The 71,190-nt window shown below is 42.9% G+C and overlaps 1 protein-coding gene across 1 annotated transcript; it reads left to right on the top strand.

Moving 5' to 3' along the window:
* Positions 1–34,776: 34,776 nt before the first annotated feature.
* On the top strand, positions 34,777–59,476 carry LOC144248235 (3'-5' RNA helicase YTHDC2-like). The gene is made up of 27 exons (XM_077790185.1): positions 34,777–34,951; positions 35,583–35,673; positions 36,048–36,241; positions 37,849–38,048; positions 38,654–38,820; positions 41,257–41,359; positions 42,531–42,687; positions 44,896–45,003; positions 46,092–46,240; positions 46,629–46,764; positions 47,119–47,245; positions 48,203–48,268; positions 49,057–49,241; positions 49,392–49,488; positions 49,565–49,652; positions 49,752–49,832; positions 50,273–50,355; positions 51,277–51,382; positions 51,520–51,639; positions 51,993–52,265; positions 52,759–52,885; positions 53,329–53,534; positions 54,828–55,023; positions 56,131–56,240; positions 57,662–57,951; positions 58,347–58,524; positions 59,314–59,476. Exons 1-27 carry the CDS (start codon positions 34,777–34,779, stop codon positions 59,356–59,358), a joined length of 3,858 nt encoding a protein of 1,285 aa, XP_077646311.1. The 3' UTR covers positions 59,359–59,476.
* Positions 59,477–71,190: the final 11,714 nt, after the last annotated feature.

Raw genomic sequence — 71,190 nt, 5'->3', positions numbered from 1 at the left:
GGACAGAAAGCAAGGAACCCAGTTGCTGGGACTGCAGTTGGCAGCAATGTTAGCAGCAGTCTGCTGCATGGCACGAGGCTGTGGGGACGATGCTGCCCCTTCACTGCCATGCTTTGGGTGGTGAACACCCAGCCTCCTGGGGAACTTGGCTTCTGCCCATGCTGAACCTGTGGCTGCATATACTGTCCCAGCACTGTCCTCTGGCTCTTCACAGGCCTTCAAGTGTGAGCTCTTGACCCTCTCTGCTGCCTGGCTCAGCAACGTGTAGCCTACAGCAGATACCTGTGACCATGTCCCATACTCAGGCTGCTCTTCTGCTAAGCCAGCCCCCCAAACTCATCTGAAAACTTCAGCCATGTATTGTTTCTTACCAGTTTTTGCACCATCTTCCTTTTCTCCACTCCCTCTGCAGCTTGCCAGGGTCCCAGAGCCTTGCTGCACTGCTCTTCTGCCCAGCGCAGCTGTTGAGCCGTGGCCTCACACTGCTGATTGCTGAAAGATCTTACAGCCAGCAGCTCACCACGAAGGCCCCTCACATCCTCTGCAAACATGACACACGGCAACAGTCAGAGGCTACACAAGCAGAGGAATCTAAAAAATGATGGAAAAATTATGATGATTGTTGGAACTCAAAATGTCTCTCAGACATTTTTAGAGGTTCCAGGCTTTGGTCAGAAGTATTCTAGACCCCAGAAGGCAGCTGGAAACAGCTGTGATTTCGAGTTTGAGCCATGGAATGAGTTACCAACTTTGGAGGTGGAACAAGCAGTCACAAAGGGCTAGATCGTATAGTAAAAGTAGTTACAAAGTAGAGGGGAAATTTTTTTAGTATTGTACAGGGGGGTTTTAGCACCTGTACAGGGGGGTTTTTACTTTGTACATGGGGGTCAGAAGTTCTAAGATGGAGGAAAGTGAGCTGATCCTGTCCTTCCTCCTTCTTCTTCCTTACCTCCATGTTCTTGGTGATGTTGGTACTCACAGATTGGTTTAGAGTAAAAAAGCACTTTGCAATATAGGTATTAGGTATTGGGGGAAAACTATAAACACGTAATACGTAATATATAATATAAAAGATAGCAGCAGCCCTGGGTGGGGAGAGAGAAGAAGAAGACAGTAGATAGAGAGGATGTCAGTGTGTGTGTGCGCCTCTGCCTGGGCTGCTGATCAAGCAGCCGCAGCCCGAGAAGACAATCTTTTAGATAACTAACAATAAACTGCCTTGAGTCCAAAGAGCAAGAGCCTGCGCAGGTTTTCTTTGGAAGCACGGGTTGGAGGAGGAATTTCACCACCACATGGGACCCCAGAATAAGGCCGGGGTTCTCACAGATGATGAAAGAAAACCAAGAAGGAAAAGGAATAGAAAGTGCAAAAGAGATGTATGAGAAATACCAGAAGTTAAGAGTTTTACCAAAACTATGAAAGTTCACTTTGATGAGTTAAGGTTGATGCAGGCTAAAGCCCGATCAAAGAATTAGAGGGGGGATTGTTATGAACAAAATAATAAAATTTAAACTTTTGGGGAATGTTGTTAACAATGTATTTATGAAAGGGATGTTGCTGATACAAGTAACAAGATCTGTAGTTAACAGGGCGAGGTGCAGGGTTGGGTGTTGTGGGCGCAAAGCAAGGTGATTAGTTGTATTAAAACTCAATACTGCTGTGTATAGCTAAAAGGGGACTGGACCCAGGGAGGAGATGCCAATCTTTGTGGAGGGGGGCAGAGAAGCTTCCAGAAGTATTGCACCGTGGAACACGGCCACAGCTCGGATCAGGACTGGAGGAGAGGCCAACCAATAGGAGGCGAGAATCTCAAAATGATTGGCCAAGACTGCACCAACTTATGGGCCAATCAGCAACAGGAAAAGAGACCTATCACAGCACGGATCCTGAGCGGCCAATCAGGAGAGGAGAGAGACTTTAAAAGGCCTGGGGGGTGTGACGCCCGGGTCTTTCATGGGAGCAGGTGTGCTTGGAAATGCTCCTAGGTATACAGTTACTAAGTAGTTGAAACAGTCTCTGGACTAGCTGCAGGCTTTGGCTTCCAGTTGTTCTGTCTGTAATAAACAGGCTTGCTTGTTTTTAAGTAACTGGCCTCCTTTTTTTTTTGCTACTTTGAAGTTTTCGTTGTAAGCCTGTCCATAACACCGGGAGCAAAGAAAACTCCTCAGCCCTTTTGGGAAACTCTGGTAGAGTAGCATAGGACCCCTGAAAATGTCAAGACTTCAGAGACTTGAAATAATGTACTGAATTGTTAGACTTTCAACAGTCTGGAAAAAAAAAAAACAACAAACTTCGATTTTGTTTTAATGGCTGTTTACTAGGGTTAAAGTTCAAACATTCGGATAAGAGTTAAAACAGCAGCAGACTAATAAACCAGGAGGAGGAGGGTTAAGGAAGGGTTTAAACTTCTTTCTGACTTGGGGAGGTGTGGTGTGGTGGGGTTTCTTTAGCCACAGAAAGGCTCCAGTGATGCTCGGGTTGCTCAGGCTGAGGGTGCGGGAAGTGCAGCTCTGCCCCTGCTCTGCCCCTGCCCTGCCCCACGTGTGGAGCTGTGCCCAGCTGTGCCCAGCTGTGCCCAGCCCAGCAGGATGTGCCTGTGGAGCAGGGCCGGAGGAGCCGTGGGGATGTGTGGGGGCCTGGAGCACCTGTCCCCTGGCCAGGCTGGGAGAGCCGGGGCTGTCCAGCCTGGGGAGGAGCAGGGAGCGGGGAGGCCTCACCGCGGCCTTGCGGTGCCCAGAGGGGGCAGAGAGCCATGGCGAAGGGGAAGGGTTTTAGACGAGAAGGGGAGATTGGGATTGGGTGTTCGGGAGAGCTGAGGGGCAGTGAGACGTTGGAACGGGCTGCCCAGAGAAGCTGTGGCTGCCCTGTCCATGGACCGCTCCAGGCCGGGCTGGGCAGGGCCCTGAGCGCCCCGACCTGGGGGGCGGCAGCAGCAGCAGGCGATGGCTGAGCTGCCTCCATGGCCTTCTGGAGCTCCATGGGTGAGCACTGCGGCCATCAGTTACCTGGGCATGGAATGTTGCCACCGGTTGCCAGGGGCACTCCTGGTTCCAAGGTTCTGTTGGCACGGAGTCTGTTGAGCCAGTTGAGGGATTCTCTGCTGCGCAGCAGACGCAGAGCATCCGTCTTCTCCATCCCACAAGGGAATAGAGAGCAATTTGCTGACATTTGCCAGCCAAACTCTGGACTGATCGTACAGGTGAGTGCAGAAGATTCCTGGAAAGGCTTCTGATGCTGAGGGGCTGGGCTGGGCTGCAGGATGGGCTGCGGGTGGGCTCAAGTACCGGAGTCATGGACTTCGCCTCTTGCTTTGGACAGGAACTAGAGACTTGGGAATGGGAGTCTTAAGGCATGGGAGTGTTCAAGAAAACTGGCAATCCAAATGGATAATCTCACCTCTACTTTTCTGATAGGTTTGGAAGAGCAGTTTTCTGTCACGCCAAAAAACCTGCAGTGGGCTGCCTAAAGGAACCAAAGGGATTGATCACATCCCTGACATTCCTTTTTTGCAGTTTGTCCCACTTATTTTGGTGGTTGTTTTTGATCACGAAACACCATGAGCTCAGTAAGTACTTTGCAACTCAATGCAAATCTGATTCTTGAAACGTTTTCCAGGGTACGTCTAGAAAGCATTTCAAGAGTTTGTAGCAAATGCAGAGGAACAGAAACCTTTGAAAACTTCATGTAACTTGATGTTCTGGAATTGGGAAGGTTTTGAATGTCTGTGCTTGTTAGCAGTAGTGCAGAAATGCTTACGGTGTGAGCAGCAACCTGCTGGAATTGGGAGCTGGTCTCCTCATTTTCAGCCATTGGGACAGGCTCTTTCTCGGGGAGGCGGCTTGTCAGAGATCAGGGGTGCTGTCTTTTCCCAGATGTGATGTGCTCGGGTGGGAATGGCCCACAGCAGCATTTGGTGTGTATTCCAGCCTTTGCAGGAGTGCTTTCTGTATCCTTGTGTGCTGTCATTGGTGTTGCAAAACCCAAGGGCCATGTTACTATTAGTGGCAGAGAAAATGCTGAGGCTTTGTTCCCTGTCAGCATCAGCGAAAGCGCCCTGGAGGAGCAGTTGATTCCGGACCAGCTTGGAAACGGAGCAGGCTGCTGCCCTCCAGCGCAGGTGGAACTTTGCAGACGGAGCCAACAGACCTTGAGGAAAGTGCTTTTGAGCCTGGTAAGAACAGAAGCGGCTTCTGGAGGGTTGAAGACCATCTGGCCATGTGCTTTTGCCAGTTTCTAGGCCCTTTACTGGGGAGGAAGGGAAACCTTGGGATTGAGGAAGCTCCTGGTATGGCTTCCCTAAACAGCAAGCCTTCTGACAACGGTTTTGGTTTGTGACTGAGATCATTATTGCTGCTGCTTGTTATTGCTGCTCTTAGTGGCTGCAAGTGGGAGATGAGCTGTGTAGGAAAGGTCCTCAAGTGCTGCTCAAACACCTGAACGTGTGTTCTGATGAGCTGGCAGTCACTGCAGCTGCCACAGTGGAGGGTGGCAAGCTGAGTTTGAGATCTCCCAAGCTTGACGGAGATGAGGAAAACCTGTCATTAGCTCTGCCCCATCCTTCAAGGAACCAATCTACAGCATGGTGCCATAAAATTAGTAATTGCTGTGGTTTGTTTGTTTGGTTTTTTTCCTGTGTGCTAAACACTCCCCTGTGTGAAATGAATCATCTGTTGGTGTGAACCTCCTGTAATCTGTTGTCATCCAACAGAACCTGTGAGGAGCTCAGCTGCCCTTCAGCTTGTTTTGCACAGGGTCTGCCCTGCTCCCTGTGCACTGTTGAGGGCAAAGCTTGAGTGAAATGTTGGACACATTCCTGAACTTGAGGGCACGGTGAATCCAGCCACAGCCTGTTCTACAGTGGTAACCCATTGCATTCCTCTGCAATCTCTGACCATGGTTCTAATGTTCTCTCTTTTCAGCTGGTGTAGAAGTCATAGATCTCACAGGTGCCTCTTCTGAGCCTGAAGTCATAGATCTCACAGGTGACTCTTCTGAGCCTGAAGTCATAGATCTCACAGGTGCCTCTTCTGAGCCTGAAGTCATCACTATCAGTGATGATGAGTCTCCTGTGGTAAGTGATGACTGGCACACTCCTCTCCATCTTGCATTCAAATTAGTTTTCTTGTCTGTCTTCTGAAATCTTACTGAGTACCCTGGCCTCAAAGGTTGAATGCCACAGTTTAGTCAGCAGTTCCCAGTCAACCACAAACACACTCATGAACATATCAGCATGCCTGAGAACTGCTTGCAGAGAGCAGGTGAGCAACCTAAAAGGTTGTTGCTTCTGTGATTTAAAGGAAAGCACAGGAGATTTTTGACTTCCCAAGGAAGAAGTGTTTTACCTGCAACATCAGTTTCAGGTACCTCTGTCATTGAGGTGTAAAATGCAAGTGGGGCTGACTGGGGTACACAATGATCTGGTTTCTTATTCCAAGAAGTCTTTAAAAGGGTCACATTTGGTATTTTTTCATTTTCCCTTAATATTTGGTAAGAATATGCTTGGATCCAGCCCACAGTGCAGTGTATCTGCTCAAATTTGGGTTGCCACTGCTGCTGTGCAAAACAGAAACATGCAGCAAACATAGCACAGGAGTTATATCCTGACAGGGTTGTTCCTGAACCTTTGCAAAGAAAAGGCCTCAAATTTTACAGCAGAATTTGCATGACCCAGCTCCACATGCACCAAATGCAAGAGCAGGGTTGGGTACTGGGTTTTTTCCTCTTCAGTAGCTGTTCATATAATAAGTAGTGTTCAGGCTATCACAGCTGAAATTGCCAGTCTGGGGGAAAAAGAGAGACACAGCTCCATCCCAAATCCAATTAGGGAACTGAAATAGGGGCACAGGAAGTACAGTGTTCAGGTGGTTCCTAAGTGGTGGTTCCATTTCTACCCCATTTCAGGACATGCAGCAGAGCCAGCAGCAGCCACATCTTTCCAGAGCATCAGAGAATTCATCCGAGCCACTGGCAAGTAGTGATGAAGAGGAACCAGGAGATAGTGGGTATGTGAGAGTAAAATATCTCTCTAAAATCTAATTTCTGATATATAGTGGGAACAGGTTTTTCCAGGCTTCTGGGTTCTGCTGAAGTCTGTGCAGAAACTTCAGGCCTGGAATGTAGTGACCTGTCTGGCAGAGAAGTAAGCAAAAGAATCCAAAAAACCACATAGCAAGATCCAGCTGAAACCTTTCTTTTCTTTTCGTGATGTCATGGCTGAATATTTGTTACAGTGTGGCTTGATAGATGTTGAAATGCTTGCAGCACATAGCGGCTTGGGGAACAGTTGTGGTGCTGGGCTGGGATTTTGTTTAATCAGAGTAGGTATTACATGCTGGTAACTCTGTCTGCAGTGAGATTATTGGCTTCACGTTCAATGGCTGCATGTTCTCTCTGGTTCCCTCTAGTGCATGGCCAGCAGGTCTTGCTAGTCCTGCAAAGCGGGAGGGTGTCAACTCACAGGTGCAGGACAAGGAGCAGAGCCAGCAGCAGCCACATGGCTCCAGTGACACAGAGAATTCAGCGGAGCTATGGGCGAGTAACCAAGAAGAGGAGCCAAGAGATAACGATGAGTATGTGACTGATGAAGTGTCTCTCCAAAGTGTAATTTCTGATATTCAGTAGACAGATTTTTTTGCCAAACTGCTTGATTCTGTGTGTTGGAATCTGATTTGAAACATAGTGGCCTGTGTGGAAGGGAACTAATGGGAAAAAACCCCCAACAACAGAGCAAAATCCCAGAGAAACCTTTCTTCTCCATTCAGGAAGGCATTATTGAATGTTTCTTAAATGATGGATTGCAATACACTGTAATGCTTGCAGTACATAAAAGCTCTTGCACTGGTGTGTTTCTGGGCTGGGATGTTGCTAAATGAGAATGAGTGGTTATTTCTGTTTTTGCAATTTTATGTCTTGGTAGCTCTCTTTGCACTGTGAAATGGACAGCTGCATATTCTTCTAGTTCTATTAACTCTGATGAATGGCCAGATCATTTTGAGAGTCCTCTGACATGGCAGGATGACATTACAGATGTAAGCATGATGATCTTATCACATGTTCTTGTCCTTTCTGCTTTGTGGGAGGGGAGGAGACAGAGTGGGAGCTCTGTCTCTGTCTCAGCTGCCACTCTGTCTCCTCAGTTGTCCTCGGTGGGATGCCACATGCAGCTGGCTGGAAGCACAGCCCTTGCTGGGAAGCTCCAACTTGCCCATCCCTCCAAGTCCTTTCTTGGTGGTGTCCATAGAGGGAGAAGCCCTTGCCAGGATGGCACTGGCAGCTCTGTGTGCTCCTTATAGTTTTATAGCATTGCCTGAAAGACTGCACATAGTCCAAGTCCACTTTGCCTGGTGCCAATAGAACAGCAAACTGGAATTCTTTACTTCCAGATTTCTGTTGTGGCTTCTTTTCTTCAGTAGCTGTTCATCTAACGTGAAGTGTTAAGGTTATCATAGCAGAATTTGCCAGTTTTGGGAGAATGAGGAAAATAAACAGCGCCAGGTCAAATCCAAATAGGGAACAGGAACAGGGGAGAAGGGTGTTTAGGGGGTTCCTAAGCTGCCCCTGTACCCTGTTGCAGCAATGAGAGCACAATCAGCAGCACCCACTTCTTTGCTTTTCAGGGCAGCAGCTCTTTGTGCTACTGCTTTGAATGCTCTTAGGCAAACTGAGAGGGTGATACCCTACCCTTGCTCCCCTCTTCTGCTGTAACTGCCTTCTGAGCTGGGGTTTGCGTGCAGCACCAGGGGGCTCACCAAATCTAATTGTATCTTCTTTTCTCTCCCTTCCCATGTGCACCAATGCAAGCTTCTTGAAGGTGAGTTGATGTTTTCCAGTAGGTAATGGACTTTTATCTAAAATGTGATCATTAGTTTTGTTGTACTTTCCCAAAAAAGTCAAGCAGCAGGGATTGAAACTGCTTTTAGCAAAAAGCAAGGGGCAGGGCTAAAGCCTCTGGCCAGTGTCTTAGAGAACGGATGCAATGTGTGTGTGGTGGCCTCTGTCAGTCACAGTGGGAAATGCCTGCAATAAAAGTAGCAGAATACTTACGCAGAAGGAACTTTAATTTGGTAACACTTTCTGCAGTTTTGATTGATTAGTGATTGATTAGTGTTACATGGACCCTGGAGTTGCAGAGGTCATCTCTGCCTGCGGTTTCTGAGAGTTAAAAAACATTTCTTGACCCTTTTGCTGTTACAGAGCAGGCCCTTTAAAAATGGCTCTCCCTGTGACTTGGTCAATATGTTGTCCACAAAAATTTGATTTGTTACTGGGGTGTGACAGGTAAATAATCCTACACTTGAGAGAGACATTGGTTATTTATTTCAGTCTTTCACCAGTCTGGGTGCTCAGTGGTATTTCACAAATCGGACACACGCACTCTCAAAATAATTTCTGTTATTTATAGATTTTATCAAACAAAGAAATTAGCATTACAAGTGACATGGTTATCTCCTTAGCTCGTATTCTGTCTTCTTTTGGGTAATGATTGCTTATTTCTCACTTTAATTAGTCCACTTGGTCCATTGCTCAGTTTCCCTCTTCTTTTGGGCTGGGGAGTTTCTTGAGTTGCTGCTCCATGAGTTGTGGGTTGCAATCTCCCCCTGCAGGAATTATTGTCTACCAGTCAGAGCTGCTTTCAGGAGTGCTGGGTTTCTTAGTCTCTTCCTGGTCTTGGGAGTTATGCCAGATGTTCTTTTGGCTCCTCAATTCTGCATTTTTTGTGTCCACTCTCAGTGGGCATCCTTCTCCCCAAGCTTTGTTAACCCTTCCCCAAATCTGAGATCCTTCAAGCATGTCAATCCCGGAACCTTTACAAGGCAATTCTACCAAGAAGGAATTTGTTTTTCTTCCCCACTTAGAAGCATGTTTGTTAGTTGCTGTCTATTTAATGGAATAAATCTCCCTTCCAGGTGATTTGGTTTGAAAGTATAGAATGATCAAATATAGCAATACAAAGTGCATCCTTCCTTAAGAAATCTTTCACATAGTCTACATTTTGCATAACATATAACTCCATTTTCAAATTATCTTAATTCAGGAGGATGATGATGGCAATTTTTAAAGGGGATACTGCTCCGAGTAATTTTATACTATCCAGGGACTTTCCTTGAGAATCTCTTGGGTCATCTTTTTTAGCTGTGTGGAGGCTGAACAGAGCAAATATTTTATGTTGTTTTGTAGCAGAGTAGTCACAATGTATGGAAGGGTCCAGTCCTAGTATTTGGGAAAGTTTTTGAAATTGTTTTTAACCCAGCTGAATAGTGTCCATTTAAAATAGGAACCATTGCTGACTACTTATATCATTTGTTTCAAAGGTAGCTCTGGGGAGAGAGAGAATAATAGATCTAACTTCTGAAAATTAAATTACAGTGCATGGAGAGGAAAGGAGAAATGTTACACTGAGCAGCCAGGAACAGGTGGATGGCTCTGGTAATGGAACAGGAGCTGATGATGCACCTGTGGCTGACTCAGGCCCTGCAGAACAGGGAGCAGAGGAGGAGGACTCTCAAAGTTCAGAGTATGTATGCCTCATGCCCCACCACACACAGAATTCTGTGCCTTTCTGTCTTTTCTGTGCAGGACTTAGTAATACTGCTATGCCTGATTTATCTTTGATGCCTTCCCTACTCTACTTATTTCCCTCCTTCTCCCATGTTGCAGGATGATCACATGATACCATTTGAATTTTGGGAGAAAAAAGCAGCCCAAAGCAGATGTACATCTTTGCGTAGAGCCTTAGAGAAGAGTGTGGGAGTATGGCAAGGAATGGGGATTTGTCACAGGCCATAGCTCAGTATTGCATTTGCTTTTTCTGACAAGCTGTAGTAGTGATGTTTGGTATGGAAATGCTTCCATTGTAATTACTGGGGCTCGGCATCACGGGGCCAGCAGGCAGCAGCTGGGCGAATTCCAACAAAAATTCCCTGCTGGAAAGGTGCTAGGTGGTTGCCTTTCTCCTGGAGCTGGATCCCTTCTTCCCAAGGTAGACTTGCACACAGGCAGTTGTGGAGGTCCTGCTTTTATGGCCAGTGCTGGATGTCACAAGCCCTGATTTGCTTGCTTCTGTGATGGAAATCTTGCAGTTCAAGTTGGGTGCCTGTGCAGTAAAATTCCCATTCTGCAGAGGAACAGGAAAGTCCTGCTGTAGGAGCACTCCATCAGGATAAGAAAGACACAGTTCATCAGACTGATTAATTTTAACCAAGTGTCTTTGTCACTAGGGACAACAAAGAACATTAGAATTATGATATAAGGTTTTCAAAGTGTCTTTTTGGGGTGGGGGAAAGACACAGGTTTTAATAAAGCTGGTGTGCTTTGAGCCTTTTGGAAAGGCAATGTAGGAGACTACCTGAGTATGGAACTTTTAGGTGTCAGGCCTTAACTATGCCACCTAAAGGGCTTCTACGATTCTAAACCATAATGCATTTTACCAATGAATTTGTAGATGCTTAAGTTTTGGCTGTTAAGTCTGTAGGTGACGAAATCCCAACCCCTGGTTAATATAAAACAGGAATACTTTTTCCCTCCAGTCTCAAGCTTCTCAGTTACTGAATGTAGCTGCTCTGTTTAGTTAAGGCTGAAATAGCTCAGTGCTGCAGCATTTTAAATTGACCAAAGGCTCCTTCCCAGGGCTAGATCTTGCCAGAACTGTGTTACTCTGCAGTTTAAAATTGGGTCCTGGAATGAATATTCTGGGGTGAATAATTCCCAGAGGACAGCTGATGCTGTAGTTACAAAGCTGTTACTGATGACCTGCTGGAAGTCAAAGTTGCCATACACAAACTGGCCTGTGCTAGAGACTGCTGCTACTTCAAAGCCCAGAGCAGGGTGACTGACTGCACCTTTCTCCTAGGGAAAGCCAGGACACCCTTTCCCTCAGGGCAGGGGAAACCCCAAATCCTCATTAAATGCACAGCAAACAGAGTCTTAAAGACAGCAGGGTTCTTCAAAGGAAATGTGTCATGGCTAGTCAGCGCAGTTGTATGAATATGTGAGATTTTATATATCAATAACCACTGAAGCGTGGTTATATTAACAGCTGCGTGTTCTTTCTAGTTCTGTTTCCTCTAGTGCTGAGCAAGGAGTTGTTATCAGGTGTCCGCTTTGCATGGAATTTTACTCAGAGGTAAGGATCCACCTGTTGTTGTCCTTTCTGCTTTGTGGGAGGTGAAAGCCAGAATGGGGGAGCTGCACAAGTCACTTGGATGATGTGGGATGCTGTGGGCAGCTGGCTGGAAGCACAGCCCTTGCTGTGAAGCTCCACAAGTCACTTCTTGGTGAATGTAGAGGCAGAAGCCCTTGCCAAGATGGCACTGGCAGATGTGTGGGTCCCTCATAATCCTAATTCTAGGTGCTCTAAATAGAGCCTGGTGCCAGTTGAGCAGCAAAATCAAATTCTTTCCTCCCAATACATGTTGTGGTTTTCTTTCCTCCAGATTGTGCAGCACGGACGACAGCTTGTGGCAACCCTATGTGGCCATGTCTTCTGCAGCAGATGCCTCCCTATTGCCCTTGGGGTTGCTCACATATGCCCAACCTGCGAGGTGAAACTCAATGCAGCAGTATATTTTCCCATTTATTTATGAGTGCTTCTGAGGACAGACTGAGATGGATCTTGGCCAATAGACAGTGTAGAGACTTGTTTCTTTATGTATATAGTTCTTCCTGTATAAACTTTCATTTCTGCTGAATTCAATTATAAATAAAGTTTTGATTGATTTAAATATAGCCTGTCTGCTCTTCTGTGCTGGACTGTACTGATTGTAGTTCTTGTGGCCGGTGTGTGTTGTACAGGGAAAAAGAAGCACAGCCTGCTTGGGGTGAGAGGGATTCAATTTCTCAGGCCAGACTCTGGTGGATGCTGTGGTGAAAATGTTATGACTTCATTGCTCAGAAGATGAAAAGAGTAGCAGGTTGTGCACGCAGCCAAAGAAAGCAATGTTCTTTGACAATGACTGGTATATTAACAAACTGCTGCATTTAGTGCTGTAAGGTTTCATTAGAATTAGAATCTGGAGGCTTCTGAAGGAATGTGTTTTTGAATGTCTGCAGTTGGTTACCACCTTTGAGCTGTTGGCAGTACAACTGTGTTGTAGCTTCCTTCAATCACAGCACTATAATCCTATGTTACACTGAAGAGAAATGCAACTGTCCAGAGATTTAAAAAGTGGACATAAGAGAGGAAAGACAATTACTTCTGTTATACACAAGTAATAAAGAGGCACAGGCAGATCTCAGGTAAACAGTGGGAGAGTAAATTCATTGTGCCATGAAACAGAAAACTCAGATGACCAAACTGAACTGAGGTCCTCTGTGTGTTAAAAGTTGGTTGTCTGTGTGGACATGAATCCTTAGTTTTGGTTTTTCATTTTTGTCTTTATCGTATTATTTATCTGCTTCCTCAGTCATATTTCAAGATGTCCTAATATTGCCATATTTAGGTAGAGGTAGTAATAGACAAGGTTCAATGTACCCTCTAATTTTTATGTGGCTTGGTCTTAATGAAAAAAATGAAAACATTAGTATTAGCCTGATAAAGTGACTTTTTGATTTTTGTTTTTAATGAAGACTACTTGAGTTGTCAAGAAGACTACTTGAGTTGTCAAAATTAAACTCAAAGGTAATTTTTCAACAGACACAAATAAAATTATTTAATTACAAGATGGCCATAAATTTTAGACCGATGTTTTTTGTTTCTCATTTTTTGGTAGACTTTTAGCTACTTGGTGGATGCAATGACAGTACGTAGAAATGTCTTACTAAATTATCTAAATGTCTTTCTAAAAGCTATATTCCTAGGTGACATGCAATGCCACGTATTCTCATTAAAAGGAGCACTTAAGGAAATGATTTATGGTCAAGTAAATTTAAGTAATGAAATGGCACTCAGCTGATATTATAATAGGTTTAAACAGATGTTAGTATGGTTCAACACTATCGGCTGAGGCAATTTTCTTTAAAAATGTTGGTATAGGGTTAGGAATTAAAGCATTCTCTGTGTGTATATATATATATATATATATAATTTTTTAGAAAGTATTGATCTAGGGAAGCACTGATTAGCAAAAAGTAACTGAAGAGTTAAAGCATTGGTTTCAGTTGTGGTGCATAGCTGTCAGCATAAGGAAAAGCACATTTTCAGCTCATTTCATCATTGGTCTGTAGGCATAGGAGAAGTGGGGCTTTTTGAGCTTTGAAGGCCAGACCAGAAAGACAGCATATTGGCATTGTTCATTTCTCATAATCGGTGCTTTCAGATAAATACAAGGTGCTTAAATATTCGTCTATTAAATGTATATTTGGAATTGCTTTAGTGTCTTTGCATTTTTATATAAAGTATTAAATCTCCTTTTGGATTTTTCAAAAAATGGAAAAGTCATCCCTACCCATTCTTCAACACCCAGCATGTTGTCAAATACCCAAAAGGATGAATTGTAATAACAGAGAAACTTTTGTAAGAAATGAGCTTCCTCATGCAGAGCAGGAGCTGAACATATCCTTGTGCTCTCCAGAGCCCTGGATCAATTCCCACCATTCTCCCCACAGCCCAGAGCACCCAACGGGACCAGGGGCGGAGGAGCAGCCCTGAACCTGGCAGGGCTGAGATGGGTTCCCTGCTGCTCTCAGGAGCCACAGCCCTTCCTTCTGAACACAGGTCCCGTGGCAGAGTGGCTAGAAGGAAAAGTGAATACTGATTCTGCTCCTTCTGCTCTGTTCACCTTCCGGAGCAGAGCAGGGCCTAAGGAGAAAGGTGCTGTCCCTGGTGTTATGAACAAAAAAAATAAAGTTTAAACTTTTGGGGAATGTTGTTAACAAGGTATGTATAAAAGGGATGTTGTTGATACAAGTAACAAGTTATAATTGGATCTGTAGTTAACAGGGCGAGGTGCAGGGTTGGGTGTTGTGGGCGCAAAGCAAGGTGATTAGTTGTATTAAAACTCAATACTGCTGTGTATAGCTAAAAGGGGACTGGACCCAGGGAGGAGATGCCAATCTTTGTGGAGGGGGGCAGAGAAGCTTCCAGAAGTATTGCACCGTGGAACACGGCCACAGCTCGGATCAGGACTGGAGGAGAGGCCAACCAATAGGAGGCGAGAATCTCAAAATGATTGGCCAAGACTGCACCAACTTATGGGCCAATCAGCAACAGGAAAAGAGACCTATCACAGCACGGATCCTGAGCGGCCAATCAGGAGAGGAGAGAGACTTTAAAAGGCCTGGGGGGTGTGACGCCCGGGTCTTTCATGGGAGCAGGTGTGCTTGGAAATGCTCCTAGGTATACAGTTACTAAGTAGTTGAAACAGTCTCTGGACTAGTTGCAGGCTTTGGCTTCCAGTTGTTCTGTCTGCAACAAACAGGCTTACTTTTTTTTAATTAAATGGCCTTCTTTTTTTGTCAAAGTTTTAAGCCTGTCCATAACAACTGGGGCCTCGCCCGGGAAAGCCACACCCAGAGGCGGGTCCGGCGTAGGACTTGGATTTGGGAGGTGCACCCAGCTGATTTCGGCTGCCCGGATTACTGAGGACTAGGTCGGATGCACAGAGGGGCTGCTGGCTTGATCCCGAGGAACGGCTGGAAGCCTCAACAACTTAGAATCGCCTTCCAGGCAGCAGGAGAGGTCCTCGCAGCACTTGGGTGAGCGGCACTTGGGTGAGTGTGCGAGGGGGACGGAGGGTACGGAAGGGTACGGCCCGAATGGAGGGAGTGTGTGTGAGTGAGACGGGGCCGGCAGGCCAGACCCCCGGAGCGATAGTGGAAGGAAGCGAGAGGGCAGAGGACTGAGTGTGGTACCCTCGGGGCTCAGCCATCCCCAAGACCACCGGGCTGGGCTGGATTGAGGGATTCGGTCCCAAGAGCACCCAGGGAACGCCTCGGAGTGAGGGGATACCCCTAACAGGGCCACGGAGGGCTGAGTGCCCAGAGCTTCCCAGGGGTGGGTCTGGGAAGACCGTCCAAAGGCATTAAAGGTGACTCCCGTGGGTTCCCAGAAACCCAGTGCCTGGAAAGGTCCTTCCTACGTGGAAGGAGGACCTCAGCGTCGGTGGTAGTAAATACTCCTACCTGGAGACCGACGACAGGGAGCCACCGTTGAGAGGAGTGTCCTCCTTTTTGGTGGGGGGGATCGGAGTCCCGGCTGAGGGGGGTAGGACCCCAATTCTCGGCAGGGCCGGGCGCTCGGGGCGGGGAACGCACCTGGTCCTGCACGGGGTGGGCTGGGCAGGTGGACGCACCTGGTTTCGGCTGGCGAGGGGAGTTAGGGGGATCCTCCTGGCCTGGTGACTCGAGGTGAGAGTGGCCGGCTCGGGGCGGCCGTTCAGCTCATCGGGAGCTGGAGACGGAGCTGGGATCTCGTCCCAGCGCGGCGAGCCAGGGTCAGGGAGAGTAGAACCTGCCTCCCATAGGGAATTTATTGTTTCCTTTGGCATGGTACTTCAGTTACATAGCTTTTACTTTTGAGTCCAGGACTACCTAGTACACCTAATTGTTGGTATAATTGCTTTCTAGGTGCTGATTATTTGGGGATACAAATGGTTATTGTTTAACTGTTTCCCACTGAGTTCATTGTGTGTGTGTAGAAGGTCGGAGCACCGGTATAGTGAGGTTCTGGGGAGAGGTGGTAGCCAAGAGTCCCCAGACCACTTACCGGACAGGGAGAATGAACTTAAAAGCATTTAGTTAGAGAGAGAGTATTTCTGTTTAGTGTACTGTTAGTTTGAAGGTAGAAGCATTAAAAATTATAAGTTGCTAAATTTTTATGTTTGAGTTCAAGACTACTTGAACGCATTTAATTGGTACAAATTTCCAATTTTTGGCATAAGTAGAAAGTTCAGTCTTCATTTTGGAGTGAGTGGTGCTGCGGGCTCCGAGGTGCCATTTGGGGGCGAGGCAGTGGTGGCTCAGAGGAGCCACTTTGTGGCGGGGCTGGGCCCTCCTGGAAGGGGCAGTGGTGACAGGCAGGCATTGATTGATGCAGAAGGAGGCGGCCGAGGGGGCCTAAGGTGGACAGAGGGCTTGGGGGCCTTCTTGTTAGTTGTGCTCAAGTTTGTGATCCTGATCACCAAGCTATAAGAAACATAATCTATTTCTATGTGTGACTTACTTGTGATTGGAATCTTGTGGTCAGTTATAGTGAGTTCTTTTATTCTTTTTGTTTCTATAGATTGTTTTATTGGATTATTCCATTACTTTTGTTCATTGTGTTTATTTCAATTACGAGAATTGTAATTTGGTGTTTTGGATCATTACTAGTAATATTTAGATTGATCTTTTTATTGTAATCTATTCAGATTGTTTTATTTCGTTGTTTCTGTTAGATTCATTTTGTACTTTAATAGTATAGTTTTATTTTGATTTTACATTTTAATTGTTTTATTTCCGTTTATGAGTTCTTTTATTCAATTGTTTTACTAGACAAAATTTGTCCATCTTAATTATTTAATTCCAATAATTCCATTTAATTATTTTATTTAAATTTGACAGTTGTGACTTCAGTTATTCTAATTCAATTATTCAGTTTCCATTCTACTAATTATTTTATTCTATTTCAATTATCTGATTTTTAACTATTCTCATTTAAATATAAACTAGGTTAAAGTTGCTATTTCAATTCCAGTTGTTTTATTTTATTTGTTTTATTCTGAATGGTTTATTTCAACTTTTTATTTAAATTGATTAATTATTTTATTCAATTGTTCATATATTTAAAAAAATAAAAGTAAAAAGTATTCCAAAAATTTTATTTTAATTGTTTTTTTCTGACTATTTATTTCAATTGTTTTGTTTCAATTCATTAATTATAATTTGATTGTTTATAAATAAAAAAAAATATATATTCTAATTGTTTTATTTCAAATATATAGTTTAAAGGATTAGATAAAATAAAGATGATACAATATTGCATGGAAATATGGCCAAAAGAAGCTCACCAAGAAGGATCAGTTCACTGGCCTTGGTATGGCTCAAAGGACAGGTGGCTGTGTTTAGCTTCAAACAAATGTGTGAATTGGAGGGAGAGTGTGAGTGAGGAAGAAAATAAGTATGCAAGTTGCTGGTTAGAAAGTAATAGCCTGGAGGAAAAAGCTAAAGTGTACAAAGTGTCAAAGGACATTAAGGGCGTTAAAGACGCAAGGGAAGAACCCACAAGAAAGTGGGATCCTTTGGATTATCTTCCACCCTCTTCACCTCCTGTTCCTCCAACACCTCCTCCCATCCAACCTGCTCCTTCAATACCTCCTCCCGTCCAACCTGCTCCTTCAATACCTCCTCCCGTCCAACCTGCTCTTTCAATACCTCCTCCCGTCCAACCTGCTCTTTCAATACCTCCTCCTGTCCAACCTGCTCCTTCAATACCTCCTCCTGTCCAACCTACCCCTTCAGCCTCTCAGACTCCTCCCCATATTCTCTCCACACCATCAATAGGAAGTACATTAACAACCCCAAGTCAGGTGGCTATAACCCCTGACTCCAGGATTAATGTTTCGTCACACCCTCCAAACCTCCTCAGATCCAGTGCTAATCAACCTCCTTTACACAGTGTTGTCTTAACACCTCCAAGACACATAAATGAAACAAAGATTGAAGGGAGAGAGGGATCAGTAGTGAATAGTGATTGGCAGAATAGTGTGCAAGGAAATAGAGTTCAAGGTTGTAATTGTGGTAAAGCTGAAACAGTAAGTCCAATAGCCCACCATTAGAACTCGGTTTAAAATGAAAGAGTGTTGCTCAGGAGCCAAAAGGGCAGAAAGTCTGTGTTCCCCTAAGGGAAGTTCCCATGGGAGGAGCCAATGAGGGAATAGGATTTGTGAATGCCCCATTGACAGCTTCAGAGGTCAGAAATTTTAAGAAAGAAATAAAGACCTTGGTAGAGGATCCCCTTGGAATTGCAGACCAGCTAGATCAATTCTAGGCCCTAATATCTATACCTGTGAAGAATTAAATGCAATAATTGGGATTTTATTTTCTCCTGAGGAGATGCAGCCAATACAAATTGCAGGAATAAAAGTGTGGGAGAAAGAAAATAGAACAGGCAACCCTGCAGATGTTCCCCCAGGGGAGGTTAAAATGCCCCTAACACCAGCGGATTGGGACCCAAATAATGAAGCAGGGAGGAAAAGTATGAGAGAGTATAGATCTTTGAACATAAAAGGAATCAGGAACACAGTTCTGAGAGCAAACAATGTAAAACTAGCATTTGATAGCCATCAGGAAAAGGATGAGGCTCTAAGGGTGTGTTTAGCCTGGTTAAAAAGAAATTTTCAACTTTATTCCAGTGTGGATCCAGAAAGCCAGGAGGTAAAGGCACTCATTTGTTGTGGCTGCTGCCATGTCCCTGAGGGCTGGGACAGGGCTGGAGCCTTCCTTAGCCCCAAGATGGGTGTCTGTGAGCTCAGCCTGCTCATGAAGGGTGAGGGTCCCGATGCTGAAAGCACTGTCGACATTGGTTATAGCATGAGCTGCTCTGGATTACAGTTGGAAAGGCATTGTTTGGGCAATGTTTTGGCTGAAAGCTGGAGAAGATGTGCTCCTCTCCTGGGAATGCATCTCCCTGTGCTTTGTTTCCTGTCAAGAGAACTCTTCCAAGGGCTCTACACAATCAGTCTCTGTGCCAGCCATCTGCACTGCAGGGCTGCCTGTCCTGTTGATGTTGTTGCTGTTGTTGCAACTAGCTGACTGCCTCCAGACACTGGGGCTGCCTTTTGTATCTCCTGGAAGCTGGGATCTATGCTTTAAAGTGAGCATCTTGCATTTTGTTTCCCTCAGGGAAAATGGTGAACGTGGAAAATCCCAAGATGAAATACACTGAAATGGAATATATTGGCAAGGGGTGAGTCCAGCCACACTTACTTCTACACAACCATGGGCCAGGGGTTCTTCTGGTATATCACTGGTATATCAGGTGTTCCACTGGAATATCTATCCAGTGTGAAGTCAGGTCAGCTGCAAACATGTTCAGACACTGGAGATAGATTGTCCTATCTCTTCAGTGCTGCTCAGAACTTGTGAGGGTGCTCAGAAGGCATTGTCAGAGACATCTCCATGCTGCCAAAGCCTGCCTACATCAAGGAGCAGGACCTGGAAGATCTCCTTGTCTCTCAAGTGTGGGACAGCTCTGTGTTAATTTCTTCAGTATTTTTGTATGTCTCAAAACCACACTGCCACACTAATGAATAAAGAAGAATCTTGCTTGCCTGAAAGGGCAACCTAGCCCCTCTCAAAGCTGTGAGATAACAGTTCCCAGGAACATTTCTTTCCCATGGTCTGTGGAAGGAAATACTCCATGGTCAGGATAGGAACCACTCTGTTTAGAAACTGAAACACAAGATGAAAGAATCAATTCCTTTAAGAGCTGAGGTAGTAAACTCCAGCGCTTCTGCAACCAGCCCAGGCACTGCCCATGCATTTGAGATGAAAATGCATCATCTGCCTTCTGGCAGAGCCCTCCTGCATCCTGCAGGTTTTAGGCATTTACAGCAGAGATCTCCTGTGTGGGCTGGCTTTCACTCTAAGAAATAAACAGCTTCTCCTTTCTCTGCTTCTGTTTTGTTTCTAGGCATTTTGGATCTGTGGTTAGAGCACTCAACCAAGCCACAGGAGGAGAGGTAAATGCCAACATCCCCCACAGACTCTGCTGCACTCAAGGGCTTTCCCCTCTGGTGCGAGCAGCTGTGGCTGGAGCTTTGGGTCGAGCTGTGCTGAAGAGGCACAAGAAACACAGACTGGTACCAGCCTGCAAAATACATTGGGGACAGTCTTTGTCCTTCTCAGCTGCCAGAAGGAAGTCACGCAGGGCAGCAGTTCATTTCAGAGAAGGATGTGCTCACTCGCTCTCAATTGCTAAAACAAAGGTGGTGCCTCAGGGCATCTCACTGCTCTTTGGGGCTACAGCTTCAGAGTCCTGAATTCTCACTTCTGGTTGCCAGCAAATACATCTGAAAGTTACTGGTAGTTCTTTAGCCACCTGCAGTGCTGCACTTGGGAACTGCACAAAGGGAGAGATCTGCAAGGTATCTCTAGAAACTCGAAGCCCTGCCCATAGCCCAAGATGTAGCCACAGAGTGTTAAGGCATGGATTAGTTCTTCTGAATCCCATACAAAGCAGCAGGGAGTGGGCTCAGAGGTTTGTGGGTGATAGTTGAGACACCAGTGTCACCAAGTGTTCAGGGCAAAACCTCAGTGGCCACATGTCCTGTAACTAGCCCCCAAGGGAGTGGAGAAATGGGCTATTGCAATGTCATTTCCTAATTACTGCAATGCCTAATCACAAGGCAGTTTGGCACAGCTCAACTGTGTCATTGCAAAATCACTTGCTCCATGTGCCTTGTGGCCTTGTGCCACCAGCTTCTCAAGTTACTGATTTTCAGTGTCATTTTAGGTGGCCATAAAGAAAATAAGCCTTAAGGGACGGCAGAGGAAGCAACTAACCGTTAATGAAATCACAATCATGAAGAAGCATAGGAGTCCCAGTGTTGTGAATTATTTAGACAGGTGAGTGGCCATGGTCTTATCCTGTGAATATGCATGTACATACTGCAAACATGAGAGGTTAAAAATCCACTTTGGACACTTCTAGAAAGTAGAGCTGTTAATTATAATATATTAATATTTCTCTACTCATCTGCAATGGATGAGAAGAGAGTGCATCTTGTCTGCATGAGTCTTCCCTGGCACACGTAGTTTGAAAATTATTCAAAACCTGGATCAGCTGTATTTTATATGTTAATACCTTTTAAGTTCACTGCCTCCACATTTTTTTGGATTGATTTTTAAAGTTTCTTCAATGCTGAATGATGAACCATCCTAAAGTGGATTTCCTTTGGATTGTTGCCCCACTTTTCTGTTGCTATGCATGCCTGGAAGACTAGGTGCTTATTTCCAGAAACACCACGCGTGACAGGCTTTTGATCTGGGCTCTTACTAAACCACACTTTTCACTTGCTGGCCATCTAAGACATCTCCTTTTTCACAGCTGTGCCTTTCTCCCTGAGACTGTACCGATTGCAAACAAAGCACAGCCAAGAGGGAATGTCTATTCCTTTTATTTTGTCCTTGTCACAAAGGGCCTTGGAAACAAGAAGCCTGGAAGCAAAAAATCAAGTTAGCCATGCATGTTTATCTTCACGCCCTTGTTTCCTTCCTTCAGCCACCTTCTGGGTGAGGAACTCTGGCTGGTCATGGAGTACATGGATGGAGGCGCTCTGAGCGATGTCATCAGGAAGACCTTCCTGACTGAAATCGAGATAGCAGTCATCAGTTGGGAGGTCAGCAAGCCCACCTGTGCTTCCAAGGGTTTGGGCAGGATTATCTGAGAAATAGGGGCTCAGAACAGGAGAGGTTTCACGTGCCAAACTTTGCTTCTGCGTTGCTGGTATGCTATTGGCACGTAAAAGCATCTCCAGTGAAATGCCTGGAGTGCCCCTGCACTCACTCTACTCAGTTCTTGTACTCTTATCTCCTGCTGTTGTATTCTCACTCTACCTCTTGTATCTGCTGTTCTCCATCTTGCCTCCCTAAACTTTTGCCTGTCTTCACTGCATTCCTCACTTGTAGAAGCAAGGTGCTGGTAGCAGGATTTGAAATGAACAGCAAAGGTAAAAAGAGAGACTATTTACTTTCAGTCCTCAGCTAAAAAGGATACTAGTGCAGCCAAAATGCTCTTTGCTTCTGAGCACATTCACTGCAGCAGCAGTCATCCTGGCTGGTTTGCAGGGGACAGTCTACAACAGCAGGTGCTGTTGCTCTTTCAAAAGGTGACATGCCTTTCCTTAGAAAGGTCCTGCTCTGCAAGTGTTGGAGCAGCAAATCTTCCTCTCAATGGCACTGTGTTCTGCCATTACTCGCCATTCTCCTGGGGAATGGGAACCTTTTAGAGTCTCTGTTTCTTTTCTGGTGTGATGAAATCCCTGGGTTTTGCCCTCCTGGTTCTGTTTACTCTCTCAGTGCCTGCTAGGATTGGATTTTCTTCACTCAAACCAAGTGATCCACAGAGATGTGAAGAGCGACAACATCCTTCTCAGAACCGACGGCTCTGTCAAGCTGGGTCAGTATATTCCTGGTCAGGTGCAGCGTTCAGGGATGTGGGGTGAGGGGCTGCTTTGAGTAGCTGCCAGCTCCCCAGGGATGGTGCTGGTGGCAGTGCAGGGACCCCCCGCTCTGAGCTGATGACATGGTTGCAAGGTGCACAGAGGTATGACAAGGAACAAGCAGTCAAAAGGGGTGTTGCTCTGTGTGTGTCCATTGCAGAGGGAGGGAGCAACAAGTCTAAAGCTTCCATAGAACAAAAGCCACTGCTGAAGGCAGTGTACAAAATGTGGGGATTTGGCTAAAATCCTGAGGAGACAGAGCAGGGACAGTTGTCCAGGAGATTCAACAGCACATTCTCAAAGTTCTACTGGGCAATTCTTTTGCTTGGTTTCCTAATTGCACAGAATTCAAATAAAAGCAGTATTTTGCTTTCCCCTCAGCTGATTTTGGCATCTCTGTTGAGCTCAGCCCTGGGAAGAATAGACCGTCCTCGGTGGCCGGGACTCCTTGGTGGATGGCGCCTGAAGTGGTGATGCGTCAACCATATGGCCCCAAAGTGGACATATGGTCTTTTGGAATTGTGGGAATCAAAATGATAGAACGGAAAGTTCCCTACTGGAGCCGAAGTCCTGCCACGGTAAGGAGCAAATACTCACTGATCCCGCTTGTCTTTCTCACCTGCCCTGTGTTCTGCATGCCATTGGACAAAATCCCATTGCCATCTGCTGGAACTACTGCCACCAAGGTCCACTCCTTAAAATGTCCCTGCAACACATCAGCATCTGCTGTAGTTTTGGTTGCATCAGTGTGGAACTCAAGCTATACCACATGCAAACAAACCCCATGCTCAGGCAATATTTTCCTTTGGGTTGTAAGTGGTTCCAGTTCTTTGGTCTGTGTAGATGGCCACAATAAAAGGAAACAAGCATCTTAGAATTGGTGCTGTCCTTCCAGAAATGAAGGAAAGAAAGCCAAACCTAACAGAGTTTCTAAAAGAGTGGTTTTAGTGAGGAATTGCATCGCCTGTGCAGTTTCTGCCCACTGAGAAACATGCCTGGAACCTGAACATGAGGCTGCAAGGGCCACAGAGTCTCTTCTGCTTCTTGTGCAGTGTTGCTGAAACACTTAGTGACTGTGTTTCTCTCATAGCCCAAGCCATCTTCTCCACATCACCAAGCTGGAGCCTGGTGAGAGGGAGAGCCTGCCAAAACCTCCTGTTTGTTTCCTGGCATTTTCTGGGATGGGCCTTCCATTCATGCATTGATTTGTGTAGCTAAATGAGCAGAGGGTGTCCACAGGGATGGCACCTCTCCATCTTCGGAGCAGGAAAAGTTTTTCTGTTGCTGCATAAGGGAAGCTGAAATTTTCAGACTGCTGACAGAGCTGCAGGTGGCTCCTGTGTGTCCAAGCAGGCATTTTCATCCCCATACATTTGTGCATGCACCTTAATGTGTCTGTGTTGAATATGAGATTATAAATATTTGTTTCCTTACCTGGGGATTAACTGATGGATTTCCTTTCTTTTTGTTCAATTACCATTGTTTTGAATAACAGACAAAAAACCTGATGAGTCTTGTTGTATGGCAACCGGGCTGAAGGGACCCACAAGCACTGCAGAGATGCCTTTCATGTCCTAATCCTTGGAATTAGTTAGTATTACAAAGTCCCCCTTCCAAAAAGGCTGCCAAACTGGTGTGAATCCTCAGAGAAGCAAATGTGCTTTTGCTGATGTAGTTCCCAACTAACTAGGTCAATCAATGAAATTGGCTGCCAAGGCAAGATCTGCGGGATGATGGAAAAGCTGTGGCTGCATCAGAGTTTGGTTTTTTATTGGTAAAGGAAAGTCATCTCTGGGTCTCTGCCAGGGCAGAAACTGCCACTGAAGAAGAGAGGTTAAACAATGGGTTCTGGGAGGGCAGTTAGAGATGGGAAAGAAGCAGGTGTAGCCTTGTGTTTCCTGTTTCTCCAGACTAAATTCCTGATAGCCACAGCAGGGACGCCACATCTGCGGCAGCCCAAGCTCCTCTCGGCTTGGCTGCGTGACTTCCTGAGCTGCTGCCTGCAGAGAGACGAGGAGCGGCGCTGGTCTGCCAATGAGCTGCTGCAGGTAAAATGCCAAGGGGCTGAGGTGAAAGAGTGTGCGAGGGATGGGCTCCTCCTCCACCAAGGTCCGAGGCCTCAGATGAGCCCCCTTCCTCCTCACCTCCACTCTTGGTGCTCTTCAAATGAAAATGCTGAGGAGTGCTAGACTGGGCTGGGCTGGCAGGGCTCTGTAATGTCCTCTTTTACCTAACAGCAAAAGAATTGACGTAGAGCATTGTAGAGAGACATGAAATGGTGGTGGAGGAAGCCACGGCTGCCAGTCCTGGCAGAGCACTCTGGAGAGATTTGGCTGTGGGCAGGAGGGGCTGTGAGGGACTCACTGTGAGCCTCTGAGGGGCCCTGGTTTGTGCCCCCCACCCCACCCTTAGAGGTTTCTGGCACACAAACAGGGACAGCTGAGAGGAACTTGTCCCAGCCCCATCTGCTGCCTGGCACGCTCAGGCAGAGGGGAACTGGCCCAGGCTGACTGCCAGGCTGTGTGGCAGAGAGGGAACTGCAGGACCCAGCGCCACTCGGCTGGCCCTGCTGGGAAGGAAGGTGCCATGCAGCACAGGAGGGGCAGGGCATGGAAAGGCAGACACTGCTCTGTGTGCCTGTGGAAACTAGCACAAGACAGGGACCTATGGGAGTCATTGGAGCTTCTTGAAAGGAAGAAACTCCAGGGACAGAAAGCACCATTTCTAGAGCACTGGCAGGGCAAAAACCCCAGCAAGATGGAGAAACCAGAATAAATGGATGAGTGGGATTCTGGGCCCGGTTTGCCTGTGATGGCAGGGTCCTGCACATGAGAATTGAGCAGCTGATGGTCCCATTGTTTTACTTTTCAGGTCTTTCTAGGAACCAGAGGAATCGTGATTGAGTATTTGAAGCACTAAACTTGGAAGGAGATGGTTCACTGTTCTTTGTTTGTTTTTTTTTTTTTTTCCCTTTGGCCAGCATCCATTTGTAACATCAGCCAAGCCAGTATCCATCCTGGCACCACTCATCACTGTCCTGAAGAGGATGCAGGAGGGAAGAATGTATAACGAAGACAAGGTGTCATCTCCACAACCAGTTTTGAGTAGGATTGTAGAATAGGATTGTAGAAGAGTCTTGTAGAATAGGATTGTAGAGGATTGTGGTGTAGGGGTGTTAAAGAGTTTTGTAGAATAGGATTCTGGAGTAGTATTTTAGAGTAGGATTGTTGAAGAGTTTTGTAGAATAGTATTGTAGAGTAGGATTTTAGAGTAGGATTGTTAAAGAGTTTTGTATAATATGATTGTATGGGCGGATTGTGGAGTAGCATTGTAAAGTAGGATTGTTGAAGAGTTTTGTAGAATAGGATTGTAGGGTAGGATTGTTGAAGAGTTTTGTAGAATAGGATTGAAGAGTAGGTTTGTGGAGTAGGAATATTGAGTTTTGTAGAATATGATTGTATGGGCAGATTGTGGAGTAGCATTGTAAAGTAGGATTGTTGAAGAGTTTTGTAGAATAGTATTGTAGAGTAGGATTGTAGAGTAGGATTGTTAAAGAGTTTTGTATAATATGATTGTATGGGCGGACTGTGGAGTAGCATTGTAAAGTAGGATTGTTGAAGAGTTTTGTAGAATAGTATTGTAGAGTAGGGTTGTTGAAGAGTTTTGTAGAATAGGATTGTAGAGTAGGATTGTGGAGTAGGAATTTTGAGTTTTGTAGAATATGATTGTATGGGCAGATTGTGGAGTAGCATTGTAAAGTAGGATTGTTGAAGAGTTTTGTAGAATAGGATTGTAGAGTAGGATTGTAGAGTAGAAATATTGAGTTTTGTAGAATATGATTGTATGGGCGGATTGTGGAGTAGCATTGTAAAGTAGGATTGTTGAAGAGTTTTGTAGAATAGGATTGTAGGGTAGGATTGTTGAAGAGTTTTGTAGAATAGGATTGAAGAGTAGGATTGTGGAGTAGGAATATTGAGTTTTGTAGAATAGGATTGTATGGGAGAATTGTGGAGTAGCATTGTAACATAGGATTATTTAAGAGTTCTGTTGAATAGAATTGTAGAGACAGGTTGTAGAGTAGGATTGTTGAAGAGTTTTGTAGATTACGATTGTAGAGTATGATTGTGGAGTAGGAATGTTGAGTTTTGTAGAATAGGATTGTAGAGGAGGGTTGTGGAGTGGCATTGTAAAGTATAGTTGTTGAAGAGTTTCGTAGAATAGCATTGTAGAGTAGGGTTGTTGAAGAGTTGTAGAATAGCATTGTAGAGTAGGATTATGGAGTAGGATTGTTGATGAGTTTCCTAGAATGGATTATAGAGGAGGATTTTCAATAAACAAAGTTTCTGAAACATCAGCCCATTTCGAAGATTACCCTCCTTCTGACCCCTTCAGGGGCTCTGTCCTCACCAGGCTTGTGGGAATTGTTCCAGCAGCTCTGGGTGCCAGGCAAAGCTCCCTCTGCTGCAGCTCTGTCCACAGGCTCCTCTCCTGAACACTCAGGGGCAACAATAACACTCCCCTTGAAACAGAAACAGAAAGAAAGAAACCCTTCTCAGCAGTTACACAGAACACCTGGTCCAAAAACTCTGTGGCTCACACTCTTAATCCCTTGCTCCTAACAAGAAGTCTGGGCACCAAAGCCCTTCAATAGTCAAAAAGATTTGACTCCTCAAACACAGTCCAAAAACTGTCAAAGCTGACAGTGTTGGACATGGGTGTGACACTGAACACATGGGATGGTGTAGTAGATAGGGACAGGCGAACGGAAGATTTCGGGATGTGACGGAAAAAAAGACCTCCATCCCCCTCTCACCCTGCAACATGTTATCCATTACCCCAAAGAATGTAACCACACCTAACCAAGTAGTTTTCCACTCCTGACTAACCCTAGAGACCCTGCCAACCCCCCCTGACGTAGCAGAGTCCCCCAAGACTATTTAAACCCATGAGATAAGATAATAAATGCTTTTCGACCGTCCACCACATTGGTGTCCTGCGTGTGTCGTTAGCCCGAGTGGCCCAGGGGAGACTGGGCTGCCGTGCTGTTCCTTGCAACCAGGTCGCCGTTGTCTCCCATGAAGGCAACAGATGGCTTCTAAGGAAGGAGTCCTGCCAGCTCCTGGCACAGGGATGTGCTCCTCCCTCCACAGCCCTGAGCACAGCAGTCTCATCCAGGCTACAGCTTGGCAGGGACTGCATGGGAACACACATCTCTTCCCACAGAGATGCCCAAGAGCAAGGCGACTGAGCTCTGCAACATGGATAGCAAGACGGGCCAGTTTGCCCAGCTGAGGATTTCCCAGATGGAAACTGGACTGCAGGCACCAGGTTACTGAGAGGACAGGAAAGCTGCAGCTCCAGCCCAGCCCCACCCATGGCTCTGGGAGCACCTACAGGTACAGCAGAGCTCTCACAGCAGCAGCAGCTGCAGCCCAGCCCTGCTTTGCCTTGGCCTTCCCACCCAAAAGAGGCAGAGCCCACATCTCCACATCTGCTTCTGGAACAGAGGCACCTCTCGCATGCCCCTCCCTGCACAGGACACTTTGCCTTCAGTGGCAATTCTCCAGACACTCTTCTCTTCTTTCCCATCAAACAAAGCCTCTTAGAACCTACAGAGCTTCCACTTCCTTACCACAAATGCCCCTGCAGAAGGGATTCTCCCCAGGAAAATGAGCACGCAAACCTGGCCAACACCTCTCATCCTCACTTAAGGGCTATCCCCCTTTTCATTCCCTCTTCTTTAGGAAATCTTCTTTTACCAAGCAAATCCTGCCCTGTCCATTCACAGCTGAACTGAAGAAGCCTTTGCTTCTCAGCCGTGCAACAACATTCAAACGCTCTCAGTCCAGCCCCTTTCATCCCTCTCCAATGCAGGTTCCTGAACAGAAGGAGACTTCTCAGGCAGGGATCTCCTGCTCTCCCAAATCATTTTCTCAGCAGCAAGGCCCAGATCTACTGGTGGTGATTTCCCTTCCCCAGGTGCATTCTGTGCTGAGCTGGATGCCCTCAGCGCTGCACAACCAGCACTGCCGGGTGGAGTGCTGGGGGCTGAAGCGTCTGCTGTGCCTGCAAGAATCCAAACACTTTGGTTAGGCTCCTGAATGGGGCTTTGGGATGCAGAGCTCTAATCCTGCCTTGGCTCAAACATCACAGGAAACACATAGAAAACTCTATTCCAGAAATGTATTCAAATTCTGAAGCGATTTGGAATTTGGATTTCTTCTTCTTAAAAAGTATTTATTTTAATTGATATGTACATACATTCAAGTATGGGCTGTAAAATTGATCTACACACACACTAATGAAGCCAGGCTGTGGCACTGCCTCCCCTGAGATCCAGCTGCTCATTTCTTCCTCATGGTCGTTATTTCCCAGTGTTTGACCTGGTGTCTCCTCTCAAAAGGACTCTATTGCTCCCAGCGTGTACAGCTTTTGCCTGCTTTTCCTAGGAATCCTAAATGTGCTGAACAATCTTTCAGGCTGTTTCCACAATGGATCCTAAGGAGATCAGTAAACAACAGCCCTTTGGCAGCTGCTTTGGCTACTGAAGGCATTTTCTGCTGAGATGGTGATGACTCTTCATTTCAGTTTATGATGGCTCATGACTGTCCAACCTGGGCCCTCAGCCCTCAAGATCTGCTAAGCTTTTGATTGAGCAATGGGCTGTAATCACTTTGTTGAAGATTTTTTTTTAGGAATATCCCAGGAAGTAAAGAAGGAACAAGACAGAGCTGGAAAAAGGCGCCTGGGTGTGTTGGATTTGGCACAGCTTGGTTTTTGGTAGCAGGGGAGGGCCATGTGGGTAGCTTCTCTGGAAGGCTGCTAGAAGCTTCCACCATGTCCGACAGAGCTGGTCTGGGATGGCTCTGAAGAGGGACATGCTGCTGGGCAAATTAGAGAGGTTGTAACATTTCTGTGATGACATATTGAAGAACAAAAGCAAAACAGCCCATGTGTGGTTCTTTCCCAGGGGTGGCGAGGCACTGCTGCCAGGGGCCATCCAGGTGCAGCACGTGGCGATGAGCTGCCACGGCTGCTGCCATCCTGGCACGACCTGTGGTGAGCCTTCTCTGCCTGGCTGCTCCTGGCCAGCCGCACTGTGGACAGAAGGGCAGGGGGGCGATGGCAGCAGCTTCTCCTTCCCAGCATCCACATAAAGAGAGGTGTTCAATAGTGCCAGCCCTGAAGTGGCCACCACTGCCCCCATGGTGGTGGCAGGGCCACGTGGCTGGGAGCAGAAATGTAATGAGCGGTTCCCCGGAGCAGAGCCTAGATGAGATCAACATTTTGGTGCTGTGACATCCTGCAAGAAACTTTGAATTAGTCAAACTTTTTGGCAATGGTACCCCATAGGAGCAGTTTTTCTTCTAGTCAGAGAAGAGGAAGAAGTGAGGACATGTGAGGGAAAACAACATGGCAATGCCAAAGTCAATAGAAAAATAAGGATATGAATAAGGGGAGAGAATCCACTGGGCCATAACTCTGTGGGATGTGTCTTGAGTTTTTGGAAGTCGCAGTCTCTCTTTTATCCTAAACTCACAATTTCATCTTGCCCTCTTTGTTTCCTCATTCGCTGAGTTAGTGAGAAAGTACAGATTCCCAATTCGCCTACTCCATTTAACACATATTCTCCCTCATCAAGCATTGTATGGTCATTAAAATTATCTTTAATCCCACCCTGGTCTGAGAGCGTGGTCCTGCATCAAGATCAGCTGCCTGAGCTGTCCATTCTGCCTTTAGCTTCTCCGGGGTGGTAGTGTGTTTTTCTTCCATAAGTTGGTTCTGTTATCCCTGTGCAGATGGTTTGTCCTTGAAGCCTATCCTCTCACCTCCCTTGTCCATCTCCCCAAAGATGCTCTTTGTTCCAGTACCTTCCATGTCCATCACTGTAACTCTGCCCTCCTCCTTTGTCTGTCAGTATAATCCCGTCTTTACTTCCAGATCCTTCCCTGTCAATCTTGTATCCCCCTAAGACCTAACTGGTTCATTCAAACTGTACTCTTCCCCTGTTATTCCCTATGGGTTTGAGCATTGTAATCCCTACCTTCTGCTCCTCCCCAGGTTCCTTGAAATTTGAGAAAGTCTGTAACCTCCCCTTGTACCCTCCCCTGTATATAAATTGGTGCACACCTTTGTTCTGTGTCTTTCCTTCCCTGACCCTTCTCCTGGAATAAACCTCCCTGAGAAACCATTGGAAGACCCCTCCCTGTTCTTTGTCCCGACCCTTTTGCAGATACAGCTCGTGCTCTGGGGGAGCAGCCTCACTGCTGCAGCTTTCTAGCAGCCCTGCTATACTGCCACCAGGCCAATCCAGGCAAGGGGCGGCCACTCTCGGCGTGGTCAGGGAAGGGGCTAGCTAGAAGTTGACCCAGCACTCCTGTCACTCCTGCCCTACAGGGAGAAAGCGTGTGTGGGAAATAACCATTTATTCCCTTTTCCTTCAGTAAAGATTTGTGAGAGCCCTGCTAGAGTTGCCAGTGGGTTGGCCTCTTGCAGGGCTGGGGAGAGTCCTAGGGGCTGAGTCCCTTCTCTTAATGGGGTGCAAGGGTGCCCATGGCAATCGGTTGTAGCCCAGGAGAGGGGTGGAGGGGCTGAAGCTGCTGCCCTGGGCAGAGGGATCTGCCACTGTCACCACCTCCTGCCATGGCTCCTCCTGGGGCCAGTCCCACTCCACGGAGACTGGCACAGGTGGGGGGCAGCTGGGACCCCCAGGGAAAGCAGCCTCCGATGTACCAGCTTCCTCCTCCACATGACAGACTTCGGGGCCATGGACAGGAGCCCCCATCCAGGAGCTGCTGCTCTGGGAGCTGCTAGAGGTGGTGGAGCTGGCACTGGCCACAGGGCTGTTGTTGTCATCCCTGAAGGCACCAGAGCACAGCAGCCTCTGGGCCTCCTCGCTGCACTGGCCCACCATGATGCTGATGGTGCCATGCACCAGTGGAGCCGTGTGCTGCTCGAGGACAGGCTGCAGCCCCTGCACCAACACCTCGGCGTTCAGCCCCTTGAGGCACAGGTCGTGCAGGATGGAGCTCTCTGCGGCCTCAACCAGCCACCACCAGAGCCGGAATATCCCCTCCAGCCTGTGGCGCAGCCAGCGCTGCAGGGGCTCCAGCAGCTGCGGCTGTCCACGGAAAAGTCGGGCCCACACCTCGGGCAGGAGGCCACCCGGGAACTCCGGCCCTGAGGGGCCCTGCTCAGCTGGGGACAGTGTCCCCTGTGGCACAGCTGCACAGGACACCACAGGGCCATGGGGCTGTTCTCATCCAGGCAGCCGGGAGCTCTCCCTGCCCGGCCGGTGGCCACTGGCAGCTGCTCCGGGGCAGTCCCGGCTGTGTCCTGATGCTCGTCTGCGTGCTCAGAAAGCCTGACGGTCTCTATGGGTGTCCTGCAGAGTGGGCACGAGGGATTCCTGTGTGCCCACCGCTGGATGCAGCCCAGGCAGAAGCGGTGGTGACAAAGCAGTGCACAAGTCACATCCTCTCCGTGCCTGGCACCGAGGTCTGCCAGGAACAGGCTGTGCCCAGCACCAGAGAGGCCTGGCTTGATCCTCTCGGCCGTGGCCTCTCGCTCAGTAGAGTTCAGGCTGCAGCCAGAGTGGCCCTGCGAATGCCTGAATGGAAGCAGTGAGAGACACAATGTCTGTTGGAATCGTGCTCTTCCCAGCCTTCATTCTGGATTAATTGCTGAATACTATGGATGCCTTGAGGGCACTGAAGGGCTGCAGTTCAGTTCAGTTCAACAGTGATGTGGGAAATGGATTTGTAGAGACAAAGCTCAAGTTCTGGACCATGGCAAGTGAGGACCTGAGAGAGATTGTTTTACAAAGACAGAACTGATCAAAAGGCCTTTTCTTTGATGTCTCAAAAATAAATAGAAGTGAAGTAAGGGAAGGAAGTGGAAAAGACAGAAAAGTAAGAAATGATGCGTCAGCGGATGATAGGAGAGGTTACAGAAAGGGGGCAGTGGCAATCACCCGGATCAGCAGCCAAAGGTCTGGGGAACTATCAATGTAGGAGTGTATCCAGTAGTGTGCAGTAAAGCAAGAAATGCCCATTTTCACTGCAGTTAATTTATTAAACAAATATCTCTCAATATAATTTGACATCAGCCTTACTTCCCTAAATCTGTATAAATACATAACTTACTTCATGGGATCATTAATGATCACAGCAGCAAACAGCTGTCTGGTTACAAATGTTCCATAATGCTTAAACCCCTGCATACTGGAATTCCTTTTTTGTTTGGGTTGTTTGGGGGTTTTGTTTGTTTGTTTGTTTTGGGTTTTTTATGGGTTTTCTGCTTCTTTTTTTTTTTTTTTTTTTTTTTTATGATTATTCAAGGAACTGAAAAGATAAATATATCTTGTGCTCTTTCATTAACTTGATCTTGAAGAATTGGCTTACCAGTGATCCTTGCATCATATTTCAACAGCTAGCAAGTCTTACACCACTTAAAATATTTTAAAAATCCCAAACAAACAAAAACCAGAAAGACTAATTATTTTACAGTCAAACCTGACACAGTCTAACACAGTGCATAATACTACTGTTTCACTAACATCCTTTGCAGTTCTTTTTCTCTTAGAACTGGCATATTTTGTGGAACATAAGAGTGTTTACAAGAGAGAAAATGTTCTGCAAACTGAAAAGAAGTCAGCAAAAGTGACTCTAGGGAAGGTAAAATAAGAATGCCTAATTGTATTTAAACATGCAGATGTATTTTTTGCGTAAAACTGTGCTGCCTCTTAATTCTTCTTATAAAAAATACATGGGCATTTGACGTATGTTAATACAAGAAAATAATTCTTATTCCAGGGGTTATTTGTTTTGAGTAAACATTAGCCAGAAGGTATCTCTGAGGCCAATCATGAAAGCAGAATTTTTAAATACTTACAGGTTGTTATTTCTAATACGAAAATCCATAGCTAGTAATTTTTACTAGGAGAATACGTATAAAGAATACAATCTCCATGTCTAAGAGCTTGGTCAAGCACAATTCTTTGCTCATTCATATGCTGAGTGCAGACTGTGACTCAGTATTCAGCAGGGCTGCAGCAGGCAGTGCATGCCTGACCACACTCTCCTATTTTTTCACCCTTCTAATAGCATTGGAGAGTCAAAAAAGCAATGAAAAGAGAAGGGCATGTATTAAGGAATTTGTTATGCAGGATGCACTCAGGCTTCACACCATTTAGCCATACAGATGAGCCCTAACCCAACAGTTATCTCTGTGCACTGCTGTATTTACAGGATTGCAAACTGAGAGCAGAATTGAGCCGAGGAATCTTTTTTCAGAATCATGGGGCTTTTTGTCTGTAGGAAGGCAAGCTGATGCTGTTAAGAGGTAGAAACTGTTAAGAGATCTGGGTGCTTAATGAGATAAATGGAAGATCATTTGTTCACTGTGATATGATCAATTACCTTGGTTTGCATAAGAATGTACTGGTGTGTCTTTGAAATGCTTATTTGCTTACAAGGTGATAAGGAGGTTGAGATTAGAGTCCTGGGTATGTGTATCTGGTCTGCTTGCTGCATCTCAAAAGAAGAGACTTAGAAGCTATCACAACGACCAGACTCAGACTACATCTGGAGAGTCACGCCTGCAAGGAGAAGGGGGGGGATAAAAGGAAGGTTGGGACAGAACATTTTTGCGTGCCGTTGGTGGAGCAGGAGACTCCCCGGCCGCCCAGCGCTGTGCTTTGCCTGCCTTACTCGCTTGCTGTTTTAAATAAAATTGCTTTATTGAATTAAGACACTTCAAATTGCCGTGTCACAATTTATAACACTTAAGTAAAGATGTGACTCTTTCAAATTAGTTATGAACTCTCATTTTTCCTTGTTGATACCAAGGATGATAAGAGGAATGCTCATTTTATTCAGCTGGCGTGTTTAATTTTCTATAACTGTGATGTGCTTTGAGGTGGCAGTACTGAATGTCACAGGAACAGCTATGAGGAACTAGCATTTTGTACTTTGATTGAAGATACATAGTCAGATACCTGAACTGAAAAACTGAAAAAAAAATTAAAGTAACCTTAGAACAGATCAATTGTTCCGCTCCAGTGTAATCTCTCAGTGCAGAATTATGCTGAAGTTAGCTTTGTAAAAGCCTTGCTGGAGGTCGCTTAAGAGCTACTTTTCAGCTAGCTACATCAGACAGTGAGTGTTTATTTTCTATTTATTTAATTGCCCATTTCAACTGAGGAGTAGTAGCTTATTCTTCTTCCAAGTACTCTCCTTCTGACCTAATGATGTTTCCGAAGCAGCAGCCTTCAGTACCGAGGCCTGTGTCAGGCCCAAGTGGATTTGGTTAAGTTTCTAGCTCGTGTCTTCAGCGTGGAGTCCAAGGACAGCAGGAAAAGCAGGGCAAGCAACACTTTACCGAGTGAGGAGGCTGAGGCCCGAGATGACCCTCGCCACAGCTCCGTTTCACGCCATGCCATGAAAGCAGGTAATTCATGACGGGACAGGGAGCAGGGCCGCGTTCTGCCCGCAGCCACACGCGCAGCGCGCTCCTCGGGCAGCCGTGCCCCCCGAGCGGCGGCACAAGCGCCAATTTCCTCCCGCCGGGGCCGGCTCGGCTGCGGGCGGCTCCAGCCGGCCCCGCCCCGCCCCGGCGGCGCCCTCGGGCCGAGCGGCTGCGGCCCCGGGTCCGGGCGGTGTCGGGGCCGTGCGGGGCCGCGCGGGGCCGTGTCGGGGCCATGTCGCGACACGGGCGGGTCCCGCGGCGGCAGCCCGGCGGGGCTGCGGGGGACGGGGCTGCCGCCGCCGCGGTGCGCGCCCGGGCCGAGCCCCTCGGGGCCGCCGGCGTGGACGAGGTGGTGGCAATAGCGGCGCAGCTGGCCCTGGAGCGGTTCCGGAGCGGGGACGAGGCGGGTGCGCGGCACGGCCCGGCCCGGGGGCAGCTGCGGGTGTGGGGAGGGCGCTGGCAGCGGGTCAGGGAGGGGATCCTGCCCCTCTGCCCGGCCCTGGTGAGGCACGGCTGGGGTGCTGTGTCCATCTCTGGGCTCCCCAGCACGGAGACAGGGAGCTGATAGAGCGGGTCCGGCAGAGACCACTGAGATGAGAGGTCTCGCATCAGGAGAGCTGTGGGAGTTGGTCCTGTTTGGCCCAGAGGAGACTGAGAGGGGATCTCACTAATGCATATGAATATCTCCAAGATGAGTCCCAGGAAGGCGGTGCAGGCTTTTTGGTGACAGGACAAGGAGCAATGGCCATAAATTCAAAGAGAAGAAGTTCCACCTGAACATGAGGGAGAGCTTCTTTCCTTTGAGAGTGGCAGAGCACTGAAACTGCTGCCCAGGGAAAGCATTGAATTTCCCCCTCTGGAAACATCCCAAACCCTAGATGTGTTCCTCTGTCACCTGCTCCAGGTGACCCTGCAGGGGGGTTGCACTGGGTGGTCTCCCTTCCAATCCTAACAATTCTGTGGTTCTGTAACGTTGAGTTGTCAAGATTACTGCCTGTTGCATTGTTACTGTCTTTTCATTATTATTTATCATTCTAGAGATGGAATTTCCTTCTAGTTTCACTAGTACTGAAAGAGCATTTGTTCACCGGCTCTGTCAGTCTCTTGGACTGGTATCTAAAAGCAAAGGGTGAGTCGGGGTACAGTTTTCAGTTCTTTGGTGCAGATGATAGAATTTCAAGACTAATGATAACCTGATTGATGTTTTCAACATCCTCAACTGTGTTGCAAGGAATAGTATTAGAAAAAAAAGTGTAAAAGTAGCTACAGAAATGAGCATCTTTGTTCATTGCTGTATGCATGCTTGGAAAAGCTTGTGACATGCATTTTGGGACAGCTTGATTTTATACTTTGTGGATTTAATGGCTCCATTAAAAAAGGTTCTCACTGTGATTTCTGTTTTTTTTCTAAAGATTTTGCTTAGCATCTCATACCCTGACAGATAAAAGTTAACCTAGAGTAGGTTCCTTTTTCCTAAAATAAGTTTCCCCTCCCCCCCAACAGAAAAGGAGCCAATCGACACCTGACTGTAAGGAAGAAGGATGTGTCAGAGGCACACGCAGTCATGACTTGTGACTTGGCTCTCTGTACGAAACACGCCGTTCGGAGCCTAATTCAGCGCTTTCCCGTCACAAATAAGGAACGCGCGGAGCTCCTGCCAAGGACAGAGCGAGGAAGTGCCTGTGCTGTTGAATCTGGTACGTTCAGCATGTGTTCTCATTTGGACTTGTCCATCGACACCACTCAAAACCACCTGCAACCCAGTGACAAAACAAACCTCTTCCTGCTCTGTCCCCTCTGGTGTCCTAACAGACACCTTCAAACAAATGCATTAATTTTCCTTACTTTTAAGGTCTTTTATAACTGGTGCTGTGAGGAACTTGGGAAGTCATATCATGCACATTGAGATGTCCACCTTGTGTTGTGTTAATTTAGAATCTTTGAGCCAGTCCAGCCAAATCTTTTTGGAAGCACATTTTGAAATGTGGCTTCACAGAAGTAACTATGAGGTGGGGTTGAAGAGTCAGTGTTACTGTGATGCCATAAGAACGCCTATATTAGAAAATGAGGTTGTCTGTTCTGCTTATAGAAATTAATGTCCTTGATAAATCAAAAATTTCAGTTTTTACTTCTTCATCTCTACAAAATAGATTTGGTCCTTAAGAGACTACTGTCCAGACTTCTTGATTTCTTGAATATGGAAGAGTTCACGGAAATACAAACTTCTGTCGAAATGTTGGGGTTCTTTTTAAAAGCAAGGTTTTCATCTAAATTATTGCTTTAGCAGCTACAAGTGGAAGAGTTGCACTGTGTTTCTGTGTGCAGAGATGGGTGTAGTGAACAGAAAACATTTGTACCAGTATGCCTTGTTTAATTGCATGTTTTTGATACGTGGTGTCTCTTCTTGAAGTGCTTTCTTTGCTGTTATTTCCAATTGTTTTAGTTGTTTAATAGGATTGTTATATGAACCAGAGGGAAGCTGTAATAAAAGTACTGAAATGCAATGTCTTAGGAATGTAAGGGATAAGTTAATGAACAGTCTAATATTTGCCTTTCTCTGCATCTCAAGAATGTATTTTTAGTTCTCCTGATCTCTTAGTCGTTTGTCTTGGTACAACAGAGCTTGAAATTTAGTATGTGAATCTGTTAATGGCATTACATATGTATAACTGAGTTTACAGCAAACTTTTCATTCTGCCAGAGAATAATTCTCAACGAAATATAGAGTAGCACTTGCAATGATGGATGTGAAGTAGCTCCCTCAGAAGATGTGCCTGTTTTTTGGCTACTTATGCACTGCTTTCTAACACATCGCACTGCTGCGTGGGGGCCAGGGCTCTTGATACAGCATGCTTGCATTGGTATGATTTCAGGCAAACGTGTGGAATAGCTTAAAGGTTTAACTCTGTCAGTGTGTATTTCTAGGGGGAACTGCAGGTGTGAAATGTGGGCGCAGATACAAAGGCCACCAAAATACACCAGGCTGATATTCTCTGGTTTAGTTTGTTTCTCCTTTTGCTCTTTGTAGGCTTTTTTGACTTGGAGCAATGATCTGGAAGAGTCTGGTTTTCTTCAAAATACCTATGAAAGTAATAACTGTTTTGAAAAATACCTATTGCAAGCACTGCAGGACATGCTATAAATATGACGTCTAAATGTGTGATGGGTTTGTCACTTTACCCACAGGGATGCATAAAAAGCCATCAATGTTAATTTTTAAGTACATTTTTAAGTAATTTTTAAGCAGTGTTTTTGTGACCTTCCTCTGTGTCTGCATAAATGACCTTTTAACTTGTCTTCACAGAAAAGAAAGAAGTAAACAAGACAAGTGGTCGACTTAATGATGGTATCCCCCAGGTCCCAGGGAAAAGAGGGGAATCAGAGTTTGATTCCTTCAGGCAGTCACTACCAGTTCTTGAAAAACAGGAAGAAATTGTCCAAACCATAAAGGACAATAAAATCGTTCTGATTATAGGAGAGACTGGATCAGGAAAAACGACGCAGGTATGTTGCTTCAATGAAATAAAAACTATAACAGTATTTATTCTAAACTAATGCCAGTTGTGTAAAATTTGTGATATGGGGTACTTTGATGCTATTTCAAGGCTTTCCTTTTCCTGTATGATTGAAAATGTTGTTCCAATTTATTTTCTTGCTTTTGAAACACTAAGCCTCTAGATAGGTACTAGAAGCAAAAATGATTCCTTACAATTTTCTGGTAGATACCATTTTTTCATTAAAATAATACAAAATATTGAAGGGAAAGTGGCTGTGATGTTTGTATAACCCTTTTTCTTCTAAGGCTAGTTCTGTTCTTAGTATCCAGAGTAATCTATTTTTTGTGTTAAAATGTGAGATTATCTGCAGGGCTTTGTTTTTTTTTTAGATTTCTCTGAAGCAGGAGGGAGGCACTGTAAGGTTTTTCTTTAAAAAAAACCTAAATAGGTTATACTTAGAAATTCACTTTCTGCTGATTCAGATATGCTTGCTGTGATAATTGTAATGAAAAGTCTTTTGCAGTGTGCAATATTGATATGCAGTTAATGGTTTCCCTGTGCTAACAAAGCTGTGACTTTCTCAAATAGCAAATTTGAACCACTTCTTTACAGATCCCTCAATTTATCCTTGATGACTGCTACAAGAATGGAACTCCCTGTCGTGTGTTTTGTACTCAGCCAAGACGCTTAGCAGCTGTTGCAGTGGCTGAAAGAGTGGCAGCAGAAAGAAGAGAGAAGATTGGCCAGACAATTGGTTACCAGATCCGGTTAGAGAGCAGGTACCAATGGTACTTCTAAGTGTCGGTTGATCTTGTGTTGGTCTTGTGAATCTTGTGTACATTGAAACTGCAGTATGTTTGTGCTGCAGCCTCACAGATGGGATACGTTACTGCAGGTAAGGAATACGTAAGAGTGAAAAGGATGGCTTTCTTCCTGTGTTTTGCAGTTTCATGTAGAAGGCTGTCTTACAGAACTGAATCTCAGGTATTTTCTGTTGATTTCTTCTGCATGGAAATCCTTGTCTGATTTTCAGATCAAGTCTACACTTTCTTCTTTTTTTCCCCCTCTTCTCTGCTTTTAACATGTGTGGATTCAAAAGGTCTGCAAGCTTAGAAGGTAGGTGTGAAAACCAGCATGCTGTAACAAATGTTATGTAGTGAGAGTTGATAGGAGCCATAAAAGGGAAAACAGAAAAATTGGAATGTGACTGATGAAGCTGAGCATTATTTATCAGTCTAGCCTGGATTAAATGTATTCTTCTTCAGCTGCTGTGTTTAAAACATGAAGTGATGTAAAAATAGAGGTTTCAGTATCACTTGATGAATTTGTCTGTAAAGCAGAGCATGAATGGATTGTTTGGGGTTTTTACATCTTTGCACCGTGTAGCGAAATGACATTTCAGGGAAAGGCCAGCAGTTGAGATATGAGTGACCAGAAGATGGCTAAAGGTTGTGTTGCTTGAGTGAACAAAGATAACACATAGCTGGTGAAAATGAATGCACTTGAACAATGAAGCCACAATAAGAATTCAAATATGTGTATGAAAGCTCACAAGGATATTAAGAGATTAGAAGAGCTGGTGAAGATGTGTCACAAATAAGCCGAATTATTAATATATGGAAGTACTATGCTGGCAGAAGAAGAGCAAAGTCAGGTGAAAATGGTAGAATTACTGGGAGCAGTGCAGAAAATCCAGCTTGAGAAAAATCAATACAATTACTCCAGGGAAACACTGAAAGGGGGAGATAACAATATTTTGAACTGTGGACAAAAGAAATTTGGAGTGGAGATGTTGAGAGGTGTTTCTAGTAAGACAGAAACATAATTTTTAAGGTTTTCTCAACTGTCTTCCAGAGAAAAGCTGTAGAGTACAGTACAGAGGAACTTTTCAGCTCTTTTAGGATGGCAGTAGCAGAGGGAGTAGTGAGAATTGCTGTTTTTATTGGGACAGCTAACTGTGCCCCAGGTATGGAATTGTAACATTTCAGTATTTTCACCTCCTGAAAAACCAGAGGATCAAGCAGATGCCTCTGTGATTTAGCTGTAATGAATTGTGTCTTCAAGGCAAGGCTTTGGGAGCTGTGGGGAGGCTTCTGTGAGGACGTGCCAGAAGCCTCTCCCGTGTGTGACAGAGCCGGTGCCAGCCAAGACAGACCTGCCTCTGGCCAAGGCTGAGCCTATCTGTGATGGTGATAGTGCCTCTGGGACAGTGGGGAATGGGGGAGGAAAACCTGCACAACAGAGGCAGCAGTTCATGAAGAGTGGTGAAAGCATGTGAGAGAAGCAGCTCTGCACACAGGAAGGTCAGTGCAGGAGGGGAGGAGATTCTCCAGGTGCCAGAGCAGCCCATGGTGCAGCCCATGGTGAGGCAGCTGTGGCCCAGCAGGCCGTGGAGGTCCGTGGTGCAGCAGGGATCCTCCTGTGAAGGATTCTGTGTTGGAGCAGGTAGATGCTTAGAGGAGACTGTGATCCTCTGGGAAGTCTGTGCTGAAACAGGCTCCTGGCAGAAGCTGCGGCCCCGGGGAGGGAGCCACACAGAAGCAGGTTTGCTGTCAGGATTGTGACCCTGTGGGGTCCCACACTGGAGCAAACTGTTCCTGAAGCACTGCACCCTGTGGAAAAGGACCTGTGCTGCAGCAGTTCCTGGAGAACTGCAGCCCATGGGAAGGACCCATATTGGAGAAGCTCGTGGAGAGCCCACTTTCCCGTGGGAGAGACCCACATTCTCCTTATCTTTCTCTGGGGCCTGGGAGTCTTTTTGTTATGTTTCTTCTCCCTTGCCCGTGGAGAGGACAGATAGAGTGGCTTGGGTAGGCACTTGGCGTCCAGACAGGCTCATCCCACCACGTGTAGACAAGTACAAAGGCTATATCCAAGCACAGGCTGAGGAATTGGAACCTGGTTTTCCAGATGGAATTTTCTAGTAAAATGAATGACGTGCAGGGTTTCTTCACAGTTTTCTTTTATTTCCTTAGTTATTAATATTGAATCTTATTCTTTCAATTAATACGTTGTCCAGAGTTTTGAGGCGCAAGCACTACAAATTGTTAGGAAATGTCTGGGAAAAGGCATAGTTTAAAAACAAGTGGTGTGCATGAATCTTTTGAGGAGAGAACTGTAATTTCTCTTCTGGTCAGCAGCTGCTTTAATTTTTGATCCATGGAAAGCTTTAAATGGTGCAAACCCCTGAGTTGTCTCTGTGATGTGATCCATAGGGTTTCTCCAAAGACGCTGGTAACATTCTGCACTAATGACATGCTCCTTGGCACGCTGATGGCAGGAGACAGCACTCTCTCCACCGTGACCCATGTTATTGTGGTGAGCATCCTGTGGTCTTTCATGTGGGGTGGAGCAATATGTATTGCTTTGGAAAATGAGGTCCTCATTTGTTTTACTGAAATTTGCTGAGCACTTTAGGTGTTTTTGTTTGGTAGAATCTGAATCAACTTCAAAGACTTTCTGAGTCCTCAGAGTAGAATGCATGTTTCGTGCAGTTTGGTGTTTTTCTGTGTGTTTGCGTTTTTCCTGTAAAAATATCTTATTTTCATGCCAATGGTTAAGTGTGGAATCAGGAGGAGTGGAGAGGGACAGAAGTGTAAATATTTCTGAACTTCCATGGTCAGCAGAAAATCCTTAGGGAGGCTTACCTTGATGTGGTTCAATGTGATTGTGTCAGATTTTCTCTTACCATTTGTTTTAGCAATACAGGTTTTCAGTCCATTTGTTTGCCCAGAGTTTTCTAGATAATGTGGAGTCTAATTGCTAGCAAACTATTCAGATTGTTCATTTGTGATTATGTCAATATTCCTATGATGGAACTGAATAAGTAAAGGGAACTAGAATGTTTTTGGCAAGACTTAAGTACTGAAGATGAAAAGGTAAGTTTAGGTGCCTGCCTGTTTATCAGAGTTAAAAAAGCATGAGAATGATTTATACATTCTTGATGTCAGCCTACAAACTTTGTATTTTGAGTCCTTGTTTCCTTCATTCATAATATAAATCAAAACAGAAGAATGAAAAAGATGATTAATCAGTTATGTACCTTAACTTATAGGCTTTGTGTATGACTTGTCTAAGCAATTTGTCTGTTTTTCTGATTATGTGGTGTCATACATTTTTTTAAATGCTTATCAGTGGTGAAGTGAGAATTTATTAAAATAAGATTTGTAGTTTGTGGTGTTTTCTTGAAATTTGCCTTCAAATACAAAACCAGAGAGGTTTCAGATACTCACTTTAGCCTCTAAAGTTAAGGTGCTTACAGCTTCAGCATTGCAATGCACTCAGCGCTGACAAAAACTTTTTGAGGCATTTTTGTTTCTTTATGGATAGTTTTTTTAAAAAAAACCTATTACTTAAACTAGACTCACACATTTTAAGGCCTCTGTAATGTGCCACCAAAACATGTATTTTTTTTTAGAGAAGTTTGTTTTTGTCAGAAGTTGTGAATCTGTGATGGTTTTTTATCTCTTTTTTTCCCCTTTTGTTACAGGATGAAGTACATGAGAGGGATAGGTTCAGCGACTTCTTGCTAATAAAACTGAGAGATGTGCTGCAAAACCAGAATAATTTAAAACTAATTCTCTCTAGTGCTGCTCTAGATGCAAATCTCTTTATTAGGTATTTTGGAAGCTGCCCAGTAATACATAGTAAGTCGTGATCTTAACTCTTAAGTCTGAGTATACCTGCCCTGAGACTCACAGATCTTACTAAACTGTAGCAAATTATTCTGAGTAAAGGCACATGATTAATACACTGAGAATTCCAGGAATCCTTGTTCTTTCTGTATGCAGGTTTCTTGTTTCTTGACTGTTTGCACCTCATTCAAAGTGAAGTGTTTGAGTCACTGGGAGTTCTGTAAATGCAGGTACATCCTGCCCCCCTCCACTCTTAATTGAAGAAGTAGGAAGAGGTTATTGAAGTTCTGTCTTCATGCTGATACAGGACTTAGGAGCTACATGAGTGTGATATATATCAGTGCATTCCAGTAGGATCTTACTCTTCAGGCTTTGTGAAGGTTGTCACTGGTTACTGGATAAAACACAGATAACTGTACCAGTTCAGTTCAGAAATACAGGCTTAGGCAGATTGGGTTTCACATGAAAAAAGAATCACATGATTCTCTGATTTAAGGAAAATTAGTAGTTGTTCATCTAGGTAAATATTCAGAAAAGACATCCAGTTTTGCTTAGTTTGTTTGCAGACTCAGTTACCTGCAGTTAGACTACATTCAAATGCAAAGAAAAGTTACCATTATTTGCTGGTTTAATTTTATTTGACTGATCTTTAGTAAAGCCAAAATGTAAATGCGTGGGAGATTGCGGGTTTTTGTGGGTTTGCGGTTTTTGCCCCACCCTCCTGGCTTGCAGGTTTTCTGCATGGGTGACCTCCTCTGGCACCTTGCAATCCTCTTACTTTTTCAACAGTAATGTCCAACTTTAATGTGTTTTGAAAAGTAGCTTTTAAGAGAAATGCTTTATCTGACAATCAGGTAGACTCTCTGCATGTCAGCCTTTTTAAAAAAAAATCTCAATGGTTTTAGGAAATGGGATTGCTTACTGGTTTATTTTAGCAAATGTTTGTGAGGAGGAAACCTTTTTTTCCTTCCTTTTTTTGCAGATGGAATTGTTTAGTTCTCAGTTTTGAATTTCTGCCCAGTTGAATAAGGTTTGCAGCTTGTTGGAGACAGGAATCTGGAAATTACACGTGATTTCATGTTCTTTGAATTTTTTTTGCAAGGGAGTGCCTCAGTTATGATTGTTGTATGACTTTCCAGTTTAGTCTTTTTGCAGCTTCCTGTTCTTTCAGATCGGTCAATTTGTGTTGGAAAATCTGCTGGCAATCTCTCCCAATCTCTCCAGTTTACCACAGTGTTTGTGCTGGTTATGTAACAGGCCAATAACAATTCAAAAGATATTTTTTCCCCGTTTTTTTTTGTTGTTGTTGTTTTGGGGTTTTTTTTTGTTTTTTTTTTTTTTTTTTTGTTAATTTAAGAATTAAAAGAAGTGGCTTTGTCTGTTAATTTAATATACAAGGTTTGAGTCTTCTTCAGCAATACGGCTGACAAAATCCTGACCACAGAAACCACATTTTGTGGCTGTGGATCGCTGTAGTACACAGAGTTTGTGATCAGTGTTGGAAGGCTTCCTCTGTGACCAGCTTCTAAAAGTATGTGAATTGTGGATTGTTCTTTCTGAAGGAAAATCCTGAGTGTTCCTGAGTCAGGTTAAGGAACAAGAAATCAAAATGTAGAGATTTTAATCTTCATGCAAAAAGCATCCTGCAATGTCGACAGATAAGGTCTAGAAAACAGTCCTGTTGAAAAAGAGATCAGGATAAATTATCAGAAGGTAAAGGCCGCTGGGATGTCTCATCTGTCAAGAAGTATTCAGTAAAGAAAGCTCAGCTTTGCTGAATTAGTAGAGGACATGGAGATAAGGCTGCCTTCTCACATGATTCTCATGAAAAGAAAGGAGTTCAGTACAAAGATTTACTGTCTCTGTGTGGAACCTTGCAAAAAGCTGTATTAATTGCTTATTATTTAATTACATTTTTAATCCAGATGGGAGACTTACATGGCAAGTTCTTGTTTGTAAGCCTAAACAAAAACAGCTGTTTTCTTTTTCTCGTTTAAAAAAAAATTGTAGTTAATAATTGTCAATCTTACGAACATCTGCTGGAACACTTCATAAAATTGAAGAGGTTGAGGAGAAACAAGGTGGCATTTGATTTTGGAAATGTTTTGTTTTGTACAGTTTCGAGAAAAATAAACTCCAGTGAAGGTAGTTTTTTAAAAAATTAATTCTGTAAGTGAAGCTGGTGAATATATGATCTTTTACGGATTTTTTCTATTTTAGTCCAAGGGAGACCTTTTGAAGTTAAAGAGATGTTTCTGGAGGACATTTTACGAAGCACTGGGTATACAAACAAAGAGATGGTGAAGTACAAAGAAAAGAAGCAGCAAGGTCAGCAGACTTGTTAATTCTAAGGCTTGGCAATGAGAATCATTGAACAAACAATTAACAGGATTATTTTCTGTTGAAATTCCAGAGTCAGGAGATTAAATGAGTGTGATTTAGATGACAGCAAGTATCTTTAAGCTGTCAATATTTACATTATGGAAATAGTTTATGCAATTAAAGAAAAAAGATCACTTTGATTCAGTGGTTGCATTCTGTTTTCACTCAGTTGATGAATGTAATCTTTTTTCTAATTATTATGCTGTAGAGTTATATATAACTGGGGGCTCTGCCCACATGAATGCTAAAGAAGCATAGGATGCTCTGTACCTTTGGGTGCAAATTAAAGTGCAGCTATTAAAGCAGGCATGATTTTGTACATCTTGCACTAAATGGACAAGGTATTCCCTTCAGTAACATTTTTCACTGCTTTCTTCAGGCATGGATGTATTTTTTTAAGTGTTAACACTCTTGAGCTAAACATCATTGGTTTTAAGTTGATTAAGTAGATACTGCTTCAGAAGTTTTCCTGGCAACTGAAAGTAATGATCCCAGTGATTATTTAAAGGAAAAGTAAAAAATGCAAACCCCAAAGCTATAACATTCAATATCCAGTCCTAACTGGGTATTGATCACAGTGCTCATCTCTGATCACTGGGGTCAGAAAAGTTCAGTTAGGACACTGGTGTTTTCTGATGTTTCTTCCACTGGTGTAGAAAAGTAAGTTGTTACATGCAGGGACTGTATCACTTGTCTTCAGAATTCCATTTGTGGAAAAAGATCTGGCCTGAGATTGTGTGGAAGGTGATTACTTAAGGAAGATACTTTGAATGCAGTAGTTTGGAATAATGGAGGTTTGGGGGGTTAAACACCAAAGTGTTGGGTTTTACCTCGTTTTTATAGCCCTGGTGCAGTGCACTTTGGGTACCCTTAAACATGTCATTTCTGTTGGACTGGTAGTAGCATTCTAGACTAAAAAAAGATGTTGAATGGGTAAAACTTGGTAAAACCTGCTGTGACTAACTTTTTTAGTAGAAAACAATGGATAATAAATATGACTCTAAAACTTTCTTGGGGAATACTTCACATTCTAGAAGAGAAACAGAAGAACACTCTTGCTGAGTGGTGTTCAGCTCAAGATAACACTAACAAAGGGACATCTCGGAGACAAAAATCGGTTCCAAGGACAAATGAGGAGTACAAACGGTTGGATGATGGCGGTGACACAGTATTTAATCAACTGGTAAGTTTTTTCTTTAGTCGGAAGAGATGTTACAGGTGTTTATATTTGTGTTGTATTACTAGCCATTTAAAATCTGTTTTCTAAAATTCTGTCGAGTCTTTCAGGACATTAACATATTTTAAAGATTACTTGATGAGGATGAACGGCTCTAGCTGAAGTGTGCTCTTCAGTTCGGGTGGTTGCACACAGCTTTTCCTCAGATCAAATGGCTCGACTGCCATTGTGTTCGTACTTGCGTATGACAAAATCAATGCATGAACTGATACCTGAGTGCTGGGTTCTGTGGCTGCTGGGAAAAATAACCATTGCAATTCTTTGTGGGTAATGTATGAGAATAAAGACAACTCTTGGAAAAGATGAAGCTTTCAATATTGTTTTTTGTCTTCAGACTGAAAAAGATGTGAATTGCCTTGAACCGTGGATAGTAAAAGAAATGGATTCCTGTCTTTCTGACATCTGGTTGCATAAAGATATTGATTCGTTTGCTCAGCTGTTAAATCTTATTTTAACTGAAAATGTCAGTGGTAAGTTTCATGTGTTATTGCATAAGAAAAGAGCAACCTCAGATGTACTTAGATTTTTATGGCTACTTTTATCTCCAGTTTCAAATGGTGTTACCTTTGCATTCTGATGCTGACTGAAAAAATGATAGGGCTAGCAGAAATAATGAGTTGTTTAGTTAGTTGTTGTTTTGAAGTATTGACAGAAGTGTGTTTCTAAAACAGTGTAGAATTCATATGAACTAACTTCAGAGATAAAGTGAGGAAACAAATTCTCTTTGGGCTGGAATTTGAAAGCAGTATTTGTACTATATTTAGATGAAAAAATAACATTTCTACTGGGTTTGCTGGATTTTTTTTTTTTTTATTATTTCTCAGTTGATTATAGGCACAGTGAAACTGGTGCGACTGCTCTGATGATTTCTTCAGGGAGAGGCTTTTTGAGTCAAGTAGAACAGTTGATCAGCATGGGAGCAAGTATCCACTGCAAATCATCTAATGGCTGGTAAAAACAGAGAAACCAAAAGATAGATTTATTTGTCAATATAGGAGAGAGGAAGAAAATTCTTTAACATCTAAATTAATTTGCTAGCTTATCACACTGCTGTAAGAACTATAGATTTTGACAGCCTCAACAATTTCTAACTCCTGATAATCACATTGTTTTCTGTAAATTCTAAATTGAATTCTTAATTACATGGTCTTGATTGTGAGCTATAAACTTTGTTTCAGTAGGTCTTGTTTAAGATACTGGTTAGTAGAACAACTGTAATCTACTGAATTGAACCAAAATATTTGGCAATTCCTATTTTCATGGAGTTACACATATCAGAAGATCTTTCTGTTATGTTTCTAAATATATTGTAGCATGTAAAAATATTTGTGGATCTGTAGAAACTCAGGTTTTGTGGTCATGGAGTATGTCTTCATATAAACAGGGAAGTACAGTAAATAATTGTAGTATGGAATGATAAGAATTAGGATTCCAGGGGTCTGATATTTGGTACTAACATTTGAATAACTTGGGGAAGAAATGCAATTTAAAGTTAAAAGGGTGAACTGCATAGTGAGGACAGCTTCTGAAAGACATGAAATAGCCAGATGTTATGCCTGGGGTGTGACTTTTTGAGATGACTTCAAGGATACTGCAAACAGGCAGGTCTGATCTCTGCACCATTTTTAAAGGAATGGCACCTTCTTCCTCCTCACTTCCTTGAGCATGTTTGCTCCTGTGTAAAACTGACATTCTGTTGTGGTAAAGAACTGTAGTCACCTAAAAGTCAGCTGTTAACACCTATTCAAGCACTTTCAAATGGGAAGTTGCAGATCCAGCAATAACAGTACTGATGTCAATACAGAAATGGGTACAAAAGTCTGATGTCAATTGCCTCTCCTGATGTGCTCTTCATATGCATCTTTTGAAGTGAAAAGTCTAATAAAAATACTTGTGCAACTATTTCAGGATGGCTGTGGACTGGGCTAGGCACTTTGGACAGACAGAGGTTGTTCATCTGTTGGAATCCTACAGGTAAGCTGTAACTGTTTTGCAGAATGAGTTGTATATGATATACATAGAGTTGTGATGGGAAATTTGAGATTTGTGTTCTTCTAATCAGAACAGGTTTTAGCTTTTCATGCTCTAAAATCTGGACTTAATAGCAATACCTTTTTTTAAGAATAGGAGTATTTCAAAAAATAAACAGCAAAAAAGTTTGTACTCAATAGCATATTGTTTATGCTTGCACAACTTGCTAATTCTATACTATGTACCATTTTCTTTTCACATGCTTATTTTGGAAACAAATCTGTAATGTGTTTTTATCTATATTTTTTATATGTAATAGGCATATTAAAGAAAATTTGCAGAAGTAATGTGTACACTAGGCCATTCAAGAATGATTCTCTGATTAACTTACAGTTATCATACTTGTGGTAGTGTTTTGTAAAGATTATCTCTACTATAATTTCTTTTAGTGTAGTTTCTGCTAGTGGGAAATTTTTGGAGAAGACGTATCTCTCAAATATTTTTACTTGAACAGATAAACGAGAAGTATCTTTATACTTTGCTTATGGTTGTGTTTCAATGAAGTTGAAGAAAACTAAAGTTAACACTAATAAATAAAGTGGCATCCTTCATTGGGTTAACATTGGAATTGGTAAACAGTAATAGTATGGTGATTCCCTTCTGCTACACTTTAACATCAGAATTCAAGACCAACAGTCTTGAATTGAGTTGGTCTCAATCTAAGTTTGAGTTGATGGCTCAATGCAAACCCGAAGGGGCAGCCTTGATTCTGGTGTATTTTCCTGTTACAGCGCTTCATTTGGATTTGGAAACATGGATGAAAGTTCCAGTTCCCTGGTCCAAAAAAGTGCTAGTGACCTTAGTGCAGAGGACAGAGAGCTACTGACAGCTTACCATCACAGTTTTGATGATGAAAAAGTGGATCTGGATCTGATAATGCACTTACTTCACAGCATCTGTCATAGTTCTGATGCAGGTAGGTAAATACCTAACCAGTGGTTGTGGATTTGACTTCTGATAATTATGCTCTTTTTTCAGCAATCCACAGATGTTAAAACCTTCTGAGTGCTATTCGACATGTATTTGAATTTTCTGTTTAACTTTGCAAACCCACTTCCTTTTTTAGGAGCAATTTTAATATTTCTTCCTGGGCATGATGAGATAGTGAGCCTGAGGGACCGCATTGTTTTGGATGACAAGAGATTTTCTGATAATGCTCACAGGTAAAACCTTTAGTTACTGTGGCTTTTCATTGCTTCTTTTAAGGATCCTTAAAATGTTCCTTTTGTCTTGCATTAGATACCAAGTTTTCGTGCTTCATTCAAGTATGCAGACTTTGGACCAGAAGAAAGTGCTTGAAAGTCCACCTTTTGGCATCCGCAAAATTGCAAGTATTAGAGGACTTTTTCCAATGCCACAATAACCTATTTTGCCATTGCTTTTGCAGTTATTATAGTTTTGGTGGTTTTGGGTTTTTTCTTTGCAGATTCTTTCTACTAATATTGCAGAAACCAGCATAACAGTCAATGATGTGGTGTTTGTCATTGACTCAGGCAAGGTGAAAGAGGTAGGACTGCCTTAAATTTTCCTAGTGTGATTCTAAAACACACAGTGTATAAATTTTGGAGAACTTTTTTTTTTTTTTTATTACTTTACAGTAAAGTGAGAAAAAGCTTTTACTAGCTGAGAGCTAGTGCCTGTCAGGCAACAGTCCTTTCTGAAAGGCTTCAACATGAATTTGTTTTAAGACAAATACTGTAAGCTATCCGTCTAAAAAACCTTGAAAATCTTGAATTTCAAAACTTGTGGAGCATTAAGATACTAGAAAGGAGATACCCTCATTAATTCACTTGAAATTGAGAAGGTACCTTTGTCTCAGAAGCTGCTGTATATATTACTATTTCATACTTTTTAGAAAACTCCTGTTGGTAATCTAACTAACTAGTAACTTGTATTTCATGTACCCTATTGAGTTTTCAGTTTGTATTCCTTTCTTTGTTTTTCTAGAAGTCTTTCGATGCACTGAGTTGTGCTACAGTGCTAAAAATGGGGTGGATTTCAAAAGCCAGTGCTATCCAGAGAAAAGGCAGGTAATAAATGCCTCATAGTGGTTCCCATTTTGCAGATATGCACAGTCCTTTCTGTTTAGAATAAACCACACAACATAGTAATTGTTTCTGGCCTATTCCGGTGTTGTGTTGCATAGAGGCCAACACTGGTTCTCTGCAGACGAGTAGGCGTCAGCATGTATTTCCTTGGAATAATCTCCCAAGTTGTAGAAAAGTGATGCTCAGGCATTTCCCAAAGGTCTGGGTTGTTTTCCCCCCATTAATTTGTTCTCCTTCCTCTTTCTCCCACGTAGCACCCGCAGTCACAATGTTTTCACATCATGTCTATGGGCAGAGGACTGCCTATTTCACTTTCTCCAAGCTATCCATGACTTAACAGGCCATGATTATATTCTTCCCAGCACTGTGGGGGAGGGCTCAGAAGTTTATGTAGCAACAAATGCCTGTTTAATCAATCATATTGGCATTAAGCTGCATGTATGCACATAGATGTATATGACTGAGAGAATTTGCTCATTCCTCCCTCATTCACTCACAAGTTACTTCATCTTTATTCTACCTTTTACTCCAAGGATAACTTCTGTTTAGGGGATGTGAGGGGAAGCAAGAAAGTTTGCAACTGGTTCCTTACAACAAAGGATGATTGAGATTTGGACTGGTCTTAGGTTAGCAAAAAACCCACAGCACTTTACATTAGAAAAGCCTTGTTTTTCTTTCTCCAGATTTCTCAGTGTTGGGTTAAAATTACAGTAAAAAATTGCCACACTCTCAAAAATAATTAATGATTAGGAAATTCTCATGTTGCATGTGACCTAACAACACTTTCTTCATGGTAGTGCCTCTTCTTTTCCATTCTGAGTTTCTGTGTCTGTTTGTTGGCTTTTGGTTTTGTTTTTAGAAAGAAATCCTCATTTTCACAACTTCCCATATTTTATTTTCAAGGGCTGGGCGCTGTCAGCCTGGGGTCTGCTTTCATCTCTTCAGCAGGCTCCGATTTCAGAATATGTTGGAATTTCAATCTCCAGAACTTCTAAGACTGCCGCTTCAGGTGCATGTTCAGTTAGAAACTATAACTTTAAAAAATACAATGTCCTCAAACCATACTACTAATTGCAACAAATCATGTGTTTGGCGGCTGCTTCCAAATCTTGGTAATCTTTTTTTGTTCTGCCTTTTACCTTGCAGGAGATCTGTTTGTACACAAAAATTCTGGCTCCAATTAATTGTCCAATTGTAGACTTTCTTATGAAAGCTCCTGATCCTCCGCCTGCTGTAACTGTGAGAAATGCTATGCATATGCTTAAGGTCAGAAAAGGAATAGGTTTAGATGGTAATTGTGTTTGATCCCAAATTTGTGGTGTAGCAGTTTACTGACTTCAGTTTGTACTGAAGCTGTTTTTAATTACTTAAGGATGTTTTGAAGTTTTGCTTGTTGTCTGTTTTCATTTTGTGTGTGGGGATGTGTTTTTCCATGTCAAGGGAAGAGAGTGCTTCAAAGTCTTGTCTCTGTTAATAGTCTGACTTGCTTCTTCAGTGTTTGGAAACAAGTCTAGTTAAAGTCCATTATTCACATCCTTTTTGCTTTCACTGTAAATTGATTTTGTCCACTGTACCCATCCTCCTCTCCTTTATTTGTTTGTTTGTTTGTTTATGAACAGACCATAGATGCCCTGGACCCTTGGGAAGATCTCACTGAGCTTGGTTATCAGCTGACTGAATTACCTGTAGAGCCACACCTCGGTAAAATGGTGTTGTATGCTGTAGTTCTGAAGTGCCTGGATCCTGTTCTGACCATTGCCTGTGCTCTTGCCTGCCAAGACCCTTTTGTGCTGCCCACGCTGGCCTCCCAAAAGCGTGCAGCCGTGCTGTGCAGGAAGCGTTTTGCTGCCGGGACATTCAGTGACCACATGGCCCTGCTCAGGGCTTTCCAGGTAGTCTTTCATTTCAGAGAGTACTAATCACAGCACATCACCCAAGCAAAATGCAGATGTACCAGTTGGATGTAGAGTGGCGGACTGTGATTAAGTCCTCAGAGAAGACTTTCTTTTTGCCTAGTGCCTTTCCTGTGTATTGGACTCATAAATTTGTGAGGGAACCCTTTTTGTAGTATGTTTTGTTTCAAACCCTAGAAAATTTTGAATGTTTCAACAATGTGCCTCTTTGCATCCTACTACACTGAACTTTGAATCATGATCTTAATGTAATGATCTTTATTTATTGTTTTAATTTGACATAATCATCACTGGAGTGAGCACATAAAGAGAATCTAATTGTTGAACAGAAAAAATAATCTGGTTTGATACATTAACTTTTAGAGTGGGTTTTGCATTCATTTTATTGACATAAATGTAATCTTTAAAAAAACACCTGCAGTTTTTAGTTTAAGTCCTTCAAATTAATAGGCAAATGTAAAAACATTTTCAGGCATGGCAGAAGGCACGCAGTGATGGCTGGGAGAGAGCCTTCTGTGAAAAGAACTTTCTGTCCCGAGCCACAATGGAAATCATTGCAGGAATGAGAACACAGGTGCTTGGCCAGCTTAGAGCCTCAGGTAGAGAAGTTGGAAACAATTTTAACGTTGGTTTAAAGTCAAGCATATAGAAATTGTAACAAAAATCATGTTCACTGGTGTAATTTTCCTTAATTTGAAATACACTGTCATGCACACATTCATGCAGGGTATGGTGCAGATGAGGAATTGTGGCTGATCAAACTGAAAGCACCTTCATCTCCACATGCCACTGCGTTTCATGTTTTAATGAATTATTCCCATAGGAAATGTCTTTATATTGTAGAAAATAGTGGTATTCTGTGTCAGTATGAAACCCCTTATCAGGAAGGATTTCAGTGTAATGGTTTCTTCTTGGTGCTGTTAAGGTTGGCAGTGGTGAAAAATGCAACAAAGAAGTCATTTATTTCACCTTTTGTTTCTGACTCCTTTTGAGAGCCAAACACAAGGTAACATGGCACTGTTTTGTCTCTTTCATTTGTCAGGTTTTGTGAGAGCCAGAGGAGGAGCTGATATTAGAGATGTTAATACTAACTCTGAGAACTGGGCTGTAATTAAAGGTGCCTTAGTGGCTGGGATGTATCCCAATCTTGTGCATGTAGACAGAGACAGCCTGGTGTTGACGGAACCAAAGGAGAAGAAAGTGCGATTTCATCCTACCTCTGTTCTTGGTCAGTCTCAATATAAAAAGGTAAAGACACTTTGAATTCATAGTTCAAAAAAAAGGGCACTAAAATCTGTCACGTGTTTTAGAAATGTCTTTTCCTATTTGTCAGTACTTCAAAAGCAGTATAGGCATTTAACACTACAGCTTTAGAAAATACTGTTCTACCCAGCTGATAGAATTGGAGTTGATTCATTTTTCTGTCGTTTCAGTTAGTCCTTTCTCTAGATGGAAAAGGCAAAAAGGCAAAAAAACTGCCCTGCTATAAAATTGTTTTAAAGATATAATGATCCCTATTCTTAAAAGCAAGTTTTTCTCTGAAACTCATTTTTAACATTTCTTTTTAAAACAACATATTTTGTTTTACCATGGTAGGATAATTGATGAATCTGGTTGAATTCTCACACTTTTTTATGTGCATGTGCGGCTTTCGGGGGGTTCTCGCTGCTGTCCCCCGTCCCTCCCCGGCCCCCCGGGACCCTCCGGCTAGCTGTCCCCTCTCGGGGCCGGGGTTTTCCGCGGTCCCGCTGCCCTGGGCTCACCAGGCAGGGCTGGGTTAGCACGGTCCGAGCGGCAGCGTTGCCTCAGTCGCCGCTAGGATTCGAGATAAAGAGACCAAGAGAGACCAATGGTATGCTTGTCCAGAGAGGTTGTATTGCCTGAACGGTTGCAGGGACCAAAGACACTGGGCTATTGCCCAGATACAGTTTTATACAGCAGAATTAAGAGTTAAGGTCTAAACAATAGAGACAGTTTTCATCTTAGGCACATCAGAACCGCCCCAGGGGCCAGGTCCAATGGGAACTGCTCAGGGGTGGGGAGAAAGGGGGTTTAGAGAGGAATGCTGAAGCAGGACTTTCCTGAAACAATGGAGCATACATAAATGTATCTTTTCCCTCAGTTTCTCATTTCCAGGGCCTTTCTAAAACAATGGGGCATACATAAATGTATCTTTTTCCTCTGTTTACCATTCCCAAGGCCTTTCTAAAACCTTCCTCCACACTACCATGCCAGCATGATAGCAACATGCATGTATATTTTTATATGTATATAATTGTACATGTATTTAATTCTCAAAATACAGAATCATAGAATGGTTTGTGTTGGAAGGGACCTTAAAGCTTATCTCATTCCAGCCCCTGCCATGGGCAGGGACACCTTCCACTAGTCCAGGTTGCTCAGAGCTCCACCCAGCCTGGCCTTGGGCACTGCCAGGTTGAGGCACCCACAGTGTCCCCGGATAAAATGAGAAATACGTTCAAATTTACATTAATTACAGGTAGAGGGTACAATAGCCTGGTTTTACCTGCTCTTCCACAGATTGCCCCAGCAAATGGACAAGCTGCAGCCATCCAGGCCCTCCCCACAGACTGGCTTATATATGATGAAATGACGAGAGCTCACAAGACAGCAAACATCAGGTGCTGCTCTGTTGTGACACCTGTCACCGTGGCCCTCTTCTGTGGACCAGCCAGACTGCAAAGTAATGCCTTGCAGGCATCTTCATCCTTTCAAGGTACACTGGAGTCTGGATTTGGGATGTTTCCATTGGTATACATCAGCGTGTGACATGCAGAGCTTATTTTTCAGTAATATTTAATACATATATTGGCTGATTCTGGAAACAGCGCTGTTATAATTCCTGTAGCTATTCAGGAAGAGTTTGTTGGTTCTGTAACAAATCTCTCCATTTTGGGATTCCTTACATATTCAAGTCCATAAATTACACAGTCGTAGGGTCTCAGAAACTGCAGTATAGTTTGTAAGGAAAGAATGCAGCCACAATATCTAATGAGAACTGTAGTATTGGTACTGAGAAGTGTAGTATGCATGTTCTCTTTCTGCAGACTACTTTATTTGAATCATTGAACCAGATTATTCAAACAGAATAATTTAGAAACAATCAGTATGGCAAACAAGTCATGTTGCTTCTAGCTAACACATACATTTTCAAGATATGTTCTACTGATAATTTTTAATTTCAGTTAACTGTACTATTAACTGTAAGTAATAGAGAATATATTTACATTTCCTTCTTTTTTTCTAATTTAAATTGAGTCCTGTTGGAATGGAAGCAAAAATAACTGCTTCTAGTTGTCATAGTTTGAATCAAACTAAAAGTCCAACTTATTTCTAAAGCTTTCCTGTCTTGCTTTTAAACTGTGAACCTTAGAGTAGTACTCATGCTGACTGAATTGCACTTAAGAAAAATAAAGAATCCTAATTAATAGCCATACATATTTTTTTTTTCTTACTGGGTCTTTAAATCTGCTGTTTTACTAGGAAATAGAGGCATGTGTGATTTTGCCAACAGCTTTAGGCAAAAGTTGTATAGTGGCCTGTGAAAACTGGTGAAGGTACATGAGTTGGGTCACATCATATCAATCCACGTTTTTACATAGTAGGACCTTCAGCAGGTCTGGCTACTTGATTGCTGCTATCTGGAGCAAAGACTTTGCAGTGTATTTGCAGAAAAGAAGAGGTAGTTTTACAAATGTTTACATTTAAAGTCAATTTTAGAAGGAAAAATATTGCTGGTAATACAGTAGTATGCGGGTTTTTGTATAGAAATAATAGTAGAAAAAATATGGAAATTCTGATGAACCTTTTGTCTTTAATTCAGGGGGAGGGGTATCTAATGATAGCAGCGACAGTGAGATGGAGGACAGGACGTCTGCTGATCTGGCACTGCTGAAGCTGGATGAATGGCTCCATCTTAAACTGGACCCTGAAGTAAGAAATTACTCCTGGGTTTGCTTCATGTAGAGGAATTGTAAAAAGATGTGAAAAGGTTTTTGTAACATTTGAGTAGCCAAGAATTTTCTCCAAGAATGTCATGGTCCATTTGGGTCTCTCGAACTAGGTACTCTGTGATTTAACCTTTACTTCACAAGCTCATTAAGAATTAAACGGCTTCAATCCCCTTTGGCACAGAGTTGTCTGTTGCATGAATTTGTGTATTCAAAATCCAAGTTGCAGTGTTTGATCACCCATACCTTTCTCTTCTTTTACCTGTCAGCAGAAAGAAAGAGAATAGTCACCTAAGTCAACAGTGAGAGTGCTCATCCCTCTTCCTCCATATTGGTGTGGGTGTCCTGTCTCTCACAAAAGGGAGCAGGAAAGCCTCAGCAATCCAGATGCTGTTGGGTCTGTTTCAAAAACTTTCTGGGTAATATGATGTTTTATATCTGAGCTTGGCAGTTTTGTCCCTTTCCACAAGTCAGCAGATTCTGAAGAGACTGGCAGACAAAAAATGATGACTGCAAGGGACAGCAAGCTGCAGGTGACAGTGACAGCATAAGGGCCCTTCTGCTCCTTCTGGCCTCCTGTCCTGCCTGCATGGTGCTCCATCAGGCCATAGCACAAGCTGGGATAAGCTAAAATCTGGACAGGAGCTGAGAGAACAGTCACATTGGCATATTGTGTTCTTCTTTCTCTGAGAGGATAACCAAAATCAGATCAAAAAAGGAGCACTTGAAGCTGAAGTTGCTGAGAGAAAGTTGCTGTCAGATTTTGGAAGGATAAATTTCAAATCCTCTTTGAAATAGAAGTCTTTATGTTCTTGAGGAGCTGTGGCTGCAGTTTATGGGTCATGAAACACACAACTTTACCAACTCTAATAATAATACTGTCTCTCCTAGTCATGTCCAGAAGAGTGATTTTTAAAAATTTATCGTAATGGAAGCGTTTCTGGTAGCAGAATTAGACAGTAGTCTTCTGAATTTAGTCATCACATTTGACCAGGTGTCGATGTAAGAAAAATATCACTTAGAGCTCTTTTCCATCAACTATACTGAAGAGTGCATGAGTAGAGACTGATTTGAGAGGAAGGGCATAAAGCATGAAAGGATTGAGTTTTCTTGAAAGATAAGAAGGAAAAAAAAAGTCTGTGGAATTACAATACAAAGCTAAGTTTAGTACAGAGCTAAATGAAATGTTTCCAAAATGACCTTGTACCCAAGGAAAAGAAAGCAAATTAACATCATAGTTTAAATATGGATTATTCCCCTTCCCCAAGACCTTAGTCTTGCCTTCAATCCTGGGCTCTGTTTATATTGGAATGCCAGGTGTTGCTTGATAGGGAAAAGACAAGGTTCTCTTACCTGTGTGATCTAATTTTCATCAGTATTTAACAGAATTGGAATTCATTGCAGGCTGCTGGTATGCTGCTGCAGCTCAGGCAGAAGTGGCACAGCTTGTTTCTGCGTCGTATGCGAGCTCCTTCTAAGCTGTGGTCTCAGGTTGATGAAACAACTGTAAGAGCAATTACAGCTGTTCTGAGTGCTGAAGAACAGTCTGCAGGCCTGCAGCAGCCTTCAGGAATTGGCCAGAGACCAAGGCCTGTGACTTGTGAAGAACTTCCTTTGGCATCTACATGGAAGTCAACCAGCAGCAGAAAAAGCTCAACAGAAACAGAATTGTCTGACTCCTCTCATGCTGAAAAGTAAGATGCTGAGGTCTTCTGCTTACTGTAGGTTGCAGTTTATGTATACAAGTATCACTTAAGTTTCTGCTAGTAATAGGTGAAAACAGTGGAAGTACATTTGGAAGGTGTTATACTGTTGTATGCTGCATTGTAATCCCAAAGAGAAGTATTTCATACCTGGGGCTGCTGTTTGAGAGAGCAGTCAGGAATATTGTCCATGAATTGTGATGTTTGAGAAGTAGCAGAAGAAGTTTAACAGTAGCATTAAAAAGCAATGAATGGTCAGTATGAGTTTTTAGTTAGGTTTAATAGATGTTGTAGTTGCTGTAATACATGTGGTCATGCTGTAGGTGGACAGGTCGATGTAAATTATTCAGTGACTGCTTGTGAAACTCAAGGTATGTCCTTTGTAGGGTTTCAGTGAAATCTTCTTCTCCTGCACTCCACCAGCCAAAGAAGTACAAAGAAAAAGACATTTTGCTCTCCGGACAATCCTCAGATGACAGATCAGCTCAGTCCTCAGTAAAACCTGCAGAAAGCAGTAGCTATTCCAGCCCCTGTGCTACTCCTTCTTCTCCAGTGTCTGGAAAGGTAGAGTTCTCTAACATACTACCCTGCTCTTCCAAAATAATAGAATTTCTTGCTGATATCATTCTGCAGTTAGGTATTTTACTGATAAATTAGGAATCTAACGTAGCTTTTCATTTGTAACACTGCATAATACTTCCTTCTGGAATTTAAAAATCTAGACTAAATATCCTTGTTTCACTAGTTTAATACAGCAAAAATAATTTATGGACTGCTGAGGTAAAGCTATCCAAAGTAGAAAAAATGAGATTATAAAAAAAATCCCAAACTTGTTCTAATAAACGTGTAAGTTTTTTTCAACTAAATGAGTATATTATATACATACTTCTGAAGTTTTTGGATTCTGCCTTTTTCTGCATTCATAATAGATTTTCAGTATCAATACTGATTCTGTCTTACCTGCCTTACTATGACTGATTTTTGTGATGGTTATTTTAACAAAGCACACATTTTTAATGAGATTACTGTGATAGTTGTCCCTATATACTTGAATAGTAGACTGCAGTAACACGAAGGAGATCATTCAGAGGAAACTTCATGGACTCATTAGAGGATGTAGTAATTCCTCTTGAATCTTTCAGCTTTTAAATTAAGACAGTGTAAAAGGAAGAAAACATGTTTCCCGAATATAGAAATGCGAGTAGTGTGCTGTAGGCTACACTCTAGGATGATGAATTTTGGTGTCATCTCAAGGTCTGTCAAACTTTAACCAATTCTAATTAATCACTAGGCTTTTTAATCCTATTCTGCTCTACTTGTTTCCTGCCCCTCATGGATGAATTACTGTGGAAGGGGCTAACAGCAGGCCTGTTAGCTAAAGGAGCAAAAAGAAGCTGAGAGGCAAGAAGCTGATCAAGAGCTCTCTCCAAGGCTGCTACCAAGGAGGCTGAGAGAAGAACTGGAGAAAGATAAGGAGAGAACTGCAGCTGGATAAAGCATTTTCAGAAAGTTAACTAAAGTCACTGTTACTGTTCACCAGTGGTGTTATGTTGATGTTTTGTGGCCAACAGTTGGGGTAGAAGAAGTATAAACAATTAGAAAGTTTATAAAAGGTCATGTTCGATAATAAAGAGTTGCCATCTGAGACCGCCTGTGGTCTGTGCTTTGTGTGGCGACCGCCTCACGATGCAGTGTATATACCAGTGACAGCTGGTGCCCACCGCGTGGAGCAGCAGCCTGAGCAGCGTGGTCGGTCTGGAGCCACGCGGGGTCCCAGCGACTGGCAGCCCTGACCCGCTGGGGAGTGGCGGGGGAGGCGGCGCTGGTGCAGCTGAGAGTGGCGGGTGGAAGCCACAGGCAAGTCCTGACCTGATTTTCTCCTATCAACACACCTGGAAGCAGGTGAGGCAACAACTAGTGATAATGGGAGATAAATCTAAAGAGGAAGAGACTGTTTTGGCTACATAGAAAGCTTTGTTAAGAAATAAGGGAATTACTACTTCAGACTATGCCCTTTGTAGTATATTGCTGTGGGCTAGATCATAGGATTTTGCTACTGATCCTGACACAGCATTTAGTGTTAAAGGTTGGAAAAAAAGTCAGGAACAAGCTGTGGGAAGTCACCTGAGCGGGAGATAAAACTATTGTCAATCTAGTTGTTACTTGGAGATCGCCTTTTGAGGCATTAAAGGAATGGAAAACAGCGGGAACAAGCAGAGTACAAGGTGGATGAAGATTTGGGGTTGATAAAGGAGTCTGATGGGAGGGATGAGTCAGATGGGGCCTCTGATGGGGAACTTGTTGCATACATCCTTGAAGAAAGTGCAGGTGCCCATGGAAGTTACCAGGCAGGCTACCAAAGCTTCCAGGAAAGTTGCCAGAGCTTCTGGGCTGGATGCTGAAGCTTTTGGGAAAGCTGCTAAGGCTTCTGGGCAGACTGACAGAGTATCTCCTTCTCAGACTCCTAAGCCTCTTTATCTCACCTGCACAGCAGCTTTCAGCGGTGCCTCTATACACTGCACCACTGCGCCAGTTAGCGGAAATGTCTTTGGCAGAGAGACAAACCCAGCTGTCTGCCCCCTGCTCCCCTCTGACGCTGTTGAGGCAGGATGGGAATGAACAGACTTTGTTCAGAAGGCTGAGACTATAACTGATTTATTTCAAAATACATCACTCTTTTATACAGAGCTTTGTGCAGACCAACTCTATTGGTCCTGAAGTGAAAACATGTCACCCTATTGGTGTGCAGTGGATGACGTACAGTAGTAAAACCTAATTATAAACAATGTGAACAAGAGAGATAAAGAACTTACATTCTTTCTCAACACTTTCTCAAGCTTCTACCTGGTTAGAAATTTATGGTTTTTCTTTGAATCTAAGACCTACACCCCTCCACTCTAGCCCAGCCATTTGCCCCCCGCCCCCCTCTGAGCTGCATGAACAGTTTGCAAGGTCGTATCCTCCACTGCTGGACAGTGACAGCAAATCAAGTGAAGAGTCACCCGCAGTAACACCTGAGGTGGGGCAGGGAACTGTTGGCAGTTCAGCTTCTAAGAGATCTAGCCCTACTGCCCCATGGACTTTGCCTCTGTGTCAAGTAACTGTGCTTCCATGACAGCCTCAGAAGTTTTGGGAATTTCTTAGGAAGAAAGCAGCTGAATAAAAAAATTGGGACCTAATAGAAAGATTTGGTGCCCCAAAAGTACCTCAGGAGGAGAGTGTTAAGGCAAATGTTGCCTGTGATAATCCTATGGCTTTTCCAGTTTTTAATGCAGTTCCTGGAATAGGGCAGGATGACAGTCATCATGTCTTTGCCTGGAAGGTTGTGCAAGATCTCCAATTGAAAGTGGCTCAGTTTGGTATTAATTCCTCAGAGGTAATGCAATTAATACATGTAATTAATGCAGTATGCTTGTACCTTATGATATCATGCATTTTGCTACAGTTTTATTCCAAACAGTACAGTATGGTGTGTTTCAAGAAACTCGGAGGTGAGTGGCTGAGCTCACAGCTTTAACAAATATGCAGCTGCCTCAACACGACTCGTCATGCTGTGGGTGTTGATGCCTTATTGGGCACTGGGCCTTTTGCTAACCCAGATTTGCAGGCAAGGTGGGATCCTTCAATTTTGACACAAGCTCGGCAAATAGGCATGAGTGCTTTAATTAAAACAATGGAAATGGCAGCTCCAAAACAGAGATATGTTACTATACAACAAGGGATGAGAGAACCATTTTTGCAGTTTGTGGAAAAGCTTGCTGCAGCTATTGAAAAACAGGTAGATAATGAACCTTTGTGACATAGATTGTGTATAGAATTGGTGAAAGAAAGTGCAAACCCAGACTGCAGAACGATTATTGACACCTTACCTGGGGAGCCCACATTGCCTGAAATGGTTACTGCTTGCTCAAAAGATGGTTCAGTAGAGCACAAAATGGCAGCTCTTGCTGCAGTTCTAAGACCACCACCGAAATGCTGTAATTGTGGACAGCAAGGGCATGTAAGGGCACAGTGTAATACCCAGAAAATAACATCTAAGTCAAATGCAAGCAGCAATGTTATGTGCAATCATTGTGCTAAATTTGGGCACTGTGCACGAGTAAGTATCATGCAAATGGTCAGCTGTTGCAGGGAAATGGGAAGAAGAACACGAAGGGGTGTGTGGGGACACAAATAACCTGACGACCATTAACAGCAATTATGGGCCTTCCCAGCACTGTAAAGCTACCCATTTGCAAACAGTATTCAGGAGCAACAAGTGGGTCCACAGGGATTGATGTACCCACCACCGACACAGTAACTATTTTGACAAAAGAAATCTGCAAAGTGCCCCATGACACCTATGGCCCAATAGGACGTGGATTGAGTGCATTTCTGATAGGGATATCAAGTAGTACACTTAAAGGTATTCATGTGCATTTAGGACTTATTGATGTTGATTATTTAGGACAGAGTCATGCTATGATATGAATTGATGAGTGCCCTATTACTATTCAGAAAGGAACTTGCATCACTCAGCTTGTAGCCTTTGTGAGTTTTGTTCCCAATACGGTAAGTACCTCAAGTGTTCCGGACTGAGAAAGTAACGGAGAACCATCCAGAAAAGACATGCATCCTCACAGCCAGTGGATATCATCCAGGGACCGTATCGGTAACAGGTTTGATTGACACTGGAGCAGATGCTACAATACTCTCGTGACTGCGTTGGCCTCAATTGTGACCTCTCACTCGTGCAAGTTTTGGACTGATGGGGTTGGGTGGTTCTACAACAGGTGGCTTGTCAGCCATTGTAATTCATGTGAAACATCCCGATGGCCAACAAGCTAACATCAGACCCTCAGAATTACTGGGATTTTTAATTACTATTATTACAGAATTGCTATGGATTTTTAATAGGAGCCACTGTGATGCAGGGTGGTGAATGTCCAGTTGTAGCCTTGACATGGTTAACAGATAAACCTGTCTGGGTTGATCAGTGGCCCCTTACTACTGAAACGCTTACTGCCCTGCAAGAATTAGTCACAGAACAATTGCAAGTGGATCATATTGAAGAATCATTCGCCCCCTTGAATACCCCTTGTAATAAAAAAGAAATCAGGAAAATGGAGACTTTTACATGATTTACAGCACATAAATGCTGTAATGGCAACAATGGGAGCTTTACAACCAGGCTTTCCTACACTGACAAAACCTGGCTAAAAGATGCATTGAATCAGATATATATCACTAATACTTTCTGAAAGACTAAATATGGTCTGCAATAATTCTAAAGTTCATCAGCTGCTTACATTATTCTTAAAATGTAAAATTGTACTGCTCTCAAAAGTAAGAACCTTCCTCAAACTCCTAAGTAAAAGGTTGTTTGAAACGTATTCTTTCAAACAAGAAGTGTTTCTCAAATATTTTACAAAACCTAGTGAAAATATTATTTTCTTGCAAAATTTCACATTCCTGTACAGACCCAAGCCAATTGTGCTTAAGCAATCATAATTACTCATACTATTACTGTGTTCTTCTACGCTACAAAGTACATATTATTTAATGTCAGTAACTTCATTTTATAAGCTAAATTAATAGTTTAAGACTTTCCATTAGGAATCAAAGTGTATCTGACAGTATTTCGGAGATTAAAATGTGTGAAAATACCACAAATACATAAAATTGCAGTCCTATACAGCATGTGAACATAGTAAAATACAATGATCATGACAGTTACATTTTTCCATTCTAATCTTTTTCTGAAGCTTTGCATGTGTACCAGGTAACTGGGCTGGGCTTGGTGTATCGCTGTAGAGCCCCAGGAGCTCTGCTCCCACTCAGCTGAATGTTAGCACATGGGCACCAGCCCTGGGCAGGAGCCAGTACAGGGCCCCTCCTGCAGGAGAAAGGATCAGGCCCTGCTCTGTAACTTTCATTTTGGCCACTTCTGTGAACAGGTAAGAAAGGTCAAAATGAAACTTTTCCCAGCTATTTCCGTCTGCTTTATCTTTTTAGGTGCCAGAACTCTGGGTCACAGATGGCCTGGGTGTGTGCTGAGCAGTGCAGTCCCCATGAAGTCCTTGGTTTCCCCACAAGTTGCCATGCCTTGTTCCCAGGTGTGCCCAGCTCTGACAGGAGCAAGAGTCTGCAGCGCCGTGCCCTGCTCAGCCAGGGCTGTCTGGCACAGAGCAGCAGCAGCGCCAGCACCTTTCAATCCACTCCTTCCTTATCTTCTCCTGGGACACAGAAGCCTCTGGAAATCAGCACCACCAGTCTTCTTCCCAGCTCGGAGCAGCTCCTACTGGCAGGCAGATGCTGCCAGTTTGACTGCTTCCAAAGGGGAATAAAGGCCGAGATGTACATGCTCAGGAGCCCTGGGCATATCCAATAAATGTGCAAACATGTGGGAGATTTGTCAGGAATTGTTTCAGCTGTTATGCCAACAGTGCCTTCTCTCCTGGTTCTGTGTGTTATAGATGAGTCATGTAACAGTTGGCTCTCAGTGTTAAGAGGTAGATATTATGGGGATGTAAAAATGTATAGTGATGTTATTGTAATACATCCTCCCAGAGTCCTATTTCCCCTGCCCCTTGCAATAGCCTTGGTAGTCAGGGCTTGTGACCAGGAGGTGTGGGTGGCGTAGCAACACCTGACCTCCAATAAGAATGTAAGAAAGGAATCTCCACCAGTGGATGGCAAAACTTTGACAAAACTTTGGAGGGGTTAAGGGTATAAAAGGCAGAGCATCCATTCTATAGATGTGCTGCTTGTAATGGTCAGAGACTCCCAGTGCTGCAAATTTTCCTTATTCAGTCCTTTGTTAAGATTTAATAAACATTTAAATTTTTTAAAAGTAAGCGTTGTTTCTCAGAAGTGCAATGCTTTGGGCCATTTTCTTGGTCTGGTTTCCTTTGCTTGGGTCCCATCTGAGTGCTCAGTTGGGGTACAGGCTATAGGTGTTTGGTGCACTCCTGGAGTTACTCTTGGATTCCTTGAACAACAGGGTTTGGCCACAAAGTGAATTTGTGCTGCTTTGTGACAGAGAAGAACTTCCCCGGTTATTTTGCGTTTGCTGTACGGAAGGGTGGTTATTGCTCTGCATAAATTCACAGGCCAATATAGAGTGCTTGCACTGTGATGTCAGGGCATGGTTGCCATGTGGTCATGGTGACAGCAGAAGGTTGTCTTGGTGCACGGAAGGCCTCAGTGTCAGAGCAACCCTAGGGCTTGCTCAGTGCAGGAGCATCCTCCTGGTTGAGGTGCTTGTCAGTGAGAGCTGCCCACTGACAAGAGCCTTGTTTTTTCTAGTGTTGGACAAATCTGCACAGCAGTGCTACAATGATTGAGCAACTTGCTGCTGCAGCTTTCACAGCTTATGGCGTTGTTTATTCTGGCTATTACCTCACTAACCTGGCACGTAAGTAGAGGTTTTCCCTGGGTGTACCCGAACCTGGCTTCTGTATGTCTTCCTGCTCTTTGTTAGTGCCTGAGTTATTTTAAAACAGAAAGAACACTAGGGTGCCACTGGTTTGGTAAAGCTCCTGTCAAGGCATCCAGGTACAAGGGGATTTCTGCAGCCACAGGGGCAGCATTTGCAAGGGAACCTGCAGGGGTTCTTTTCCCTCCACGGGAGAGTCTGAGGCAGCAGAGTCTGTCTTTTCCTCAGTTTGCTGGGACATGCAAGACAGCTTTGAAAATGTAAACTGGAGACCTTCTTGGAAGGCCTTCTAACAACTGTGCAGTATTTCCCAGAATTCAGGGAAAGCTTCTTTCTTTCTACATTTTGTCATGAAAGGATTTGACTGTCTAACTTGAGCCTTGACTGAGTGTTAAATAGTGATTCCCTTTGCAAGGAAGAGCAAACTCCAAAGCAGTGAGTGTCTGCTCCTGGAACTTGGAGCTGCTGCTGTGTTGTGTCACAATAGAGCCTGCCCCATCAGAGTGGAATTTTGGAAAAGCTTTTCTGGGCAACTGTTTCCAGCAAGTTAATGAGAAGTTGTGCATGCATCTGATTAAAAAAAACCCTAGGTACCAGAAGGAGAGGATTTTTAAAAGAGGTGTTATGTGTTTGGTAGAACAGGAGCATTGAGTGTTAGAGAACAATTTGCATTTTCTTCATCATGTTTGTGTTCATTTAATGGCTAAACAGGCCAAAGGGTAGGCATGCCCAAGAATATTATCTGGATCTCTTGCTGGTTGTATGAATGAAATGTGTCTGCTGAAGGGATGTTGTGAAAGGGAAAACTCTCTGTTTGTGGTGCTTGTTCTGTGGGTTTCACCAGCCCAGACAATTTTCTCACAGCATCTGGTTCATTTTCCCTTGCCTACTACAGGTCACCTGAAGCATGTATTCAGCGGTGCTGGTCCTAAGGTGAGTAAGAAAGGAACATTTCATGTTTGTGCTGTTTGGCAATTGCAGAGTAAGCTGTGTGCTTAGCCAGAACCAGTAGGCTGTAGAGGGCCAGGCATGCAGGCTGAAAGAAAATCCATTTTCAGGCATTCCACAACAAATACAAAGGCATAGCTGGATATTTCCTAATTTCCAACTCAGAGCCTTGAAGACCTACAAACTCAGTTTTGCAGAGAGTTGAATAAGCCCATTTTAATGAAGTCACAGCAACTTAGATTCCTATCCTTATAAAACTTCATGATACTTCCTTAGAAGATGTGGTTGTAGAATTAGAAGGACAATTTAATGCGGTATTTGCAGTCAAACGGGCAATTTTGTGGCTGGGCAGCTGCGTGGGCCAAAGGAGCCCAGGGTGCCGGTCAAGAGCAGCTGAAGGTGGCCAGCGCCTGGCCAGGTAGCCAAGAAGGCCAAGGCCATCCTGGCCTGTGTCAGCAGCAGTGGGGCAGCAGGAGCAGGGCAGTGACCGTCCCCCTGGGCTGGGCAGCGCTGCGGCCAGAGCTGGGAGTGTGTGTCCACTTTCTGCCCGGTCGGTCTGCATCTCACAAAACAGGATGGGACCCGGACTGGTTGCAGACTTAGCATTTATTATGTCTGTATCCTCCAAGCAAAAAGCCAGAGACACAGAGAAATGAACATCCATGCAAATCTAGATCAAAGGCAAGATGGCAGTTGATGCAAAGCCTTTTTCTACATATTCTTTGAACCTATAACATAAAAGAAAAGGTGCAGAGTCATTATACCCTAACCAATAAGAAAAGGACCCATGTGGGTTTAACATTACCAGAAGGACTTCTATGAACCTCAAACGATATAGAGTAATTCATTATATAAGACTGAAACTTTTTCTATTTTTGCAAAGCATATATCTAGGACTTTTGACATCTCAAACTATCACTAAGTTCTTGTTCTTTCTTGCTCCTTATGATAAATATAAATGAATTCACTTGGTTCTTATTTTCCTAGCTTCCCATGAGAAGGTTTTGAAATTTCCCAGCCTTTTTCAGCTTTATGTCTACTTTCTGGGGCCTTTTTGCACTTTCTAAAGTTTTTTACCTTTTATATATTCCTACAATTCCCCCTCTCTTTTTAAATAAACTATTTTTGACTTGTCACTTATTTATTACTTTGTGTTCCATAGCTTTACTACTGCATAAATTTATTCATGTAGGAAAAAAGTTATAAACTTTTTACATGAAGGTACTTTTGTTTTTGTTTGTTTTAAGCTCTATAATTCTAAGTTAAACCATTCTTAATGTTGGGTAAAGTTAGGTTTAGTATCTGTATTAGGTTCTGATAAATGTTGACTTTTTAAGGCCTCAATGTAAAGGTTAAATTTGTGAGTGACTTTAATTGTTTTTGCTGAGGTTTTGTGAATTGTCTATAATTTTTTAAAATTTTTTTCTTTTGGAAAATAAAAACTTTTTTGATGAGTTTGTAATTTGTTGTGAATAATGAAGTGTATGTGGTATTAATATTAATATTCTAATAACAAGATTTTACTGAACTTGTAAAGTTCTTTTGATTAAGGAGTTAAGCTCTACTTCCTGAATAAATTGTTTAACTATGTTTCTTTATTTTTAATTGTAGATTGTAAAGTTTTTAAGTTTTTGTATATTTTTGTGAATGGATTTAGAATGATTAGACAAATTTATGTAGCACATTCTTTTGAATTCTTTTCAACTCTGTTTCTGTGTTAGAAAAGAAAATTAACTGTTGTTTGATTTTGGAATTTGTTGGACACTGCTGATGTCAGTCTGCGTGTTACTGAGCGCACTGGATGTGGTATTTGTTTGTTTAGTTAATATTTAATCTTGTCTATTTGTCTTAATGTTTTTTCTGAAGCAATTGTAGGTAAGAAGAAGCTTGTTGAAATATTTTGTGGTTTTTTTTGAAAGACTGAAATTACTGCTGTAATTTTTTGGGTATATATGAATAGATCTTTTGTCTTTTCTTGTCTTTTTTGAAACTGTTTTAGTACTAGGTGTTATTACAGTGAGTGTGCTAATGTTACATGGTTTGTCTTTAGGGTATGATAGAATGTTTTGCTATGTTTTATTTCTACAAATGAACTAATAACATTTTGGTAATTTCCGTGGATATTTGTTAACTTTAGATTTTTATCTACAGTGTATGAGTAATTGCACTAAAGCCTTAAATTTTTGTATTCATAGTAAGAGTGAATAGCACTGTATTTTGGAGAATTATTTTTTTTCTAATTGTTTCTTGAAAATGTGACACGGAAATTTATTGCTAAGGAACTACGGATCTTTAATTCTTGGGGTTCTGAACTTGTTTTGAGGAGTTGTTTGGTCTAGAGGCTTTAATCCCTTGTGCGATTGTTTCTATTAGTAATTTCACTTAGCTTGTTGTTAAATCACTTTTTTGTTAAAAGATCATGTTATATAGGTATTGGCTAATTTTTAGTGGTACACTAACTAAACAGGTTGAAAAAGGCTTTTTTGGATTTGAGTGAGACATACATATGGTATCTGATCTTGTAGCTTTGGTTAATGTGACTTAGACATTTGGTTTTGGTGTTGTATAGGAAAATTTGCATGATAAAAAGTAAGCAAAGTTAGAAAATACAAAGTGAACTGATTTTCTTTCATATCTTTTTTGTTGAGTTACTCTTTGTTAAAAGAATTTTCGATAATATTTTAACTTTTAAACTGCATTTTTTGGAGAGTTTAGAATATTAATTTTTTAGAATCTAATGATAAGAAATCTTTCTTTTCATGTTTTTGTTAAAAGAGCTCTACGAAACAAGCTCTACACATGTATCATTATCATTAGATTGAAGTTTGCAGATTCTACAGGTGACATAGGAACGCTGGGCGTGACTTGTAGTCTCTGTTTAGCTTACGTTTGTGTGATTGCTTTTTTACTTTTGGGTTTGTTAGTGTGTTTTGGTGTGTTGTATGGTTTGATGCTCTTTATTGGAATTCACTTTGCTTTTCTAGTACTTGGAGAAATACAAGTATACTCTTTGCTTTAAGTTATTAATTGGCGAGGACTTTTAATTTGTCTTCTTTCAGGTCTTTTAATTAAAACAAGAGAATTTTTTTTTAGTTTTGTTTGTGTGTTATTTGTAAAATGCTTAAGAATTGGTGGATCTGGTTCTGCAAAAGAACTGTTTAAAAAATTATAAACATATAAAGCTTGACTCAATTTTATCTGTAGTATTACTTCTGCTCCCCTCTTCTGTTGATCTAAATGTGTTTTAATATGTGATATGTCTTTTTAACAGTTGTTTGATTTGTGGGGGAGTGGGGAATACTACAGGTGTGATGAACATTTTAATTTATTAGGAATGTTGTTACTTTTTGAGATAGATATGTGGGGCTATTGTTTGTTTTCATTTCCTGGAGTACACTTAATGAAGTAAATGTTTGTAAAAAATGTTGATAGGTACGATTACTTGTTCTCTTGTGTGGATAGAGGTAAAAACTGTACTTGATAGTGAATCTACTGAAACATGAATATTTTTAAATCTCCCCAAAGAAGGGTATTTAGTGATGTTTGTTATAATTGTACTCTTTATAAACTTTGTGGATTAACAGTTCCTGTAGAAACAGGGGTTTGCACAAGGTGACAATCAGGGTAACTGTTAATAATAGCTTTAGCTTGGGATTTAGAGATACAAAACGTCTGTACAAGTACTTGTGTATATTGAGGAAAAAGGTATGACTCAATTTTGCATGCTGAAAAATGTTTGCTAATGTGTTTGAGATAACTATGGCCAGTTTTTTTGTTCTTGTATTTCTTTTTGCTAAACATCTTGGTAAAGATGAATGAGTTGTAATATGAGAAATAAAATATAGGTTAGTTCTGTGTTGTAAATTTTTATGAAGACATGAGAGCTAGCAATATAAATTATTATTACTAATATTTTTTAAAACGATATTTTTACCTACATTAGTAACAGAGGTAGAATCTGTAATTAAACTGAAAGGCTTTGAAAATAGCTGAAGAGCTTTAACAACAGCAGCTATTTTAACTACTTGAGGAGAACTTTCAACTATTTGGATATTTGATTTCTAATTTTTTGTAGTTTGATTTAACTATACAATTACTGATTTATGTGTTTTTCTTGACTTATTAGCGAAGAGCGTTGTATTACTTAAAGGCCCTTCACTTAGCAAGGGCTGTTTTTTGAAACTCAATTTTGTTTGTAATAATTTGTGACTTGGATAATGAATAGCACAAACACTTGCAAAATTTAAGAATGCATTTTGTAAATCATCTGAATTTTGTAATGCCTAATCTAAATAATCTTTATTTAAAGGTAATTAGAGAACTGTAAAATCTTTACCTATTAAGGTTAATATTCTTGCTTTGGCCTTAATTACAATTTGTGCTACTATCTCTAGGGTTGTAGAAATTGTTTTTGGAGACTTGTAGGGAAGAAAAACTTATTATTCTACTATTAATAATGGATCTTTCTCAGATGGATCTCATGGAAAAATGAGGCTATAAAGTTGTAGCTTCTGTCTCAAAGCAGTCAGGAAGAAAGGTTTCTTGGGAGCATAATGATGGGCTTGTCTTCTTTGGAAAGTTTTTGTGACTTTTTATGGTGAGTTGAGCTTCAGGTGTTAAAATCTTGGGAGATTTAATGTCACAGTTTTCTCTCAGTAGATCAAAAAGTGGAGCAAGTTCATCGTTGGCAATTTTCAGAATAGGTTTCATCTAGTTCATTTCTCTTAAAAGTTGCTGTAAATCTTGCAAAGTGTTGATGTTGACTTGAAGGTGTATCTTTTGTAGTGAAATTGTTTGTTTTGCTATCTTCTATCTTAGATATTTTTAGAGTGGGATTTCTTGTATCTTAGATGTAGAAATTCTAG

This window comes from Lonchura striata, chromosome Z (assembly GCF_046129695.1).
Source record: "Lonchura striata isolate bLonStr1 chromosome Z, bLonStr1.mat, whole genome shotgun sequence".
Classification (NCBI taxonomy): Eukaryota; Metazoa; Chordata; class Aves; order Passeriformes; family Estrildidae; genus Lonchura; species Lonchura striata.
This window is presented reverse-complemented; position numbering and strand designations above follow the sequence as displayed.

Bases quoted from the DNA above. Each gene is read 5' to 3' on its own strand.
- LOC144248235 (XM_077790185.1), top strand. From the start codon at position 34,777: ATGTCGCGACACGGGCGGGTCCCGCGGCGGCAGCCCGGCGGGGCTGCG. The intron at 42,688-44,895 runs GTAAGTCGTGAT...TTTCTATTTTAG, and splicing joins AAGCTGCCCAGTAATACATA to TCCAAGGGAGACCTTTTGAA. The intron at 49,833-50,272 runs GTAGGACTGCCT...TTGTTTTTCTAG, and splicing joins ACTCAGGCAAGGTGAAAGAG to AAGTCTTTCGATGCACTGAG.